Source organism: Chenopodium quinoa, unplaced genomic scaffold (genome assembly GCF_001683475.1).
Source record: "Chenopodium quinoa cultivar QQ74 unplaced genomic scaffold, ASM168347v1, whole genome shotgun sequence".
Classification (NCBI taxonomy): Eukaryota; Viridiplantae; Streptophyta; class Magnoliopsida; order Caryophyllales; family Amaranthaceae; genus Chenopodium; species Chenopodium quinoa.
Genome location: NW_018743593.1, coordinates 2737842 through 2809930, shown reverse-complemented (window position 1 = coordinate 2809930; position 72089 = coordinate 2737842). Strand labels below are relative to the sequence as shown.

The following is a 72089-nucleotide window of genomic DNA, read 5'->3' as shown; positions in this document are numbered from 1 at the left end:
AACAATGAATAAAAGGCCTAAGACATAGGTTCACCAATAAATAATATTCCAGGGTAAAACATAATAATCAATCATCAATGCATACATTAATCAGATCATAAAGGGCTTTCGCTACGTATTACAATCACACAATTAATTTACCGGTATTAAATCTCATCTCTCGAATCTCGACTTAACCATTTATAAATTAACCTGCCTATTGAAACTAGACCTAAACATCAATTCTGATCTGCCGAATCTCGAATCAATATTGTTAAACTCATGCATAAAAGATCTGCGCAAATCTAGTCACAGAGCATTAAATCAATCAATAGGAAATTAATCTAGCATTGATAATCAACAACAATAAATTACCCTTTCATATTATTTATGGATCCCCACAAATCCTAGAAATAAAACTACTCACACATAATTAAATCTAAACAAATCAAAGTAATAAAACAAGACATGATCAAAAGAATAAAATAAATAACTAAGATCAAGAGACGAGAAATCGTTACCAAAGAAATCTGGGATTAAGAATAAAGTTAAGAACAAAGTATCAGAGAGAGAAAACTAATCTAAAAGCTAAGTAGAGAGAGAACATCTAATAAATAATTAAGAAAAAGTAAAAAGAGAAGATACTAAACTCGCTTAACGGAAAAAGTATTTATATTAAGCGAGAATCCTAAACTAAAACAAACTTAAACGTCGAATAATTAACCCCTAATAATAATACGCGCCCGATCGGGCGAGGCACCACCCGATCGGGCGCGCCTTTTTCCTCTCAAGTATAAATCTTGCGCCCGGCCGAGCGCGAGTTCGGGCGCCAGCCTTTGCTTCCCTCGCCCGGCCGGGCGCGCCTCTGTGCGCCAGCCTCTTTGGCCGGGCGGTTCTCTTGGGCCACTATTTGGACTACGATTGGGCTCCAATTCTCCGGGCCAATCTGGGTTTCCTCTTCGGGTCTTGAATACTTGGTCCAAATGCCCCGATATCACATATATCGAGCCCTTAATCACCGGTTCGATGGCTCTAACCGGCCCTGCGCTATAAAAACTGGTCGTGCTTCTCCAATGCTTGTAGTTGCTCCATAATATCTCGGAAAAATGCTCCAAAAGTGCAAATCCCTACAAAAGTCAACCAAATCTACGAAAACACTAGAAAACATCAATTAGTAATAAAAGTGGCTCTAAAGAGCCAAAAACACTACTAATTATGACCAATGACCAAGGGTCGGGCGATTGAAGATTTCCGTATACGACGAGTTTCGCGCCCGGTCGGGCGGCAGTCGCCCGGTCAGGCGAAAACACTCGATTTTTTAACACAACTCTCGCGCCCGATCGGGCGAACTTCGCCCGGTCGGGCCCGAGGTTGACGATTTTTTTTACTTTCTTCTTTTCTTCAATTATTTGGCTAACTCTTTTCCTTAAAACCTGTACAAACTCATAAAACTCATTAAATTCACTCATCTCTCCTCTCATAAGAAAAGGAAAGAAAAACTAGTCTAAAAGCATTAAAATACGGGTTGCCTCCCGCAAAGCGCTGGTTTATCTAGGTCCCGCACGAAATTCTTACCAAGTACAAGAATTAGGACCCTTGACCCAACGCTTGGTCGGGTGGTTTCTCACCCGGTCGAGCGTTGTTTAGGCCGCGACGCGGCTTCCTGACATACCCTGTGGGACGCCAATTCACTTTATCTGGTAGATCCTCCTTGACTTGGATTGGGGGCTCTTCAATTCTTCGCACTAAAGATCCTTCTTTGATCGAGGGTTGCTTCAAATTGTCATTGCATTTAGCATTTGCAACTCGATCTGGCGGAACACTCACCGTAGGCTCAATTTCCACAACTTGCTTAATTGATTCCACCTTTTTGTCCTCAAAACCAATACCGACAGTGTAGAGGGCTCTTTCTATTGCATCAACTTCCTTCTACCATTTGTCTATCTCATCTGAAAGGGATGCAACACAAGATACCGCCTCCAAGGGATCTTTTACAAGAGCTTGGGGCTTGTTAGAATAACTTTGAACCACATTAACACTAAAGCACTTCTCCTCTGTCATGGGGCTTTTAGGGGTGTTATTTATATTAAAAATAATTTTATCGTCCCCTACTGATAGTGTTAATTTGCCACTTCTCACATCTATAACTGCTCTTGTAGTGTTAAGGAATGGTCTGCTCCTCAGCCATATCAAGAACAACAAAATCAAAAGGTATATAAAATTTACCTACTCTAACAGGAACATCCTCTAAAACACCTAAGGGGTATTTGAAAGAACGGTTGTCCATTTGTAGAGTAATATTAGTAGCTTTTAATTTACCCATATTCAACTTGGAACACACAGATAATGGCATAACAGTAACGCTAGCACCCAAATCACACAATGCATTATCAATCATTAGATTTCCAATATGACAAGGGATAGAAAAACTACCCGGATCTTTTAATTTAGGTGGAGATTTATTTTGAAGTACGACACTACACTCTGCAGTGAAAGCTACTGTCTCTACCTCACTAATAGACCTTTTTCTTGTCAATATTTCCTTCATAAATTAGCATATGCAGGAATTTGTGTGATTAGTTTAGTGAAGGGAACTGTTACCTTTTACCATCTCCAGAAACTTACCAAACTGCTTGTCCAAATTTGTTTTCAAGTGACGATTGGGAAATGGAAGTTTGATAACCGGCTTTGGAGCATTATTGCTCTTATATGGAGTGGCCACCTTCTCTGGAGTCGTACCCTGCAATGTAGAATTAGATATATTAGTACTATGCTTTAGCCCTGCAGGGCTATTAGCTACATTGTCTGGTTTAACGGAATCAAGATTAGCATTATTTATTAAAACAGGTTCATCAACTCTGGGCATAGGGGGCCCTTCATAGTTTGAACCACTCCTTAGAGTAATTGCATAGGCTTGATCCGTAGGCCTGGTCGGCTGTGCTGGCAGAGCTCCCTGTTGGCGGGCTTGTAGAGTAGCGGAAAGTTGTGCAATTTGATTATCTACAATTTTATTCAGTGCTAGAATTGAATCAATTTGGGCATCTCTACTCTCCATGTGCTTCTGCATATTAACCAGCATCGCTCTAATTTCTACCAAAGCGGGGTCGGAAGATGAGGAGGTTTGTTGTGGTTGGTTCTTCTGGCTAGCATTGGGATGGTAATATTTCTGTTGTTGTTGTTGTGGCGCCTGTGGTTCTTGTGGTGGTGGATTTTGAACATTAGTACTCCGGTAGGAAAGGTACGAATGATTCCGGTACCCAGGATTGTAGGTGTTGGAGTATGGGTTATTCTGCCTATAAGCTTGAAAGGCATTAACTTGCTCCACGGAACTCCTGCAATCTTGTTCCCAATGACCTAAAATTCCACAATTTTCACATAAAGCCTCATTAGCATTATTATTAATTGCAGAAACATTAGCTACATTAGCAGTGCTAAGATTATCTAATTTCTGGCAGATAGAGGTTAATTGAGCTTGCAAAAAGGATACAGAGTCAACACTATGCTTCCCCTTGTTAGCAAAGCCTCTAGGATTCCTATATTGGGAATTATGTATCGCATATCTTCAATAACCTGACCTGCATCATCAACATTAAGATTCATAAATCTCCCACTAGCTGCAGAATCTAAAATTATTCTAGATGAATTTCCAATGCCATTGTAAAAGGCTTGGATTAACTGCCACTGTGCCAAATTATGGTGGGGGCATTCTCTTTATAGGTCCTTGAACCTCTCCCAAGCCTCATATAAAGTTTCATCGGCTTCTTGGGCAAAGTTCTGAATTGCACTCCGTAGTACAACTGTTCTCTCTGCAGGATAATATTTGTTATAAAAATTCAAAACAAGAGTTTTCCAGTCAGTTATACCAAGTGCAGTTCTATTTAAACCATTAAACCATAATTTGGCTTTTCCAATTAAAGAAAAAGGAAAGAGAATCTCCCTGATTTGGTCTTGTGTGACCCCAGCTTGTATGATGGTATTACAATACTGACAATAGTCTCCAATATGAAGATTTGGGTCTTCACCCTTAGCTCCACTAAATTGCTTCCTTTCTATCATCGTTATAAATTGGGGTTTAATCTCAAACTGTACCCCATCAAGAGCCGGAGTGGGAGTAAGGTGTGGAAAATCAGTAAGCTTTGTTTGAGTAATCACTAAGCTTCTTTGGAGCCGTCATCTCTGATTCTGGATCTGATGATACCTCTGAATCGCTAAAATCAGCTGGAGGGTCTCGGTGATTATTATTATCACCAGAATCCGCCAGAATTTGCTTGTAAAAATTCTTCTGTTTATGGAAGGATCGTTCGATCTCGGGATCGAATGGGATGTACCCTGATATGGAACACCTGGCATAAAAAAAAAACTAAAAGCAAATATGAGACTTGCCTCAAAGAACTAACGTTCTCTGCGATAACAAGAAATAACCTAGACTACAAAAATAATCAGAAATAAAAATAAAACCGTTTCCCCGGCAACGGCGCCAAATTTTGACAGGGTAAAGTCGTATCCCCTAAATCAAAAGTAATTCCTAAATCCTCTAACTAATGTAGATAGGGAAGTAGGGTCGAATCCACAAAGAAACGAGTCTTTCTATTCCTAATTAATTAATATAATCTAGATTATAAAGTAACCAAAATATAATAATCGAAGGAAACTGAACTACTAAAAGTAAAAGTGGGAAAGAATAAAAGTAGGAGGAGAAACAATGAATAAAAGGCCTAGGGCATAGGTTCACCAATAAATAATATTACAGGGTAAAACATAATAATCAATCATCAATGCATACATTAATCAGATCATAAAGGGCTTTCGCTACCTATTACAATCACACAATTAATTTATCGGTATTAAATCTCATCTCTCGAATCTCGACTTAACCATTTATAAATTAACCTGCCTATTGAAACTAGACCTAAACATCAATTCTCATCTGTCGAATCTCGAATCAATATTGTTAAACTCATGCATAAAAGATCTGCGCAAATCTAGTCACAGAGCATTAAATCAATCAATAGGAAATTAATCTAGCATTGATAATAAACAACAATAAATTACCCTTTCATATTATTTATGGATCCCCACAAACCCTATAAATAAAACTATTCACACATAATTAAATCTAAACAAATCAAAGTAATAAAACAAGACATGATCAAAAGAATAAAATAAATAACTAAGATCAAGAGACGAGAAATCGTTACCAAAGAAATCTGGGATTAAGAATAAAGTTAAGAACAAAGTATCAGAGATAGAAAACTAATCTAAAATCTAAGTAGAGAGAGAACATCTAAGAAATAATTAAGAAAAAGTAAAAAGAGAAGATACTAAACTCGCTTAACGGAAAAAGTATTTATATTAAGCGAGAATCCTAAACTAAAACAAACTTAAATGTCGAATAATTAACCCCTAATAATAATACGCGCCCGATCGGGCGAGGCACCGCCTGATCGGGCGCGCCTTTTTCCTCTCAAGTATAAATCTCGCGCCCGGCCGGGCGCGAGTTCGGGCGCCTGTTTCCCTCGCCCGGCTGGGCGCGCCTCCGGGCGCCAACCTCTTTGGCCGGGCGGCTCTCTTGGGCCACTATTTGGACTACGATTGGGATCCAATTCTCCAGGCCAATCTGGGTTTCCTCTTCGGGTCTTGAATACTTGGTCCAAATGCCCCGGTATCACATATACCGAGCCCTTAATCACCGGTTCGATGGCTCTAACCGGCCCTGGGCTATAGAAACTGATCGTGCTTCTCCAATGCTTGTAGTTGCTCCATAATATCTCGGGAAAATGCTCCAAAAGTGCAAATCCCTGCAAAAGTCAACCAAATCTACGAAAACACTAGAAAACACCAATTAGTAATAAAAGTGGCTCTAAAGAGCCAAAAACACTACTAATTATGACCAAGGGACGGGGGTAAAATACTATATAAAATAGACATATCAGAAGCCTATGTAAAACGTTTACAAAGCGATAAACTACACCCTAAATCAGACAAATGTTTCTTTGTGGGTTACCCCAAAGAGATAAAAGGGTATTACTTCTACAATCGCGCAGATGACAAAGTGTTTGTTGCTCGCGATGGTGTCTTTCTAGAAAAGGAATTCCTCTCCAGGAAGACAAGTGGGAGTAAAGTAGTTCTCGAAGAAATTCGAGATGAGCAACAATGGATGTGGATAACACCACGTCAGAGGTGAGGGCGCATAATCATGCGTCGAAGAAAGCTAATTCAACTAGCGAGACTCCTATCGTCCCACTTGAATCTAATTCTTGCGAAAATCTTCAAAGAGTTGAAGAGAACATTTTTATTGTTGCTCCTACCTCACGTAGGTCTGCCAGAATTAGAAACAAACAGTTTGTTGAAGTTTTGTTTACTGAGGATTCTGAAATCTTCTTATTAGAGAATGAGGAACCTTCTACCTACAAGCAAGCTTTGGCGAGCCCCAACTCAAATGAATGGCTTAAGGCCATGAAATCCGAAATGGAATCGATGTCTGAAAATGTTGTGTGGACCTTGGTGGACTTGCCTGATGGGGTAAAACCTATTGGTTGCAAGTAGGTTTACAAGATTAAAACAGACAAGGATGGAAATGCCTATATCTATAAAGCAAGACTGGTTGTAAAAGGATACAAACAGATTCATGGTATTGACTATGATGAAACCTTTTCTCCAGTAGCAATGCTTAAGTCCATTCGGATTCTTCTAGCGATTGTTGCATTTTTCAATTACGAAATTTGGCAAATGGATGTCAAAACCGCCTTCTTGAATGGGTTCTTGATGGAGGAAGTGTATATGACACAACCTGAGGGTTTTGAAGATCCAGAAAATCCTAGAAAGGTATGCAAACTTCAGAAATCCATTTATGGATTGAAGCAAGCATCAAGGAGTTGGAACCTTCGTTTTGATGAAGAAATCAAACAGTTTGGTTTTCTCAAAAGCGAAGAGGAACCTTGTGTATACAAGAAGTCCAATGGGAGCAGCATAGTTTTCTTAGTCTTGTATGTAGATGACATACTTCTCATGGGGAACAACATACCAATGCTTGAGTCAGTCAAGGACTGGTTGAAGAGTTGTTTCTCCATGAAAGATTTGGGTGACGCTGAGTACATTTTGGGAATCAAGATTCATTGAGACAGGTCTCGAAGGATGATTGGGTTGTGTCAAGAGACTTACATTTATAAGGTTCTTGATAAGTTTGAGTTGTCAAAATTCAAGAGAGGATTTCTCCCCATGTGTCATGGCATTACGCTCAATAAATCTCAATGTCCGGTTACACCAGACGAGATGAGACGTATGGCGATTACACCTTATGCTTCGGCAGTAGGGTCGATAATGTATGCCATGATTTGTACAAGGCCGGATTTTTCATATGCTCTAAGCATGTGTATCAGATTTCAGGAAAATCCAGGAGAAGTACACTGGACAGCTGCCAAGAACATCCTTAAGTACTTAAGAAGGACTAAAGGAATGTTTCTAGTATATGGTGGCGAAGATGAGTTGGTTGTCAAAGGTTATACGGATGCGAGTTTCCAAACAGACATGGATTATTTTAAATCCCAGTCTGGATACATCTTCTGTCTCAATGGAGGAGCAGTGAGCTGGAAGAGTTCGAAGCAAAGCACTGTCGCAGACTCTACGATAGAATCAGAGTATTTGGCTGCTGTTGAAGCAGCTAAGAAAGCATTTTGGATAAAGAAGTTCCTAACAGAGCTGGATATCGTACCAAGTGCTCAAAAGGGAATCGAGTTGCATTGTGACAACAATGGCACCATTGCTCAATCAAAGGAGCCTAGGTCACACTTCAAATCTAAACATGTTGAGAGGAAGTATCACCTCATTCGAGAGAATGTTGGCAGAGGAGATGTCAAGATGTGCAAAGTTTATATGGATGAGAATGTCTCTTATCCACTTACTAAACCCCTTCCATTGCCTAAGCATGAGAAGCACACTAGTGCAATTGGATTGAAGCTAATGATGTAATTTAAGTTGTATTTGTTTTTGAGAAAAAATTATTACATATGTAATACATTCATTTGCAGAATTATGTTTAATCAGAAATTTTATCGTTTCTCTTATTTACTTATGGTTTTCAATATTAAATAAAATTTCCAAAATAATTATGGATTGATGGGCTTATCTGGTTAGTTTATTTAAATAACCTGGTGAATGAAACCCCACAGGTGAACTAAATTCATATATTATTTAAGTTCCTAGTTCGGAATCATTAAACTGGACATAAATGATTTCAATAAATGGACTAACATGTAAGATTGATTGGATAGCGCAGTTTCATGGGCTATAGGAGCGTAGTGATGCTCGGTTAATGTAACACCCCAATAATTCTCTCTTAAAACCTGTAAATACCCTGAACAAAATCCAAGAGAATTACTGGCGTGCTACCGCCACGTGTTCAAACGTTAAGGCTATATCAGAAATTAACAGCGGAAAAACTAACTCAGTTATAAATAAGTTTCAAAACCAACAAATAAAACCAAATTAAGTGATACAATATGGAACCATTAAGGCCCTTATTCAAAACCCCACAAAAGTAGTAAATAAATAAAACCAGAGTTTAAATAAATTCAAACTTATGAAAAGAAATAAACTGCGAATAATAACCAACCCTCTACTCAAAATCCCACAACCCTGATGCGAATGCTGCGTATGTAAGATCTGTGGTTAATCTGCTCCCCAATATTACAAGTGTAAAATTGGATCGTCACAGGGTCATTGAAAGGCGAAGGCCATGACCAAAGAAAGACACACACAAAAGCACGCAATCAGCAAAGCTGAGTACATACAAGCTGCGAAATAAATTAAGAAAATACCTAACATGCTACTAATAATCAAGCATAAGCATCATTAATTAAATACAGACTCAACACATGACTCAATTATCAAATTTATTAAGACCTCACTAGTTGATATTAACTAACTCATTTATTTATTTCATTGGATTTAGCAATAGACATGGTTGTCCAACCCATGTCCCATTTGGAACATCAATAAAAGAAAAACCACATGCCTCCTTTCGGAAACATCAATAAACATCCAACGACCACGGGCGCGACTCCGTGATCGTAGTTAGTATGAGATCTCACCTAACTCCTAGTTTTAAAAAAAATATATTTGAAATAAGAGACTCATAGATCAGACGGCCTCGAGAAAAGTACACGGCTAATGCCCCGTGTACCCCAACCCCTGATTGTCATTACTCCAGTAGTGCACCAATCCAGAATTTTATTGCTCATCCATCTTGCACTTTACGTGATTTACAGGTTTAGACTTGGTGATGACTCATATGCAAACAATACTATCAATCCAATATCAATTCAATCAAGTAAAACAACTTTCCAATTTCAATTCTTGATTTATTAGTGACAAACAACATTTATTATTTATTCCTTTACTACCTCGGTGTATAAACACCTTGAGTGCATAAGGCACCCCAAAACCTTAATCTTGTCTTATAAGACTTAAATTCTTCCTTTACTCATCCTGCTTGCATAATCATGAATGGGTAATAAATTAATCTTTACACCAATCACATACCTTTGCCTCTAAGCGCACCTTGCATAATTAGAGCACAAGTAATACTTGCAATATAAAATAGTGCACTTCATATGAAATTCACAATGTATAACCAAACAATTTAACCCAGTCATCCCTATACATGATACTAAGTTCTCGATCCGTCCTTAAACATGCACCTACAAGCAAGGTTTCATAACTTGTACGTACCTTGAGTAAACAAATTGGTATGCCACTTTACTATCTAGAAATCACCTTCAATAAACTCCTCTCCTAAACCAAATAATAACATCTTAATCAATACCCAATCAATCAAATTTACAGCAATACTAACTTACTTTAAAACCTTCAAAATCCAAATCAAACAACAATTTAAAACCTTCCCTTTAGTTAAAATTAAAGGCTTATATATAGTTCTTTAAATTTTCTTCATAAAAACCTTAAAATACACTCTTATACATGAAATTACAGCAAGTTCAAAGTCTAATAAAAATCTGAAAATTATATAAAAACCCCTAATAATCTCCCTTTTTAATGGGTGATTAAACCCTCTATTTAAAACATCAAAAGTAGTACTTAGAAACTATTTCCAACACTTAAAACTTCAATAAAAACATATATTTATGCTTAATCAACTTTAGACATAATTAATTTTATTAATCAAACTCAAGGATAATATTTTAAATATAAAAAAAACTTCGTTAAAATCAAAAACTGCCCAAAAATCATATTTAGAAGCTGAATTTGGCCACGAAAGGGTGGTGCTCACTACCAAAGTTAGTGAGTCTTTCTTAAAACGTTGTTTCCACATGGAAAACACTACTTTTTTTTTATCAAAATATGATGAGTTCAGAATCTGATCGGGATTAAAACGGGATTAATATTAACGAACGAAAATCTAAAAATTAAAACACGAATCTACGTGTTCAAAATAATATGAAATTAAGTTAAACTAATCAGTAGTTATAAAGCATAGTGGGATTACTAACAAGCTTATAAAGCATAAATAATAAATTAATTCAATTATTCATTAAATCCTCTTTTAAATCCAATAATTCCAATTAATTCAAACTCCTTTATTAAATTCAACATGCTTTCAATATCAAACCTTTTTAAAACATGAATAATAATTTTAATCATTCAAAACATGATTTAAAATTAATGCCTCAATTTAATTATTAAAACCAATCATTTAAACATACTTTTATTTCATAAATCATAATCCAATTCAATTTAATTCAATCATCACAAAAACATTCAAATATGCTTAGCTTATTCAACCAATCACTTTCAAGGTATCTAGCCACCTAACGTACCTTGATCCTCGCTTAGCCAAAAACACCTCAAAAGAATCCTCAAGTAGCTTGATCAAAAATACCCTACAAATAAATATAACCTTGATCAATATAAGGTTAACAAATAATCACAAATAATTAAATTAAAACCTCCCAACTATATGTACTTGAACCTTAAAATTATTTTCTCAAGAACATAATTAAAATCTGATTTTTATTTAATTAAAACCATTTATTATAATTTTACAAAATCCCCATAATATAAATAATTAATTAAATAAGAAGAAAGGAGAAAAGAAAATAAAAACCAAAGAAGAGAAGAGCAAGGAGTGGCGGCAGCAGGCAGCTGTCGCGGCTGGTGGTGGTCGGCAGTGGCGGCAGGTGGCGCCAAGAGTGGTGGCTGTGGTGGTGCTCGGTGGTGGCGCAAGGGAGGAGAAAGAAAATAAAAAAAGGAGAAAAGAAAAGAAGAGAAAATGATTAATTAGAGAATTTGAGAGAAAATTATGAGAATTGTGTGAGTGTTTGATCATGAAATAAAGGGGTATTTATAGGCTAGCATGTGTATGAATTATGGTAGAAAAATTTAGGAAGAATTATGGTAAGTAGGGTTTAAGGGATTACTTGGAGAGGTGAATAAAAGAATTAAGGAAAGTTGTAATATTAAGGTGATTGTTTTAAATTGAATATGGAAGGTATATATCTCATGAAAATTAATAAGGTAAGAGGGATTACTTGGAGAATAATCAAGGAGAATGAATGGCATGAAAATATGAGGATTAGATATTAAAAAGATAGAGAATTAGAATTAAGGAAAATTAGAGATTTTAAGGAGATAATTAAAAATACAAATTACCAAAACAATTTTCCTAGAATCCATTTGGGGTGGCTGAAATTTTTTTAGCTTTCCTAAGGGCTTGTTCACATTTACTGAACTGAGCTAAACTGAACTGAACTGATTGGAGTTGAACTGAACTGATTGGAGCTGAACTAAACTAAACTAAGCTGAAATGAATATTTTATGAGAGAGGGAAATTAAGAGCTGAACTAAACAGAACCGATTGGAGCTGAACTGAATTGAACTGAACTGAACTGATTGGAGCTGAACTGAACTGAACTGAACTGAAATTAAGTAAATGTGAACAGGCCCTTAGCTCATATTTTTAGCCCTCCTCCTTAGTGTTTAGGAAATTATTTTGCTAGTTTTAAGGAATTAAAAATAATTGTGTAAATAATATTTATTGTATAAAAATAATTAAATAATAAAATACCAATTATTCACCAAATAATTTAACTAATAGAATCAGATTTGCACACTAGGAAATCCGAAATTATTAGTCAATTAAATGGGATTTTCGGACCTTATAAAAATAATAATAAAATATAGCTTTTGCCTTAATTAAAATTTCCGAAATATATAAATAATCCGGTTTATAAAATAAATAAATGGATAGTAAATCTTATCCAAAATAATAATTTGTTTTTAAAATACTTTTGGCGCCAAAATTCAAATATCATTTTGGTTCCAAGATTTAAATAGTAAGTTGGATTACTAAAATACCATTTTTAGAAAATAATAATTAATTAATTAACTAGGAAAATACGTATGAAAATACGGGGTATTACAGATTTCCACAAGGCTGATTGTCGAGGAGATAAAGAAAAGGTGGATTCTGCAGAAGCGGTAACCTTTGTGAAATATATATCTGCCAATTTCTTCATGAGTTTCGGGGCATTGACTTCACTAGGATTACTCTGTCAGATTACTGTTCGATTAAACAGACTCAATGCATTTCAAAAGCTCGACCAAGACCAACAATACGAACATTACGTAGAAGCTTAGTCTGCAACCCAACAGACTGTAATCAAGATTCAAGAAAAGAATAATGGCGAACATCTCATGTGGAATAAACACCAAGGCCTCCAAATGCAAATGGTAAGGTGGCAAGCCGTCATTGTCAATCGCCAAACCCTGGCCCTGAAATTATTATTATTATTATTATTATTATTATTATTATTATTATTATTATTATTATTATTATCAATCGGAGCCCTACCTTAAAAAAATGTCTATCTCTAGTGAGGGTAACAACCTCAACCTTAAGCGCTTAAGGTGTGAATTTTCCCACTAGAGCAAGCTAGCTTAACTTCGCTTGACTATTATTTTTTCTTAACAAATAAAATATTTATCAAGGCTAGATGTATTGTAATAGTGGTTCTTATGTTTATGGCACTAATTAATAGTATAGGGGCTAATCTTTAGGCTTGTTAGTTATTCCTTTGGCCGGCTTAAGATGCAATTTTTTGAAAAAGTGGAATAAATACAAAATTTGTTCTTTTCCCTTTCTCATTCTCATCTATCTCTTTTATAAATTCTTAAAGTGAAATAAATACAAATATTGTTAAAGTGGAAAAAATGTAATTGGATGTTTAATGATAATGAACATATTGCCACTATCATCATTAATTGTTCGTTGCAAGTGCATGGTTGACAGGGACAAGGTTTGGAGCAAATTTGATCTAGTTGTATAGTGGTTGTCATCTTACTCTTTATAACTTTCTACTTCAATTTTCCAAATTTATCTAGTTTGTCCATGGCTTGTAAGAAACACCAATATTTTTGTCAACTACAAAAGTAGAAAATTTATATAGAACCTTTGGTCTCTCTTCTCAAAAAAAAAAAAAAAAAAAAAAAAAAAAAAAAAAAAAAATCTATAAATATGCTTTTATTGATGTTCTAACCTTTGATTGTGAATCATTATGATTTTGAGTGACTATTAAAAAATATATCTGTTTAACATATTAAAAAAAATCAAAATAAAAAAATCAACATGTTTCTTAATTATTATTGGATTGTGTTGTGTCATGTTCATGTCCGAAATTAAACGATGTAGGGAATCAAAAAAAGTACTAACCCGACCTAGATAATAATAAACATGTTATGTCGTATTGAGTATTGACTAGCTAATCCAATTATCCAGATTGGTGATTACTATAAAATAAACGTTAATAAAGACAATCCAAATAACAAGTTAAAATGTACGAAGTAAATTCTAAAGCTCATATGTTGTGACAAAAAAAATGCCACAATATAATCCTACAATATACATACATAAAAAAATAACATGTACTGTATAAGAATATGCGTCATAATCCTATATTGCAAATGACATGTATGAGAATGGACAATGAGGTGGTAGGTAAGCGAATGGGAAAGAACAAAAATTACTACTTCGTATATTACACTAATTCTGTTTTTATTATTTACAACAAAAGAGTATTATTAATGAGATAAAATATTATTTATTTGCAAATAATAAGTATAAAAGGTAGTACATTACTAATCACGATACACACGCAACAATTTAGCGGAAATCATGGTGGTTTCTCATGATGTAATAAATCATATACTTCCTCCGTTAAATGTTAATTGCAATAAAAGAATAGATATAAAACATTCCTTTGTTACAATTAACATTTGATAGATGAAGTATATGGTTTTATTGATATTTTTGTAGCTGATTATGTTTTAATTGTATTTTGGATAGAGGAGTAGTGTTGCCATTATAATACTAACATTACATGCGTGTCTTTCATGATTCCATGCATATTAAGTAGTTTAGTTATTCGATTCTTCTCCTCTCTCATCTAGCTATAATATAATTTCAACCGTTAAATTGATGGTCTAAAAAATTGTGACATTAATGAACATCTTGACACTATCACCATTAATTGTTGCAAGTACAGGGTTGGAACAAATTTGATCGAGTTAAGTATAGTGTCATAGTGGTAGTCATTAAAGATTAAGACATACGTACCTTTCTATTTTAATTTTCCAATTTTATTTAGTTTGCCATGGCTTATAAGAAACAATAATATATTTACCAATTACAAAAGCTGAAAATTGATATAGATCCTTTGGTCCATTTTTACAAAAAACTCTTGAAATATGTTTTTACTGATGTAAAATTATATGGAATAATTAAATTTAAACTTGTGCAAGGGCAAAACACATCAACAAGTGTGTAAAAAAAATTGTTTATGTCTTAATAATGTAATTTATTATCTATTTGTATTTGATAGTAGCATGTAGTTTATTATACCCAATAAAATTTATTTATGTCTACTCAAAAACCAAACCCAATGATGATTATCGTTCACGTCAATGATTATCGAGCAAGGTAAAATGAGGAAGAGTCTTGTGAATTCCCCTTTTTCTAAAAATGTTTTAAATCGTTCATTTTGTGACTTATTTATGAAAACCTCCAAATCAGTTTATTTTAGCCCATAATCTGGGTCTATTAATTGTGTAGTTAGATAGAGTTCGAAAAGTCTTTCGATCGATATATTATAAGCCTAATTTCGAGTAATAACGAGGGAATTATGACCAAAATACTAAAATGAGGCTAAACCGAGCTTTATATGCGGGCCCAATGATTACGTGGAGGATCCAATAATATTAGGATATACCAAAAGAATACACACATTAATAAAGCTCAATAAAATATTAAATTAAACAATAAATCTAAATAATTTAATCTAACTTCTAATCAAATTAGGTTAGTCGAATATCATTACTTATCCTTATTTAATCAGAATCAAATATGTTAAAAACACTTGTTTTATCCTAAATAAAATTCTTAATCATTATCTTTTCAAAAATAGGATAATTAGAATTTTTGTAGAACTTATTCATGAATTAACAAATTACGTAGAGCTTTATATATATATATATATGTATAGTGAATAAACATGTGCAAAATTCAGCAAAATACAAGTGAGTTTGAAGAAAACTTACATAGATCAGCAAACTAGATGAGTTAAGCTTTGATTTGCAAAAAGTTTGAGCGAATTTGGTTGAAAAACGAGCGAAAACGGACGATTTGAATCTTGGAGGCGAATTGCGAACGAAAGACAGCAGCAGCAACAAAATGAGGAACAATGGGGTTTTAATTGGAAAACCCGAGTGCAGCGCCGCGCGACAAATTTTTTGCCGCGAGACAGAGGCTGTCGCCGGGCGACAAGAAGAAATCGCGGCGACAGTAGTTTCTAGTAGCCGTTGGAGCGGCGACAGAGTATGAAGCTTCTCAAAATGATTATTTGGACCTCGTGCAGCAGTTTGAGTTCCTTGGTACGCCAGTTATCCCCTCTAAACATCTTGACATGATTTAGTAATCGGATCGGTTACAATCACATTAAGTGATTGACCTGATAAATGATGGTTTCACTTAGCTTAAAGTGCTTAAACATTGGCTCAATACAAAGGCACCGACATATTGGTTCATAAACAACAAAAGCACCGACATAATGGTTCACAAGCAGCAAAAAAGCCGACGCGCTGGCATAGCGGAAGCAAAGTTCAAGCGAACTTTAAAGGATCGACAAGCATTGGTCTTCGGTGATATTCTTCCGAATATTATCGCAACAAATGAGGATGGCTTCAGGCGAAGCAATCTTCGATAGGATTCTCTGGCTTGCAGAAGACTATCACAGCGGAAATTGGAGGCAGTTACAGGTGTAGCAGTCTTCAAGCGGTATCCCCTAGCTTGAGGAAGATCGTCAAAACTCTTTGTTCAGAGACGCGTGAACATATCTAGAAAAGCTCCATTGTTCAGAGACAAGTGAACATCAAAACAACAAGATAGCGTTCCCTAACTTGTGGAAGGTTGTCACGACAACAATGCAACAAATCGGTTACCTTCAGAAACGTGTGCTCGACGATGCAAGATACGCGTTTCTTAACTCTCTTATCTATTTTAACTAACGCTAGTTTGCAGGTATCGGCGTAACAAGAGTGATTTAGGATCGCAGAACGTTCTGAATCATTCTCCGTCCCTATCGATACTTTGACTTTTGTTTTCGAAACTTGCGTTTCCCCAAACTCAGTCAAAGTGGGGGCTTCTGTAGACACCCATTTGTATCTCCCCAAAACCATACCCGGTGATGAATACCTTTCACGTCGAATCATGATCAAATGAAGTGAAAGTGTGGAAAGTCTAGTGTTGCGGTTAGTTTTAATTAAAATTCTCTTCTTTCTCTCTGTTTTCGAAAACCTATTTTATGAAAAATAGCCGATCCAGTTTAGTTTGGTCTATGACAAGGGTCCAATAATAGTGCAGTTGGATAGGGCTCGAAAAGAGCTTTCCAACAATATATAATAAGCCCAATTCCGATGAATAATGAGGAAGTTGTGGCCAAATTACTAAATTGGGCCCGGTTTGATCTTTATATGCGGCTCAATGATCTAGAGGAGGGCCTATTATGAATTATCATTCCTAATGCAATTAGGATTGATTATAGTCTTCTAGAATCTTCTATAAGGTTCTTTTGAATCCTAATGTGATTAGAATTGATAATTAAGTTTTATGAGTTTTATTTGGAATAAAAGAAGTATTTTAAATGAAATTACGACTTTACCCCTCGTACGGACTTTTACGCTTAATTTTATCAAAAAAATAGAAAACTTGTGGAAAATTGCTTACAGCGCCGAACGCCAAGTTGTCGCCTAGCGACAGACCTGTCGCGCGGCGACAAAGGCAGTTGCGGCGACAAAGGCGTGTTTTATTCCTTTGCAAACTCCTATCATATTCGGGCTATTTTCATTATAAATAGCGTCCTTAGACCTCCGTTTTTTATCATCAACTCTCAACCAGAATTCTCTAATTCTCTTCTCTCTCTAAACTAAAGCTTATTCTCTCTCTCTCTTTCTAAGTCTACCCTTTTACAAACAAAATTCCTCATATATTAGCACTAGACACACCTAGCATAATTCGAAGTTGCCTTCGCCCTAGATGTGAAAGGTTTGATATTTCTGAGGGTTTGTTCCCTAATCTCTATTTCAATTATTTAATTTAATTCTCTATTTTATTATTTTCCTTGAAGTTACTAACGTGTGTATTTTGTTATTAGAAAGAGATATGAGGCATCCAAGTAAGTTCTTTAATTGTTTAATTGATCTGATATTTTGATATAGAAATCATGCTTAGATTGTTATTTTGATTCCTAGTATCATGTTAGGATGCTTTTCCTAGTATCATGTTTAGGATATTAACTAAAAATTCCTAATATCAAGTATGATTGTTGTGATGCTTCCTCCCCCCCCCTCCCCCCTAAATAGCATGTAAGTATCATGTTAGGGTTAAAGCTTTGATCTTTATTACTTATTGACATGCTAGGATTTGTTATTAATCTTGTTAGTATCATGCCTAGGATCTTGCTATTATTATGCTTTAACATGATTATTTTAATTATGATTATTATTATTGCTTTGATTATTATTATGTTGTTTGATATTTATTGTTATTGCTTGATCACACCTTTTATGCATGTTTAAAGGGAATTTGTACTTGTAATCACGCTTAATAAGGTAATTAATAATCTTGTTTAGGGTTAATTTGATTATAATTTAAGTGATTGCCAATAATAGTTTTATTTGTGCATTAATATTCAACCAACATAGATTAAATAGGTTTAGGGTTAACCTATTGATTGCATGTTAGTCAGAAAGCGCACATGAATACGAGAAGAATAAAGTAGAGGCCTATTATTAGGGCAGGCTATTTCTCTTTTAGATTGGATTTGTACCTTCATCCCTGAACTTCCAGTCTTGGTTCCAAACCTATTGGAGTTAACGATCTCTTAGATCGTTAAGGGGTGTAACCTTCACCCTGTGAACGGTTTACAAGTTCCTAAAACTTGTTGGCGACTCTTTTGCTCTAGCTTCCTTCCCTTTGGACGCCACCATGCTTATGTATGTGTATGATCACAGTGGGGTTCAAGTTTGGGGTAATGCTTGAAATATTCCCTACAAAAAGGAACATAATTCTTACTTTTATTTTTTTGCTTGCAACTATAAAACAATAAACGAGTTAGTAATTTCAAGAAAAATAATAAACAACAATTAAATTAAATTAAATAGAGTTGATTTGGGGCCAAACCCTCAAACAGTTCTACCTTTCACGCCTTGGTTTAAGGACAGAACCTCGAGTAAAGTACGAACTCCTTAGAGTGCTTAAGGAAGGAATTTTGAAAGAAGAAGGGTAGGCTAGTGTTTAGGCTAGAGCATAGAAGAAAGAAAAAAGAGAGTTACTTGATGCCCCGTACATCATAAATGAGGGGGAATTTATAGGGAAAATGAGTAGAGGGAACACATGGAACCCTAAATTGGATAAAAACCCTAAAAACACTGCTGCGACAGGGCAAAAATTGCCGTGACACGGTGAACATTTGTGTGACGCGGGATATTTTTGTGTGACACGGGAAATATCTGACCTACGGGAGGAAAAACGCGTGAAGGGATTAAGCGAAAAAGACACGGGAGTGTCCAGTGTCACAACACTGGCACCGTGTCACAACACTGGCACCGTGTCACGTGAAATCACACCGTGGCGCGGCAGTGAGCCCCGTGACGCGGTACATTTTGCCGTGACGCGGCAGATACTGCGTCCATTTTTTCGTCTACATACATTTTTGCCCTATTTTCATTCAGCCTTTTTAAGTGCCGATTGATAATTTCGGGCCATTTCTGATTTATTATTTATTAATTGGGCTAAAATAATAATAATGAAAAATAAATAAAAAGGTTTGGGCCAAAATTAAAAATAAACTATGCTTTGACTAAACATCAAGACTGATCCATGGACTAATAAAAACTGAATTTAATTAATACGTTTTTTTAAGCACTCTCGGGATTAAATACTGAACCCGACCAATAATGGCGGTGACAAATTGTTCATCATCGGGTTTGGTTTCGGGGAGACCTTTTTAGGTGTCTACACTTGCCAGCAATGGTTTTATTCCCTAGATGCCAAGTGTATTGCGACTTGGCAAGATGTCATCGACAGTTTGATGAATCATTACAAGTATAACATTCACACCAAAACTTCTGAACGTAAACTCTCCATTCTCAAGTAGAAAGAGAATGAAGGCTTCACCGCTTATCTGAACAGGTGGAGGGAAACGGCTTCACTCGAGGTAGATCCTCCCAAAGAAAGAGAGATGGTTTGCCTCTTCATCCAAAATTTGACTCACAAGTATAGGGAACATCTTAAATTTCTTCCACTGAACACTTTCGAAGCTGTATACGACATTGGCATCAATATCGAGGACGGGCTAATAAAGACTGCTTGTAGTAACAATAATAACACTTAGAAAAACAAAAAGAATGACCTTCCTTCTTCTTCGTCTTCTAAATTTAGGTGAATTACAACACTGTGCCCTATATTCTGTTCTCCTCCAACTTCAGTAGCCATGTAATTGTAATTTTCCATTGTAGTCAAACCTGAAGATTTCATTGTTTTGATTGCTTCAGCTTTTTCTTCTGTCATTTTTCTTTCAGAACGATGCAGATAATGCCACTGTGACCTTGTTAGCTCATGACTATGGTGTATTACATGTGACACCACCTCAAGCTGTCCTTCTTTATTAAGTTTTGCTCTAATGCTTGCCTTACAATCAGATCGTGTGATGGCTACTTGTCTTTGCTTTCACATTTACATTCTCTTCATCAATCATTTCAACCAATTTTGTTTTCTTGTCACCTGAATTTCTCTTTCCTTCAGCAGAACACACATAATATTTTTCACTTACTATCTTTGTGTGTGTGATGTATCTAGTTGTATGTTTTCTTATTGAAAAGCCGAGTATAGCAGCATGCTTTTCATGAAATTCCAAGATTTCTTCAAAAGTTTGTCTTGCCACAACAACAAATGATCCTCTAAGATCTAAACCAGAAGCATCAATTGGATTTGCATCTGTGATTTAACACTGTCATATCAGATAAGCAGCAGCAACATATCATTATGTTTAGAGAAATACTATGTTTTATATGGGTCACCTTTATGCATAAAAGGGTCACATTTGCATAATTATTACAAGGTTGATTGTACGTTTTATAACAAAAAGGTAACATGTGAGTTTATAAAAGGGTAACATTTGTGTGTACGTACAAAGGGTCACCTTTATGCATAAAAAGGGTAACATTCGTGCACACAAAGAGTAACAAATTTCAGCACATTAACTTCAAAACTTATTTTCATTCCAATTAGAAGGTTGATTGTACCGAAATTACCTTCAGTTCCATTTGATTTGGATGTTTGTGCTGAATTTGAATCAATTGACTTACGATGAACCACTTGATTTCCTTCTGCATTGTCAATTTGATTACCTTTAGTGTCCTGATTCGTGCTTATACTTTCTCTATCCTCATTCATTAATGGCGCTTCTCTGTGTTCATCATCAATTTGAGTAGTTTCTATGTTATCATTTACAAAATTCTCTGTTTCATCTTCTATTATTGTGGAATGGTGTTTGAATTTGCCTCTGTTGTTGTAGAAAATTGTGGATCAAATTACTGCAATTTGATGAATTGAAGTTTGCCAATGAATCCTCCATTGATGATCGAATCCCTAAAGTAATCAATTTTTCGTTTTCTCTCTGCGTTTTCTCAGTTTCTCTCTCCTCCATTGCTCTCAATTTTTTGCTTCGTTTTTATGAATTTTTTTTAAAAAAACAACAACAATAAATGGCACGTACGGAATATATTTTTTTTAGTATTGTAAACTGGGGGCATGCATAATTTTTTGATTATGTTATTATTGATCGATATAACGACCCGCTTCATTTATTTATCAGACGGGTCTTATAACTATAGCGGGTCATGGCTTTTAAAGGCCTTCATTCCTACTTCCTTCCTCTCTGAGTTATTTCATTGAAGCTTACTCAACGTTCTCCATTGAAGCGTTCTTCGTTGAATCTAATTCTTGTATCCCTCATTGAAGCAGCTTCTAAGGTAAGTTGTTTGTTGTTCTTATCATCATATCAATTTCACAATCTAGGGTTTATATTTTAATTTAATTATCAGTGCTTTCAGTTTAGGGTTCGTAAATTCTTAGATTATGAAACATGATATCCAAAAGAAAAGAAAATTATGAGATTATTGAATCAAATATCCCTAAAATTATGTATTTTTCGAGATAATTCAATATGAAATTAAATCTCTTTTCCCTGGGCATAGGGATGGGCCTGATTCAACTATGAATTTATTCAAATTTGTTTGTTTATTGAATATGAAATGTTTTGATATTTAGACAAATTAAGGGTTTTTTGTTTTTATTTTTAGATATATTGCACAAGTTATCAACATGTCTTCTATAAGAAATGCAATATCTAAAAGGGAGTACAAGGAGCGATCGCAACCGTGAGTCTTCCTCTCTATTTTACACAGCTGCAAATATTTGATAATACCTCCGTTTCATATTATTTGCAACGATTAGACAAATTTTCATATTATTTGCAACGATTAGACAAATGTCTAATCGTTGCAAATAATATGAAACGGAGGTAGTATTTTTGTGTGTAGTTGAGCAAATATTTTGTTGTGAATTCAGGGCTTCAAGGAAGAAGTTTGGGTTACTCGAAAAGCACAAGGACTATGTTGTTCGTGCGAGAGAATTCCACAAGAAGGAGGATATGTTACGGGTAAATTTTTATGTTTTGTTATCTTACTGGTTCAACTGCTATCACGCTATTGATGAATTCTGAATTGGATACACTTTTGTTTTTCCAGAGACTCAAAGAAAAGGCGGCGAATAGGAACCCGGATGAATTTTATTTTAAAATGATTAATACTAGTACAAGGAATGGAGTTCATAGACCCGAGTAAGATATATGTTCTTGTTTTGGGAAATGCGTTAATGACCATTATGAATGTTTTGTTCATAATCTTTGATACTCTTCCGATCAAACTTCCAGAAACATAACATTCATGATGGTTATAAATTAAGCATCACTCGTTTCTTGAATGCTTGTTTTTCTCATTATTTTGTGTTTTTATGTAACCTTAGGAGTGAGGCTAACAAGTATACGCCAGAAGAACTTTTGTTGATGAAGACACAAGACTTAGGATATGTTCTTCAGAAAATTCAAAGTGAAAAGAAGGTACTTCTAGGATTGTATTTTGGATAGTTTACGTATTTTGTAGTGAAAGAGATACAAATGTCTGCTGTTTTTTTTTTTTTTTTTTTTTTATTTTGTCGTATATATGTTGACACTTTGTCTTCTTTACAGAAAATTGAAAAGCGTCAAGCTGTGCTACATTCTTTAGATAATCGGCCCTCGAGCAAGCACGTTTACTTTGCAGAAGACAGGTTTGTGTTTCATTCATTGCGGTCAGGGAATAGTGGAAACTCGCCTCCCCTCCTCTCTTTTCCCTATTTCTCATTTTGTATTTTCTTCCATTGTTTTCCCTCTTCTATACACCAAATGTTTAGGTGTTTGTGGATTGAAATCCTTTTACGCTTTCCTTGGTTTCTCCCCAAGTGACAAAAGTCAAGTTCTAACTTAAGATATCTGGAAACTTTTTTTTAAACAGTGAAGAGGCGAATGAGATACTATCAAGATCATCAAACAATGAAGAGCTTCATGCATCAGCGCCGGTGCCTTCTGCAATCAAGAAGTAATAACTCATTAATTTTGCAATATTGTTTTTTGTAAAATCTTTTGGCAGTTTAGTCTTTCCTTGGTATATTAATTTTCACTGATGCAAAAAGGATATACTCTATCTGTTAAAAAAATTAATTATGGGGCACTTAGTTTTATTTTGCACAATTTTGAGGGATTTAATGACTGAAACTGACATAATAGCTTAGATTTTGCTCAACAAAAAGTGCATGTTGCCTCTCCCCTTTTTAAATCTGTTGATATTTTGTGTCTTCCTTTCCAATAGAGTTATAATTTTTTTCCCTATTTTCCACTCCACCTTTCTCTTTGAGTTTGCCCCTGTTTCCTTTCTGGCTTGTCCCTTTGCCTATTTACCCCAGGGGCTAGTGTTTACTGTTTAGTGTAATGTCTTATTCTTCTTCGTTTTCTGGCAGGAAGATGAATGCTTCCTACAAAGAGTTAGAGGCAAGAATGAAAAGAGTTGGAAATTTGGAGAGAGTATATGCAGAGATGGCCTTGCAGAAAGAGCTACAGGTACCAATCCACTTTAAAATAAACATTAAAAATACATGCCCATTGATTATGTTTATGATATCACTAAAGTATAGCAATCAAAGTTGAAGCCAAAACTGTTCAGATAAATGTCCTTGACACGTTAATTCCAGAGCCCTAACAGTACAGGACTTTTGAATGGAGATGCCGACCATGCCCGTATAAAACAAATTTCTAATTTATAGTCAGTTGATACTTTACTGGGCTGTTCTATTATGAAGTGTGGTTTTTGCTTATTTCTTGGCATTTGCTTATTATGACTAAATCAGTACTTACTAGATCTTCTGTTGATTGTAGAAATTAATGCCTTATTGAAATTATATAGTCTGATTTAAAATGTGGTCCATCGCAAATATTTGTTGGGCCTAGGCGCCATATGAACACATTCTATATTTCAGGGATTTAAGTAATCATCTCCTAACTCCTAAGATAAAGAAAAGGTCCATGGGGTAATATATATAGTGAGGCTCTGTTTCTGTAAGTTAAAATTTATTTGTATTGATGCAGAAAAAGGGTAGGAAACGCAAGCTTCGGGAAGATGAGATTGTTTGTCCCACTGATAGGCCAGTGTACAAGTGGCGGGCAGAACGAAAGCGATAAACAAGCGTAATATATCTGGTTGATGAAGGACAGAATGTTCAACATGAGCAGGAAGCAAATTTTGGTTCAGTTATTTAGTTACTGGTAGTGAGATGTACCCTAGTCCCTAGTTGAGTCACCTTGTAATTTAAAGTTCACAGTTTGAATCATGATTATTTTATGTGAGAATTTTATCGATCACATGATTGTTGGATGTTAAAATGGGGGAGCATTTGCCAAGTGATTGCTATAGTAAAATGATTAAAATGGGGGATCACTGTAGATGCATAGTGATGTCTAACCATCGCCTCATTGGCTATATATCTGTCTCACGATCTCGTCTCCTATACCAGAGTTGAAATCAGAGGTCCTGATTTCTGTCCAAATACCAACTTGGAATCTGAGTGTAAAAGAAAGGATGCCTGATTGCATTAATTTTCTATAGGTTGTGTTATGTTACAATGTGGCACAACACTACCAATTGGTTGTTGGCGTAGTGGTGATTGGGGCTACACTTGGTAGGGAGGGCTGCGTGTTCGATCCCTCGCAACAACGATTGGGAGGAAAAAGGGTGAACTGGATGTAACACCAAAAAAAACAATGTGGCACATCACTGCTTATAGAATGTAGATTGACTCAATGGTTTATTGTTTAGAGTCTGAGTTGGTTGCAGTCCCTTGCAGACTTTGCAGTAGCTGCCCAAACCGGCAACCCCATTGGTGTCCAAAGGCTTTCCCAGACACCTTTAACAACCAAAGCAGGCTATTTAGTCAATTAAATCTGTAATGTATTGGTTATGAAAATCAATTGAGAAATATATTAAGTCTGCATTAATAATTCATGTCATGGAAAGTTTAATTCTCCTTTTAAAACTTTAATTTTGAGAAATTTAAAACTTTAATGTGCACTATATATATATATATATATATATATATATATTAAAAGTCATGGCAAGAATTGTAATCATGCCATGTGTTGTTATTCTTGTCACGTGTCGTTTGATAAATAACGTGGATTCATGTTATATTAAACACGATCGTCAATGTTTCGTCACACAAATTTATGTTCATAAATTCTAAATTTTTAATTGAACTTATATACGAATTATATACTTCAATATAATCTCATTCTTTAATTTACCGATCCATAATTCATATAGGTTTTATATATTTAAAATATGTAACACAAAAATACATAGCAATTTCAAAACCACAACAAGTGTTTACTTTGAAGAAATTTTTAATGATAGATAAAAATTATTTTAACAAATAAAACAAACTAATATGAAGTACAAAAGTTAGGTTACTGCATATTTCTTAATGAATTTTGATAATGTTTAATAATATTTACCAAAAAAAATTATTTTTTAAAATTATAAAACCACCAATAAATTTCACTTTAATTTATTATAATTTTTTTATATACAAAAAATAACCCGGGGCATCGCCGGGGCCTAAAACTAGTTCTCCTTTTAAAACAATGAAATCACGTTTAACATACGGAGTAGAAAATATAGATTGACTGGATTTGTTAGATTTTTTATTTTTTATTTGGTCTAATACAAAATGAAGTGACAATTACAAATTGGAGAGAAAAAATACGGAGTAGTTGTGCCAAAAGTCAAGAGACTATAACTTAATCTTCAATGGAAGTATTTGAACATCTCGCATTATTAATGATCAACTGTCAATAAATTATACCAAAGATCAATACAGAATGGGACAACCATGAGTCACAATGAATTGCCTAATTGAATTAAGAAATCTCCTATATTTACAGTTTCATAAATCGATACAGTACAACAATCAACAGACACAAATGACGTGACTGTATCGGTTGCATGCCTCATAAAATTTCAGATTTGACAACAGCAAAACTAATTTATCGTCTTCAACCTAGAAGAAACCGAGCTACCAAATCAAGTAAGCACTTTCCGGAGTTCATCTACAAGTTGTGCTCGACTCGATGAATCCACCTAAAATTCAAAATGAAAATGTTACTCTTACATTCTGATATCAAATGTAAAAAATAAATATTGAAAAGAATTTGCCGTACCTTTTGAAGTAGGGCAGCAAGACCTTGAGGCAAAGCTTTCAGGTCTGAAGCCGAGTTGCTGATATTTGACAACTGAAGCAAAACCTTCTGCACACGCAACTCTGTAAGCTTTTCTTCATAGTTAGCAGAATCATTCTTCCACTTAAAGAAAGCCTCATCATCATCCCAAGCATTGATATCGTCTCTAGAAGTATTATGAGACTCAGAGAACCATTTTTTGATCAATTCAATGGCAGATTTATGGGGCAACCCTTCACCTGCTGCAGTTCGTACAGACTTGATAAGTGATTCCTCCATTACTCTTCTGTATAATCTCTTATAGAAGAATGAACGGGACATTTTCCAATCTAACACTTCCTTAACAACTCCTTTTGCAGCCATCCTTAGTGAAGTATCATGCAATTCAGCAAACTTCGTGGCTATCTGAGTATAAACAGGCAACAGTTGTTTCTCTCGAGCTGTGATTTGCTGTTGGAAAAGTTCGATATCAGCATAAGAATTGGAATCCTTGGCTTCAATAAGTTTTCCCTTGAGACCAATAAGTTGTTGGTCGAGCCTTCCCATACACTCAATCAATTCGTTGGTTCTAAACTTGATCTCAATCATTCCTTCAGGCTCAAGTACATTTCCTTTAGCTGTTCGGTCAGCATACATTTCAATATGGTCTGAATTAATTCGACTATCCACAACAACCCATGCCCCTCCACGAAGCTCTCCCATCATGGGGATATAAACGAAAACAGGTTGATTGTAAGTCCTAAGGTTTTCAACAATTGTAGATCCAGCCTGAAGGATCCCTTCGAACAGGTCTCTTTGCCCACCTGAGAAGCCTCTCCAGTTAGCTAAAATGAAAAGGGGAAGTTCTTCCCGGTTGAAATCCAACAAGGCTTGTGCTGTCTTGGTAGCAGAATCTGGAAACCATACTTGCCCTGCTTGTGGTACCACTCTCTCATGAGAATCGAGTTGACCAGGATCTGCTGGGATAATTTGCATAACAGTCTGTGTCTCAACAGCAACTATGCCAACTGGAATCCCTCCAAGTTTGGCCCTTCCTGTGACAACTGTTCTTGCCCACCCTTCTAAAGTTTCAACAAAACTATCTTTGTCGAAAATTCCACCAAGCCATTTACCTTTAGCATCAAGTATACCAGATATAGCACCACGAGGATCACAGGAGTTTTCAGGCAGATACTCAACCTGCCTTTCTGGAGGATCTAAAGAGCGCGATATCGGAAGTTCACCACCTAAATAGGCTGGAACATAGCTGAGCCACTTCACAATAGCTGATATGCCTTCAAGATCATCAGAAACTGTGAGATGCACTACTCCGTTAGTGCCCATAATCTTTGGACCACCAAGTTGCATTTGTGAACTGTAAACCTCCCGCCCAAGTAGTTTATTTAATGCAGAAAAGCCAGTAAGAATTATGGGCTGATCAAGCCTCTGTATACAACGCATCCCAAGGCGAGCAAGATAGGCACCAATACCAACTGTTCTGCTCGTAACAAAAGTTAGAGTAAAGGTTTCCTTGTAAGCCCGTGAGTAGGCACTAGCTATAGCTCCACTTCCTGACAAGTTCTCAACACCTAGTCCGTCCTCATTACCTACAACAGTGTCAATAACCCATCGAGTTTCACCATCTTTAAGTTTTAACTCATGGGCTATAACTGATGACCCTATACGAGCATAATCTTCAGGAGTTAAGTAGACATACTGGAACCCACGCTCAGGGTTTGACTCATCAGACCAACCAACTTTAAAGCAGCTTTTTACCTCGTCAGCAACACCAAGTCGAGCCCCTGAATTAGCAGCCAAATAAATCAGAGGAAGTTTCTTAGCACAAGCAAGATCTGTGACTGCAAGGAAGAAAGCATCTTCTCTCGGTCCGAAAGATCCAGCCCTGAAGGTAATATCATTTGCTACAACCAATATTGTCCTTCCATCGGGGAATTCAGGAGTTGACATTTCCAAGCTCCAGGCCACCATACCAACATCATTAAGACCAGAGTTGCGTTCCTTCGGAACAACAGGAGTTCCCCAGGTTCCTTTTGGATCAGCAAAAACTAGCTCTGTTGCTTTTAAAAGTACTTTGTCAGAAGGTTTTTTCCCGTCTGGTGCTTGAGATGCCCATGATTGCTCTAAGGCAGTCAAGAAAGCCTGAAAACAATAGCACAAATAATGTAAGTCCATTAACATGCAACAAAAAAATAAATGAGTGCTGCCATGAGCTATGGTAGCCTGGTAATTAATTTGATACAAGTCATACAGCTCTCTGAGACTTGCATTTTGATCAAAAAGAATTAAGAAATGGTCAAGAACAGGTTTTAGGAGGGAGGGGATCAAAGTGATGGAAAATTGAAATTCCATACCAATGGGAAATCATAGCAATAAGTTGTGCTGCTTTTCATGGCCTGAAGTCGTTTGCGGGCGATACCCCCTAGCGGTTCATAGAATGCATTCACAGGTACTCCATGAAGGGGACCATGAGCAGACACAGAATGGTAGACCATTTCATGTAGGCTGTTATCCTCCAACTCGCGGTAAACCTGGACATCATTGATGCAATAACATTCATTAAATTCAAGACTATTCATGAAATACATGGTAATATTGTATTCAACCAGAAAATGTAAGAAAACTAATTATTTTTCATGATCAGCACCAATATAGAAGCAAGCACTAATTAGACTTGGAAACATGCTACTGTAATTTTGGAATTCTACACATACCAACCATATTCGAGTAATATGTTTTTATTGTAAAACAACTGGTTACATTAATGTTTATCTAATATTGGTCAAAGCAGATAATATATAACTTAACTTTGGCTTAACTTTGAAGTACAAAAGTTCAGCACAATTGCCATAATTTAAGTTAAAGTGATAAAAGCACATATTGGCAGCATTGTTCGGGGAAGTAGATTCTAAGAAATGAATTCAACTTCAGGTAACAATTTATTCTCTGTCCATAAATTTCTTTGCGTTAGGTTTGGCAGTTAAAGCATGCATATAAAAGGATTTAGCAGGTGGAAGGATTTTGGTAGACGGTGGAGAGATAAAAATGGAATACAGCAGATGGAGGAGAGTATATGAGTGGGGTGTCCACATTACACAGGTTGAGTGAGAAGCTTCCTTTTTAAGTAACTGGCAAATATTATTTTTTTGGACGTCACGAAAGCAATACAAATAGATTTTTATGGACAGAATAAGTACACAGCCACTGAGCTATACTGCTCATTCTGCACTTTCAATCAATCCAATCAATCAAGCAAAGCCTTAATCCCATAAGTGGGGTCGGTACATTCTGCACTTTAAGATTTTTAAAAAAGCACATATTCAAAACTGTCACAAATTTTATTAACATTTTGTACGGTCTCTAAAGCACCCTCAGACAACAAATTTCAAGTATACATTTCATTGCACAAAATAAAATATTGATTTGCCAAGAATTAGTGCTCAAAATTTGCTGCCTTCATCAACTAGCAATTCCATGGAAAGTGCAATGAAAATTTTGGCTTCATGCTGATTATACCTTTGAAAAGACATATATAAATATATATATATATATATATATATATATATATATATATATATATATAGGAGGAGGCTCTCGTGAGAACACTCTTTATGTTCTAAATTTTTACTCGTATGTTTTAAACTTTTCCTTAGGTGTTCTAAATTAAATCAAATATTCTAATTTAGTACTCACATGTTCTAAACCATAAATTAGTTAAGTTTAATATCATAAATTTTAAATAACTTGTTCCAAAATTTTAACTTATATGTTCTAAAGTTTAAAATGTGTGTTCTAAGATTTTTAATTATATGTTCCAGATTTTAAAGCGTATGTTCTATTTTTTTACTCATATGTTCTAAATTTTTTACTCACACTTTCTATATTCTATATCAGTTTGTTCTAAATTTTTATTCACATGTTCATAATCTTAAATCAGATGTTCTAAATTTTACTCATATGTTTAAAATTTCATAAAGCATATTTTATAAATTTTTAATCACTTGTTCTAATTCTTAAATCAAATGTTCTAAACATATTACTCACATAGATGTTCTAAATTATTACTCAGATGTTCTAAATTTTTATTCGTATGTTCTAAACTTTTACTCACATGTTCTAAATTTAAAACCAATTCTCATATAAGTATGAATTCTCACATATGAACCTATTCTCACCGGATCCCTCCCCTATATATATATATATATATATATATATATATATATATATATATATATATATATAATAAATTAGAAAAACTTACTTGTACAGAGCAGGTCTGACCAGTCACATTAGTAACGGCGACTCTCCAAGAACCATTGGCTTGTCCAGAAGATGATATCCAAAGCTTCACTTCCCATTCACAAACATTTAATCTATGCATTCTAACACCAGCCAAACTGTGAATTTCACGAGCAAGCTCTTCCAAAAGGATCTGAACAGCCGCCTCTTCATGTTGGTCGTCGATGTTCATCTCCCTGGAAACAAATAGTTGATATAGCTCTCCTTTAAGAGTAAGTTGCATCAATTACTACAAAATCCGAAGGAGGAGAAATGGTGCAATAGATACCTGTGATATGGCACAAGATCATGTATTTGTTGCTCTCTAACTATGTAGAGGTACATATGAGCATGATCAGGTTTCAAGGAAACATTGTGTGCATTAAGTTCTAACTCTTCCATTGCAGTTGTTAAAGACCTCAGGATGCTTCTTGATGTAAAAGAGATGGGCCTTTGTATTCGAAGTGTTCCTAGTTCGACTCCTGAGAACTCAGAGATGGGCTGTCTCACAAGCGTTCTCAAAAACATCCTCCGGATGGATGGCTTGTCCATGACGGTATACAGGTGCCATTGGCGATCCCGAGATGGAGTATATTTGATATTTTCATAGCCCTTAAGCTTGTCCTGAATTGATTAAAATGAGAGGAAATCAACAATGGCACAATTATATCATTTAGGTAGTATAACATTATGCAGATATTAGTAAGACCTAGATTGAAATAAAAGAGTAAGAGAACAAAGAGCATAAGAGTGACAACTCAACACCTCATACCAGTTCAAGATATATAGATAGAGGAGGTTCCAAATGACGTAGTAAAGGTTCCTCACTGTAGTAATTCTTTTCTGCTGACCAATAGAATGAATGCCTCATTGGGGTTCTCCCTTCATCTCTCTGTATAATGCAACTAACCACCCCAACACCAACAGCACGGAGATTAGAACTGACTTCTTTATCTCTTAGAATTTTGGCCAACTTATCAATTCTCTCTTGAGCCTGATCTTCATCACCACTGCACAAATAACACAATTCAAAAGCTATTAATATAAAAAAAAACAAAATATCCATGCAAATCCACTCAACCACAAGCCCAAGATATTCAGTGAACTGAAACTAGGAAATTTCCTAACAAGAGGGGATAGAAGAGTCAAGTACAGTGCATAAATGAAGGAATTAAAGCATGGTGCATCAATAACATTAGAACACTTTTTCAAACTGTAAGTATAGAGTTTTTCTACCTATCCTGCAACAAGCTCATTTGGTTATTCACCCCCACAAGTGAAATGTGCAACATGTTGCCATGGCTTCCTGGTTCTAAAGAGACACTAGATAGTGTTTCTTCAGAATTCTGAGTTGTTTCTTTCAGTGCAGCAGTAATCACCGATGGCAGAAACTGCAGAGATTTAATAACCACCATGGCCCCCCACTTTCTCTCACTGTGTTTCTCAACAAGTGGTTGGTTAGAGGATAAATCATCAGAGACGGTTGTTCTTTCAATGTGCTCCTCCATGAACTCCCAAGAAGCAATGAGGCCAGATCTATGCCACTGCATCCTCACACTTCCCTTGACGAGATAAGGCTGAGAAAAGAGAACGGGAAAAAAGAAAGAAAGAAAAGATAGAGTTAAATTATTTACAATTGTAAAATAGTAGTTGACTTTAAAATATTGAACTATGGATTTACCTGATAAAGCCTCCGGACATAGGTTTCAACAACCCGCCTCTGTAGTGTATGATCACTGTGATCAAATAAGCCCACAAGGGCATCTTCAACAGCAAGCGGAGTACTCACAAGAGCTTCCATACGCTCATTTATTGCACATTTCCTTTTTGGAGTATCCATGTTTTCACCATCTTCTGTAAACATTTCTAATTCAGAAAGGTTTCTAGCAATGTTAGAACGAAGCTCACTCAATTTGGTTTGTTCAAGCAATTGACTAGCCTTGAGAGCCAACTGCAATCATTGGAGGATTATGAATTAGTTGTTTGAGACTTCAACTACCACAGCAGCATAAATCATTAAAAGGCAAAACAAAATTGAGAGCTCATCGCTGTATATTAGAAAATACATATATTTGCGCATAATGAGACAAGATAAGCACAAGTTGGGGGATCACCAACCTCAGAATACATTGTATGGTTCAGTTGTGAGAAACGAATAAGTTTCTCCCTGTATGCAGCAGGATTTGGGTAAACTAGTTGTTCCATGAGTCGTAGGACAAGTTTATTTTTATTCTTAACACCCTGAAAATCATAAAATATGGGATATATGATGAACAAGTCTGGAGCAGAATCTACTAAAAGTAAATATAACAAATCAACAAACCTAAAGTCACATTTTTTGAAGTTTTCAGCGTACCTGATGTGATAGTACGATATCCACAATTTTCAAGAGATCCTTTTTATAATGAAGGCGGAGACGTTCAATGACATCAGCCTGGACAGAGTAATACCAAAGTCACAAACTAGCTAAGGCTGGACACAGTGTACATAATTTACCACAGACCATTAATCTAAGTACAAGCTCTATCATTTTGTTATGCAAAAAGAAATCAATTGTTTCTTCATCGAATGCCAACACAACTGATAGAGTGATAGTGACAGAAACCAGGGAACAGGTTTGAAAATAAATAAGCACACGATTGAATAATGATCATCAGCCATTCACAGTGTGGCACCAAACCCAAGCACTCAATCGTTAGTATAAAAAATTAGTATACATGCACTACCAGATCAACAAACCTGGATATTGTCGCTGAACAATTCTTCAACGGACAAATACTCTTCAAATAGAGACTGAACAATAACACGAGCATGACTCTCTCTTCCACCTTCATAAGACTTTACAAGACTCATTAAAGGCTCGATAAGCCGCTCTTGAGCGCCTCTCTCTTTCTCAGGGCATGAGTTTAAATGGGCCTGTGAAGAATTCATACTACTTACATGAGTAACTCTCAGGGTGATGATTTACAGAAGGGAATCAAAGGGAGGTGCTGACCTCTAGAACACCTTTCAGTAACTTAGCAGGAAATTCAACATTATGAGAATTGGTGATTCCTTCAAATTCTCTATACTTAGATTCCAACTGAAAGATAAAAAGAAAGGGAATGAGTAAAGATATAAAAGAATAGCAGACAGATACAGAATGCAATTATTTCTCAAGCTTGATGATAAAAGTAGAACGTAGAAACACACTTCATTTCTCAGATCTTTGGGAAGCCTGGTTGTCAGAACAGATAAGCATTCTTGCCATTGTAGGAAAGGAAGTTCAGGACTATCAAGGCAGACCAGCAAGCTCTGGATGACCTGAGAAATTACGTAACAAACAGGTAAGAATGGTTTCTCATAAGAAAGCAACAAACACAGAAAATTACTTTTTAAGGACCTGCAACAGCCCCTTCAGAGGCCATCTCATTAAGAATTGGAATCATAATCAGTAATGAAACTATGTAATTAAGTTCAAGGAAAATTAAATCATGAACAGAATACTTACTTCATCTATCTTGTGTTCATAACCTGCAAGAATCATCCGCACTGCATTTAAACTTGCAGCACATCTCTGATGAACTTTTCCTGATATGGCAGTTGGAGGTCCCAGGGTAGGAAAGCTACCACGGAAAGGCTCAGCTTTCCTTACAGCAGAAGGATCATCTAGCTCTAGTCTTGCTATAAGCTCACCAGCCTACACAACAAGCACTTACATAAATCCCATTTTAAAATTATTTTCTTATTTACTATATATACGATTTAAATGATGCTCACCTGCATAGCTTGACCTTCCGACATATGAAACTGTATTACACCAGATGCAGGGGAAAGCAAAGGCATACACATCTTCATAACTTCAACCTCGGCAAATGGTGTATCTGCATCTACATGACTATTATCTGGTACCAAATACCGCATCAGCTTACAAGGTGTCTCCGCGATTAACTTTGAAGGATCATGATCATTCTTAATATAGAGAAGGAAAAAGGTTAATACCAGCCCAGATATGATAAAGATTTTGAGCTAAGATGCAGAGAGAGAGCGAGAGAGAGAGAGTACCTGAAGCAAACAAGTTCTTCCATCAATAAGAAGACGAGTTCCTGCTGCTTCTTCTTCAGCATATATTACGTGACTGTTCCCATCCAACTGCGTGACATTTTAAGGTAAAAACATTCAAGAGATTTATATCAGCATATAGAGCTGAACAGCAATTGTTCCATATTAATGGGTGTAGGCATGTAGCATTTAAAGTAAAAGAAACTCCTCCCAGGCCAGCACCTTTGCAATGTAAACCTTATGGACAAGATTGTCTACTTAAAACAAGATAGGGCATTGGTGTTGGCATGATTAATTTACAAGCTATATGGTATAGCTACAAGAATCCAATTCTTTCTTAAAAAAAGTGTCAAGTTTATGTTATAAATTGCAAAGTATCATGAGCATGATGCATAGGGCTGACCCAAAAAGGAAAGGGGCTGATGATAACCTAAAAAATGACCAGATAATTTATTACATAAGTTTTCAGCTAATATAGATTGAATTAAATGTCTCTCACTCTCTCACTTGATTATCATCCGTTTGTTTTGTCGTTGAAACTAGATAGAAGGTTGTGATTAACTACTGAAGTCATATATATTAATGATGCAGCTCTTACCTGCATCAAGAGACCACCATCTCTTAATGTGTGTATTTCTGCCTCAATCTCAGACTCATTCAATTTCAATCTGTAGCTTCCTGGGCCACCCCTCACCATTTCAATCTGAGAAACAGCAACCATGTTATGGTAAATTACAGTGTCCAATAGTGCAAAAATTATAAAATAAAATTGTCATGAAGGTAGAAAATAGCCTGAAACATACAGTGTATTTGCTCCCCTCAATATTTAGAGCAACTTCAGAGTGGACAAGTGATATATGCTGCAATCCCCACAGCAGAATTAGTCTGAGATACTGAAAGAAACAATGATACCAAAAATTAAGTAAACCTTGACATTCTCTGGTGTATTAAGTACCTTTGGAGGAATTTGACCCTTCTCAAGATAGCCGATATATTCGGAAACGGTGGCTGCACTACTAGCAGAAGCTTTCTGGAGAAAGACAGCAGGGAAAGGGAAATATCATTAAGATTAGTTATTGCCAAGTCCAATGACTATGAACCATGAAGCTTTTCAAAATAAACAATTTGATGTGTTGTACATACATAGAGTGCTCCTCCCACAACAGATATGTACCAGGGTGGCCTTTCGGCTCTGACCCTCATTGCAATTCTGCTATCCAACCAACCTGTATGAAATTTGTTATCTCTGTAATCTGAAGACTGGAGAGAAGGAAAAAATATAAGGGTAAAAACTTCCGCATCTTTTGGACTTTTGGTGGCTTTAATGGATGGTGGAAACTGGGAATGAAAATAACATAAAATCTCAAATTAAGGCTCACATTTAAAAGGTCAATGGTATAATCAACATTAGTGCGAATTTCTCCTCGGATTTGAATTTCTTTCAAGCCAAGAACCATATTTGCTATGGCCAAGCCTCTCGATTCACCAAATGCAAAGACATGGCCTGCAAAGAAGTTGATTATTTAACCTTCGTCAACTAAACCAAGTTACCTTGAAACGAAGAAAACTACAACCAAGTCACAACATAATCAGAGCCAGGAGAGATTTTATTTATTATAAAAAAGACTCAGTAGAAGAGCCGACTGCATCAAACATGCTTTACAAGTATACATATTATAGCATATATCTGAATCTGACAAATACATGTATGAAATATCTACTATCTACTGTGTCAAATTATGAGGAACCTTATCTACTTCTTGCATGTTGCTTAGTACATACCCTTACCCAGTTGTGATGAAAAAACTAGTATATTAGAATTTCCTTCAATCCATAAATGAATACACTAAAGCAATTGTTTATTAGATTGTTTCACAAAGTGTTAATCCAACAGATATGTTATATATATGAAACCTAAGATGTAATGTATCATCATTTTTAAAGCACATCACAATTAAACGGCAATTGAAGATCAAATTCTCCTCAATTTCTCATTATTATATCCAAAGTATATTTGGGTGAACATTAAAAGTTGTACTCCGCGTCATAAGTTGGACTTTTGACTTACCAAATTGAGAATCTGAAAACTCATGGATGCCTCCTCCAGACTGCAATGGTAAATTTTGATCATCATCACGCTCAAAAAATGAGCCAAGCAAAAGGATGACATTAAAATTTGAGAAGAAAAGGTACCTTAACAGAGAAGTAGGCCCACACATTTGGTTTACTTTTGAAACTCAGCTCCTAATGAAGACATTCATGCTATTAGATACCTTTAATACTATTGCAAAGCAAGCAAAATAGCAGATTGGGAAAGTATAATAATAATAATAAAAAAAAATAAAAGAAACAAAAAACCAGGATAATCTAACCTGAACTTTCCCGCTAGTAGGCTTGAACCCATCATCTGGGTCCTCACTTGTCACACGTACAGCAACACAGTGACCTTTTGGCTTCACAGACTGTGCCTTGTCCATATCAAAAGTCTTAGCCTCGATTGAAGTATTTCTCCAAGTATCATAACCCCCACCATGTTCCACCCCATAGAATCGCCTAATTTCTTTTTTTAATATTGCACGAGCAAGTCAGCTTAGAAACAAGTACAAAAGAATACATATGTTAGATTACGGGTAAGGAGCAGGTCATTTACCAGGAATTTTCCAAAGAGGAATACCCATGCCCACAGCGACCTGAGCAGCTGGAAGATTTATTTCAGCAATCCACTCAGTAACAGGATGCTCCACCTGTGTTGAGCGAATACAAGAAAGGAAATTGAATTCATCAGAACTACAGAATTTAGTCGTTTAACTATGAATAAGGAGCATAGAAGTAGAATAGATAGTTCATACTAGACATAATAGCCTATTATTCTATATACAATTTTGAATATGAAGGTGCAATTGTATATAACTTTACACGGCATGATTCACATAAATTTAAAGACAATAATGAATATGTGTTAATTTGTCTGAAATAAAAAAATATATTTAAAAAAAAAAAAAGGCAAAGCAATTCAAATAAACATGCCATGCAAACAGGACATTGTGAAACATAAAAAATAAAAATAAGGCCAGATGATATCCAGTTGTCATTTTGCATCCTGCTAGCCCTCATCATATCTACATTTCTTTTTCTTAATTCATGATTTCATATCATAATTACTAATGAGAAGTTCAGGATGCTCCATACCTGTAGTCGAGGATTCAGCTCAAGGAAGAAAAACTCGCCAGTTTCCATACTGTACAAATATTCAACAGTTGCTGCTCCCACATAACCTACAGTTTTGGCCAACCTTCTAGCTGCCTCCTCGAGTTCCTTTACTGTTTCTGGCGGAGCTACTGTTATCGGGCCCTCCTCAATAATCTGATCAATTGATAAGGACAGATATATTCAAAACCAAGTTTTTCCAATGATGTATATACATATTTTACAAAAAGAACACAAGTCCTTTTAGATAAGCTTAAGCTGTACTTGGGACACGCTAAGTTAAAGTTAAAGATTTAAAGTTTATCGACAAACAACTAGAGGGTTAGGACAAACCTTCTGGTGCCTCCTTTGAACACTGCAATCACGACTATGTAATGCAGCGACATTGCCATAGTGATCACACAATAACTGTACTTCTAAGTGCCGACTCTGCAAGGCATCAATAATGCCTTCTTAGACAAGAATATAGACAAAACCATTTTCATGAAAAGAAGTATGTATAGCTCATCCTGATACAAGATTACTGTATCACTGTTGTAGGAAGTCTAACCTGTGAAGCCACCTTCATGATGAATATGGGTGAGCCAGGAACTTCACCCTGCACTTGCTTGAACAATGCCCTTACTTCATCATCATTGTGAACCTAAAAAAAAAAAAAAAAAAACAAAACCCACGAGTTTATGTAATGTTGGGAAAAGGTTATTTGACCACATCATCCCTAACATCTAACGCACCTTTCTTATTCCTTTCCCTCCGCCACCCCAAGAAGCCTTAATCATAGCTGGATAACTGACCACTTGACAACTAGCAACTGCTTCCTCTGTAGTAAAAACACAGGCTGCCTTGTATACATCCTCAGGAATTGATACTATGCACTCCTGTTTGGCAACTCTCACCTATAGGATAGATGCATAAATAATGTGATTAGCAAACTCCTAGAAGTAAGCAGAATTGTGAAGCCTACAAGAAAAAAATTGTGCATACATGAGAACCACTCCAGGGAAGAGTAGGAACGTCAGCAGATTGAGCAATCAATGATGAACCAATTTTATCTCCAAGAGCAGCCATAGATACTGCTGGGGGTCCAAGAAAGATAATCCCCTTTTCCATAAGTGCATCTGGCAACTCAGGGATCTCAGACGCGTGTCCCCAACCAGGCCAAACTGCATCAACATGTGTCATTTCTGCCATCTAATAGAAAAGAGAACAAAAATATATACATTAAGTCTCACCCACAAAATTTTACCGTCAACAAACACGCAGTTGTCATGTAAACTGAACCGAAATGGACTATGGTCAATATTTTCTAGTTCTCTTAAATGTTGGCTAAATATCGATTTATAATCAACTCAATAACATAGGAAAATAACCAAGGACAACAATGCTATCACAGCAAGATTCACGGTACCTCTACAATGAGCTGCACATTGGCATAGTTATTGTTGTTAGTCCCACCAGGGACTTCAACAAATTGGTCAGCCATTCGAATATGCTCCGCGTTAATTCTCATGTCTTCTGGAGTAGCCATAGCAACTAATGTTATAGCCTTCTCCGTTCCAAAAGTCTCGTAAGCCCATGTCCGGACACTTCTTATAAATTTGACAGCTGCCATTCCATTGTTTGCAATCAATATACTATGAATTGGATTCTTTCCATCAAGAGCATAACAAAACTCATCCACAATGGGATCTGTAGAATTCCTCTGTACAACTCTTCCATTTCTATTTGCAATTGTTGTCAATAATGTCGCCATCCTCGGATCTTCCTTGTTATCTTCCTTGTTTACAGGTTCACCCCCCTCTTGGTATTGCCCAAAAACCCGGCCACTGCGCCTACGACTGGTAATCAAACCAATAACAAAATCTCATCAATTACTGATCAAAATGCTTATAAACATCCCATTTTTCCATTACATACAAAAACTCCCACTTATTACATACAAATACAATCTAATCTAATACATGGACTACACAAAATTCGCGGTGTAATTTAATTTTGTTTTTTTTTTCCCTGCCAAATACAAATCAAACTATACAAAAACCTAGTATAACATGAAACAAACTATCAATTCAATTAAATTAAGCTTTTTAACATATGAATATATGATCATTCACTACAACTATCAACAATTCACCTGCAAAACTGGGTAATCATAAAATCCCACAATAACAAAGAAAATTAACAACAAAAACAATAATTAAAAAATTACATACCAATTAAACAAAAGGCAGGAGAAATTGTATGAATGCTTATATTCATATAATTGACTTAAATAGAATCATACCAGTTTAAATTTATACAAGTCAAGTAAAATTCAAGAGTCAACAATTGAACATAGAAAAAAATTGTATGTCAATCAAATGATGTACTTGTATAATTTAGACTACAAATATAAGTAAGATGAAGTCAGTCAACTAAAGCCAGCCACCAATATCAATCACATTATTCTAGTAAATTCACACTCTTCTTCATACAAGTTAGCTCAACTACACACTACCAAATTTAAACCAACAAACTCGAATCAAAAACGACTCGAGTTTATAAAAAACGTACCCGTGTTACAACAGATGGGGTCGGCTACATGAACCAAGTTCGATAACTAGGAAACTAAATTGGCATCTGGGTGACTTTATATTCTTGAATCAAAACTAAGATCATATAATATAATGTGAGTAATACAATGTAATATTTTGGGTTTTTTTTTTGTGCACTATTTATTAATATTAATATAAGAAATAAAAAATAGGAGAAATTGATTGAATTGAAGAAGAGTTAGGGGGGAAGAAGGGGGTTGGTTTGGTTTGAGGCGCAGAATGCCTTCTCTTCATTAACGACTCAATTAATTTGGGGTCTGTTGCACGTGGCAACTGCCCACCTTTCAGCTACCATTATTCCTCCTTTCTTTTATGCTGCAACTACCCCTTTCATTATCATTGACCCGTTAAAATTTAGTAGTTCTTTCGTCTTTAAAAGTTCTTATTATAATATTATTAGATTGAACTGTAATTGTTTCGCGTAAAAAAAGTTACGTCAAGAAGAATGTTAAGAGACGAAGGAAGTAAATTTACCCCATTGTAAATGTTTGATTTTATAAATGTGCATCTTATTGGATTGAAAATGTAGATTCCGAAATGTAGATTCATTTATACAAATAAATTTAGAAAATTACATTCTTTTTGATGATAGATTTAGATTTATTATTTTGATGATAGATTGGTGAAAACAATAAATTATGAAAGTGACATTATGTCGATGTCACATTGTAAAATTATTTGATTTAAGAAGTAACTTACACAAGCACAACTTATAAAAAAAAAAAACAAAAAATATAATGAAAATTCAAATAAAAAAAAATTAAAAAAAAAAAAAAAACATACATGGCTAAAACATTTACTTCAAAGATATCAAATCCTATGTCAACAAATCAACACATTATACGTTGAACTTCACACATACTACTATACCACGATAGAAAAGTAGAATAAACACTAAATAACATTTTTAAATATGTCATTTTCACTACGTTAATCATGTTCAATTTCATAACCTACTACCTACTTTTACTTGTACAACAACAAAACATACCAAAAAAACAAAAATTGAAAAATTTACAAAACATACCCAAAAACAAAAATTGAATAATTAATCAATATAATTAATACGTTTAAAAGGAATCAAAATTTTCTGTCCTACTTTCATCTGTAAGTTTGTAACAATGTAACACACATATAGCATCAATATACTCGTAACGAATATGATGAACACAAATGTATCAAGAATCATTAGACATGACAAATAAAAGTTATTCCGTACCTCTTTTTGAGTTGAAAATTCATAATTCCTCTACTACATTGGGGTAATATGGAGTAATGTGAGGTTTTTGTTAATGGAAGATATTTTCTTAATGGAAAATTAACAAGATCACAATGTTGAGAAATAGGTGACATCACCAAACCCTAAAAAAATTCCTATAAATAATTTTCTAATCGAACTAAATTGAACGATTAGTGAGTATTAAAGTATATATATAAGTCAAGAACAAGGGAATAAGAGTGAATAAAAATGCAATTAATTAGAGTAATTATAGTTGAGATGTAACAAAACACTGAAGTTTAGGGCCATATGTTTAAAGAGGAGGGGATTTTATGTCAGCTTGATTTTTGTAGAAAATGAAGCTATTTCTTCCTTGAATACGGCTACTTCACTGACTAATTCTTCTTTTTAACTGTTAAAACCCTAATTTAATTTGAAAAAAAAAGATAATTATTTGTATTTATTTTTTTTTCTTTTTGTATTTATAGTATTATTATTAATATTTCCTTACAAAAATCATTATTATTAATATTACTGGATGTAAGCCCGTGCGGTGCACGGTTTTTAAACATTTCATTTTGTATATTTTTTTTTGTAATTTCTTAATTTTTGTTTTTATTTTCTATTCTATTATTTTAACATTAATTTAAGGTAAAATATTTTGTTAAGTTTTATAAATTGAAATAAATATTCTCATTCATCGGATAGTTAGATAAAATCATTAAATTAAAATATAATATAAAAGATAATTTTTATTTTTTTCATAATTTAAATCTTAAATTACTTTTTTTTGTTTTCAATTCTCAAATTTCATTTGTTAATTTTTTCTTAAATGGCAACTGAAAATTAAAATTCTAAATTAATATATAAATCTAATTTTTCATTGCTCGAAATATTACTTTTGCTTATGTGGCGTGAGATGCACAAATTTTATATACATTTTGTATATAAATATTTTTTGGTGATCTCTTAATTTTTTTCTTGCATTATAAGTTTTAAAATTTTGTATGAAAGTATCATATTATCATATATTTACATAAAACCATTAACATCAAATGATAATTTATATTTTTTAAATATCAAAATATAATTTTTTAGTTTTTTAAATAATATAAATCCTAATATCTAAAGATTATTTTTAGTTTTGTAACAAATAAAAATGATAAATCATGTGGCGCTATCAATGCTCTCCAAAAATGCCTACTTTATTTATATATATTAGATTATTCCGTTGTTATTTTTTTTATTATTATAAATCAAAAACATATAGTCACTCAAATTCAAAAAAAAAATTAGTAAAAAGCCAATGGGATACAGTCTAACTATAGCAAAACCCCTAGGCCCTAGCTAGGTAATTTATATAATTAATCTTCTTTTTAAGAGTTTAGAGAGCCACAAGGCCGGCTAGTGTGAGAATCGATCCTAAAATCGAGAGAGATCACTCTCATTGGTCTTTTTATTCTTTGGGTGTGTGAGGTGAATGATCCAGCTTACCGGCTAGAATATTGCTAAGAATGCTATATATTTAAGTCAATCTTCTCCGGTAATTAGATTTATGGACATCTCAACTACCCTATACGAAGTATATGTAATATTTTGAATAAAATATTTTTTGTAAATAAATAATCAGCATTTATTTAGTCACTTAGAATAATATTTCTATCTCAATCCATACGAGTGATACGACTCATGTTCATCACAAATTCTTAAATGGACCTGGTTCACACTAATTCATTGTGGACCACTAACATCAGAAAAACTATGGTTGTTTTATTAGTTAAAAAAAGAGTCACTATAATAGAAAAAAGGTCTCTATGTTGAAATAAAAGTCATTTTGGTAATATATAGGCTATAAGAGGTTAATTTTTTTTTAATAAAATATTTTATATACCGGTTAATATGAATAATAAAAGTCACTATGTTAAAATTAGGGTCATAACGTTATACTTTAATTTCACAATAATATTAAACGTTATACTTCCTCCGTTTTTTTATTATTGCACCATAAGGGTTTGGTACAAATATTTTGGTAGTGAAAAAAAGTGAGAGAGAGAAAGGTAAAAATACAAAATTGCCCATGTCACATATTGATAAACTAAAAAGTAAGTGTGAAAAAGCAAGGGTATGTTGGGTATTTGTAGTGTGAACACAAATAATTTGTTTCCTAAAGAGGAAATGGTGCAATATTTGTGAAAACTTCCTAAAAAGGCAAGTGGTGCAATAATAAAAGAACGGAGGAAATACTAGTTTTAGTAAAGGTTACTATGTTAAAAATAGGGTTACTATGTAAAAATTAAAGGTTACTATGTTCAATATAATGTCAGGTGCGTGTGTATAAACCTCGGGTCCATAAAAATATTATTGTGGACCAAGTTCACGCAAGTCTTTTTGCATGTTCATAATCAAACTATATCAACTTAAATCATTATATTAAAAAGTCATAGTAGAAATTATAATCTTATAATATATAATGATGAATTAATGATATATTGATAAGAGTAAAGATGGAACGCTTTTTCTTAAATTATTTGAATTTGATTTTTGCATATTTCACTTAGGGCCTGTTCTCATTGACTGAACTCAGCTGAACTGAACTGAACTGAATTGAGCTGAACTGAACTGAACTGAGATGAACTGAAATGAATATTTTATAAGAGAAGGAAATTAGGAGCTGAACTGAACTGAACTGAGCTGAGCTGAGCTGAACTGAACAACTGAACTAAACTGAACTTAACTGAACTGAGCTGAACTGAACTAAATTTCAACGTAAGAGAACAGACCCTTAGTACATACATTTTTTTATCCATATATTGATAAATTATTTGAATTTGACTTTTGCATATTTCACTTAGTACGTACATCTTTGTATCCATATATACTGATATACTTTGTATTAAGTGGCATAAATGAGCAAGCCCCCGTTTCTCAATTGAGATATTGGGTTTATTTCTCAAATGGCATTTGTACAATTATCTAGACATTGTAGCGGATCCCTTTGCTGATTGTGTGAGAAAATAGCATGTGATAAGACGACATGAGTTTTTCTTTCGTTATCTCCGCCATCTTCATCCTTCCATCGCCATCCTTATACTTTTTCTCATCAATAATGGTGGATTCATCCCTAGTCCCCAGTTCCCCACCAACAAACAAACACCATCCTCAACACCAGTACACCACTAACACCGCAACAAATCCCGACTCCAACACACCGATTCAGGCGGCTTTGTCGCCGAACTTAACAAAAAAAACCCTAAGAAAAATATGTAAATTAAGGGCATGGTTAACTCTAAATAATAGGTGTTTCGGATGAAAACAATGGGACCTTGCCGAAGGTCCGATGGAGTGGACGAAGACTGGTCCGGTCCAAGGGATGCTGGGCCGAAGGCTTCCTGCACAGCAAAACACACGTGAACTGGCCTCGGGGGTGGATCCGAGGAAGACCCCTCCGATGCCGATGTCAAACAGTGTATTTAGAGAGGAAGCTATGCAAGAGATTTAATGCTTGAGGCTTTTGTGTATGTTATAAATGAATGAATTGAAGGCTTTTATACCTTTGCATATGAGGAGAGGAGAGTAATTGGGCCCTTAAATAGTCATGGGCTGACCATAGCAATTCGGACCAAAGGACTCATGGCTGACTTGGCTTGATTGGAGGCTTGGGCCTTGACCTTGAAATATTGGATCATTTAATGACCAGGCTCAATGAGATAATTGGACCCAAACAAATGACTAGGCCCAATTAGATAAATTGGACCCAAACAACTTGCCCCCCAGACCCGATTTGGAAGGATGACGGGTCGGGTTTGAATCCAATAGAAATGGAGGGAAGTAAATGATTTGATTAAATCAAAATATTTAAATTTTTAAACAGTTATTGATTAAATAACTGTAATTTGGATAATTAATAGGAAGTGGAGTGGATAGTGGGCGGTTAATCAAGTGAGAAAGTGTTTAACGGTTAATTAAGGAGGCATTTAAGAGAAATTTGAACTTTTCAACCTTTGGGATTCTCCTTTCTGGAATTATAAGGTCTGATTCGAACTTCCGCCTCATTTCTTCACCAATTTGCACTCGAATTCTTGCATAAACCCACCTTCGCTTTGAATCTTTAGCGCAATATCCCCGAATCCGAGTTCGACACTCGAATCCGTCACTCCCACTGACTTGATCGGTGCATTTCGGCCTATTTGAAGGTAAATTTCTTCGAGTTCTTTTGATTTTCTTGCCTTTTTTGAGAGAATTCTTCTTCTCCCTACTTTTCTTCTTCGAATTTGGTTATGGCTCGAGGAAGAGGGCGTCAACCGGGTCGACGGGGCCAGGCTGGGGATCCCCGTGACCGCGCCGATATTTGGAACGGGGAACGAGTCGGGGAAGACCCGGAGAGGGGAATTCCGACCGTTCCTTTGAATGCCACGCCGCCTCAGCAGGATGCCGGGGCCGGCGAGGCGGGGCAGCCTGAGCAGAGAGAACGGGCTGGGCAGGCCGAAGATTTGCCCCATGTGCTTTGGGACCTGCTCCCTGGGCATGCTGAATGGCAAGATGCTGAGGCTCAGGACGCCATGGTGAGAAATACTCCCTACCCATGGTGGGTTCGGCACGCTGAAACCTATCGGTTCGCCGAGCAAATTGAGTTGCACTACGGCATTTTTGAAGAGGATGGGCACTGGTGCCGAATGCCCTCGCCGACTGACAGGATTCACCGTCCCCCTCCTGGATATATAGGGGTGTACACTCGGCAACTACAATACGGGCTTCGGTTCCCTTTAGATCCCTTCGTCAGGGATATTTTAATAAAGTACAGGATCTCCCTGTGCCAATTAACACCCGTTAGCATTCGGCGGGTGATGACTTATTTCTGGGTGTGCCGGTTTTTCGCCGTTGAGCCGAATTTGCACTGCTTCTAAAGAATGCATCAGCTAGTGCAGAACATCCAGAGCGTGTACGGCCAACACGGGTCTTCGGGCTGGTGGCGAATAGAGAGCCGCCCCCAATATCTAACTATGTGGCCGAACGATTCTTCGGATAAGGACTGGAGAGGTCAATGGGTCTGGGTGAGGGTTCCCGCTGATCCGGAGCACCCTTACTTTTTCGGAGCTCCCTGATACCTCTCCAGGCCTGATCCGAACATGCCGGATCTGGGCCCTAAGGACCCTGATGCCGCTCGTCACCCCAGCTACGAGCAAATGAGCTTCTTCGGGAAGCAGAATAACCCTGGGGGAGTTGGCCGAATGAGATTTATCCCGGCCAGATGGCTTCCAGATAACCATTACGTCTTCCAAGAGAAGATGTTGGCGGTTTTCGGCCTCAGCCGAAAGTACAGGGATGGTAAGTATGTTCGGCAAGGGCCGAGGACTTTGACTTGTTTAATTTTCCGCTTATTTTTTATACTTATTCCCTCAGTCTAACCTTCGTCTGCTCTTTTCAGAGCTGAGCGAGGCTACTTCGGGTATCGACTATAATCGGCTTGGGGTGAACGCCGAACGAGTCATTCTAGATCGGGCTCCGGCGATCACAGCTCCGAAGAACCGTCCGTTGCATCTGCACGAAACGGGCCTTCAGATTGAGGCTGCCGCCGATTACACCAAGCAGAAGCCTTGGTGGGAGAAGCGAGATCCCCTCAGGCCTTTACTACCTGAGGAAGCACAGGCTGCTCAGACAGCCGAGGACGTGTCCCGAGCGATCGACTCCTTGGAAGGAGGTGTTGGGACATCTGGTGCCGCTGAGAGGGATATCCTTGCAACTGGAGCTCAGCCGAGGGTTCCGGTAAGTTCCTGACTTGCTCCTTTTTTTTTTTTTTTTTTACTCACACTTTGCTGCCCCCCCTTTCTGCAGTCTGAGGAAGGGAGCGGAAGGAGAGAAGGGAAAGCGCCTGCTCGTTCTGAGGATCCATCTTCGTCAGAATCTGAAGAAATGGACGAGCAGCCCTTAGCGAAGAGGAGGAGGAGGTTAGCCGTGCTGGGGCCTCGTCAGTTTCAGACGGAGGTGAGGCCTACCGGGGGCATCCACATAAGGGAGCCTGATGAAGGTAGACGCTCGCCGAGGGCTCCCCCTCCGCCGGAAGCTCCGCGTCCTCAAACCCCCCCTCCACCTCCCGAAACTCGAGAGATGGAGGTGGACCAAAGAACTCTTGATCCGAAGGGGGGGTTCAGGGTCGCCCTGCTGAAGACTCTGAGAAACCAATTGCTGAAGGTTTCTCGGATGATATTGATAAGGAGGTTGACGCTCTACTTCGTCAACCTGATCTGGGGGAGGAAGCAGAGGAGGTCGTTGCTGCTGAACCTGGTGGAGAACAGCTGGGCTCCGCCGAAAGGGAAGAACATGCTGAGCCCGAGAAGGCTCAGGAGGTTCCCTCTTCTTCCTTCCCCTCATTCCAGACGCTGAACTCTGGAGATTTGGGTTTCTCGGCCCCCCGCATCACAGCCCCAGAACCTGTTTGGGAACGAATTTGGGGCCAGAACCGCGAAGGGGCTGCAGGTTACTTCGGCGACCTATCTGGTATGTCGGAGGTAGACCGAGCAAGGGTGTGGTCGCTGAAGGCCACGGCTGGAATGGGAGAATTCAGCCGAAGGGTTCCTGACCCCGCAAGAGACAACCAGCGTTTGCTAATGCAGGTATTTAACCGTTTAGTTATTTTGTTTTGCTTTTATTCAGCTCTTCTCCTTCTCCTCCTTTTTGGCTCCTCCTTTTTTTTTTTTTTTACTGATGTGCCCCTGTAAACAGGTTGTGCACAATCAGACTCTTACTGTAGAGCTGATTGACACCCTTCAAGACAAGCTGGAGCATGCCTGGGAGGATGCGAAGATTGCCCAGGAGGAGGCGAAGCTGGCTGAGCTGAAACAGCAGGCTGCTGAAGAGAGGCAGGCAGCGACCGAAAAATATGAGAAGCAGGTTGCTGAGGCCCTTCGGACCTTCTGCCACGCCATGGAAACTGAGGTTTTCCCTACTTTGATGGCCGGGGAAAGGATCATCAACGAGCTGGGAGCATTTGACATCCCCAGTTTCAGGGCAGCTATCTCTCGCCGAATCGCTGCCGAGGCTGCTGGCCAAGTTCGGGAGATGGAGCAGAGGCTGGAGGGACTGGAGTCCAGCAGGATGGCTGCTGAAGAGGCTCAACAGGCCAGGGATGCTCACCTTTCTGCTGCCCAAGCTGCTGCTGAAAGCCAGGACCAGAAGCTGAAGGACTTGGAAGATCAGCTAAAGGTTAAGGGAGATGAACTGACCCAGGCCAAGGCCGAGACTTCCAACGTCCAGCTGGAGCTTAATGAGCAGAAGACTTCTTCCTCCAAACTCTCAGAGGAGTTAGAAAAATCTAAAAAGGATTTGGAGGAGAGTCGAAAGAGGTTGGCTGACGCTGAAGCCTTGCTCCAGGTCCGCCTCTATACCCAAGAAGAGTACGAAATGGGCTACATAAATGGTTTTAAGGTGGCTCGGAGGTTGGCTCTCCATGCTGAGCCTTCGCTGGATTGGGCTAAGTGTGGGCTTTGGGCTCAGGACCCCGAGGATCCGCACATGTTGTATGCCACTCCTGCTGAGCATGAAATCCTTCAGGCTGAACAAGCCGAGGAGGAAGCTGAGCGGCAGGAGTTGGAGGCTGAACAGCGAGCCGCTGAAGCTCAGGCAAGGGCCCAACCTGCCTCCTTTGCTGCTGGAACCGAGATTGCCTCGGGGCTAGACCCAGCTGGCCAGCCTGATCCTCCGGCTGAAGCATAGGAAATCGGGCAATCGTCTTCAGAGTCTTGCGGATCAACATATGCTTAACTTCAGACTTGCCGCTTTCTGAATCTCTTTTTGCCTTATTTTTGCTTCAGCTTGCCTTGATGTACAAACAGTTTATTTTTGCTTCTGTACGTATTTCGGCAGCTGTTATTTTCCGCTTGTGGGCGGCTGCCGATATAATCTTTTAGTTTATTTGAACACTTAAACTTTGTAGCTCGCTTTCTGAGCATTATTCTCATTTATCTGGTGCCTTTTCTTCAATTGCTTTATCTTATTTTGAATGCTTTACTGTTTCTGAACTTGAGAAATTTCGCAAAAATTTGCTAAGTACAAAGCTTTCGACTTGAAGAATTCTGCTGAAGATGAGCTTGCACTGATAGTGCCTCTTGCCCCCCCCCCCCCAGAAATCTGAAGACTCAAGTCTTTGGATTGCCGAGTTAGGTTTTGTTTCTTTAACTTTCAGACGAAGCTGAATAAAAAATTTCTAACAGCTGCTGTTATCCTTGATTTTCTGTCTGTCTTTTAAAATGGATATCCGAAACACAAGGCCAACTGAAGGCAATGTTTCAGATAATGGCTTTCTGGGGTACAAGGCTCAGTTAAGGCAATATCCTAGATTTGTCCATGGACTCATGTCTTTAGAGAACAAGTCTTACTGAAGTTTGACTTCAGCTGAAAGACCAGAGTTCTTTAAAAAGACGAGTTTGTCAGCAATCTGAAACCCAGTTACCCAAAGGCGAAGGTTTCAGACAAGGCTGATTAAAAACCCTTAAAGAGTAGATAGAACAAAGAAAACTTGAAAGAATAAAAAGTTGCAAATAATTATAGAAATGGTGGCTCTGAGGCCTCTCATTAATGATTCAAAGTGTACTTACAAAGATTGTTCTGCCCCGAAGGGTTTACACATGATATTTCTTAAGTACATCAGCATTCCAGTGATTTTTCAGCTCAGTTCCATCTAACTGACGAAGTCGGTATGTCCCTGGCTGAAGCTCATCACAGATTTTGTAGGGTCCCTCCCATGCAGCTGAGAGTTTCCCATGGATTCGGCCTTTCTGAACTGCAGCAGCATTCCGAAGGACAAGGTCTCCAATTTTGAGAGGCCTTGCATGGACCCTTCGGTTGTAAAATTTGTTGATTATCTGCTTATAAGCAGCCATTCTGCCTCGGGCTAAGTCTCTTACTTCATCGAGGAAATCGAGAGATTCCTTCATAAGTTGCTCATTCTCAGCCGAGAAGTGGTGCACTCGTAAACTCTCAGAGCCGATTTCCACTGGAAGAACGGCTTCGGCACCATACACCAACTCAAAAGGTGAATAGCCCGTTGCCTCTTTTTCAGTAGTCCGAAGCGACCAGAGGGTTCCTGGAAGTTCCTCTATCCACTTGGACTTTTGATCTTCAACCCTTTTCTTCAAAGCATTGAGGATTTGTTTATTTGCAGCTTCGGCTTGGCCATTACTTTGTGGATGACACACTGCTGAATATGCCAATTTGATGCCGAATTGATCTGTGTATTGCCTCAGCGGCAGATTATCAAATTGCCTCTCATGATCAAAGACAAGGACCTTCGGAATACCGAAGCGAGTGATAATGTTCTGCCAGATAAATTTCCTGACGGTTTGTTCGGTGATATTCGAAGCTGCTTCAGCCTCAATCCATTTGCTGAAATAGTCGATGCCGACTATTAACCATCTTTTTTGGTAAGGTGCATCTGGAAAGGGTCCCAAAATATCCAGCCCCCATTGGGAAAATGGGAGTGGATTAAGGATCGGCTGAAGGTCTCTAGCTGGCTGATGGATGACTGGTGCGAATTTTTGACATTTTTGACATTTCCGGACCAGCTCCTTAGCATCTGAGATCATGGTGGGCCAGTAATATCCGGCCCTCAATGCCTTGTGGGTTAAGGTCCTTCCCCCGATGTGGTTCCCACAGATGCCGAGGTGAATCTCCCTGAAGGATATAATCTGCATCTGTTGGTCCCACGCATTTCAGCAATGGGGCTGAGAAGGACTTTTTCAAAAGCTCGCCTCTGAAGACGATGAACCTTGAGCTGGTTCTCTTCAGTTTGGAGGCCAAAATTCTATCTTCGGGAATTTTTCCCCGAAGCTTGAAAGCTAGGATGGGATCCATCCAGCTGGGCTCTGGGTCAGGGCAGCACACTTCAGGTGCTTCGTCGACACTTCTTTCTCGGCGCACTTCCACGTATACAGATCTGTTCAGCTCAGTGAGAGTTGAACTGGCAAGTTTGGAGAGTGCATCGGCTTGAGCATTCTGACCCCTTGGGATCAGCTGAACTTCAAGAGTTCTCAGCTTTGCAATGACTGATTTGATCATGGCAAGATTGGCTATCATGGAGGGCTCTTTGGCCTCGTAGCTGCCACCGATCTGATATGCAACTGGCTGGGAGTCTGTCTTCAGGCAGACGTGCTCGGCTTCCAGGGAGATGCACAGTTCTAGGCCAGCGATTGCTGCCTCATATTCAGCTTCGTTGTTCGAAGCCTTAAAAGAAAATTTTAGTGCATATTCAAAGGATTTTCCTTCGGGAGAGGTTATCACTACCCCTGCCCCCAAACCATTTACGGTGGAGGATCCATCCGTAAACACGGTCCAGATTTTCTTTTCATCATCTAGTGTCTCTTGGTACGAGCATTCGGCCAAGAAGTCCGCTAGAGCTTGAGCCTTGATGGCTGCTCTCGGCTGGTAGCTGATGCTGAATTCGGTGAGCTCAAAAGCCCACTTGGCCAGCCTACCAGATTTTTCAACTTTGCCGAGAACTTTTTCCAGCGGCTGATTAGTTAAGACCACTATCTGATGGCAATCAAAATAGGGCCTCAGCTTCCGAGCAGCTACCACTACTGCAAAGGCGACTTTTTCGAGTAGAGGGTAGCGAGTCTCGGCATCCGTCAGAGTGTGACTGACGAAGTAGATCGATTGCTGAATTTTATTTTCTTCCCTCAGCAGCACCGCACTAGAGGTGGCTGGGCTGACAACCACGTACAGATACAAAGTTTCTCCCTCTACTGGACTAGCTAGTGTCGGGAGTTGAGCCAGGTGCTCCCGAAGCTGCTTGAAGGCCTCTTTTTTCTCTTCTTCCCAAACGAGCTCTTTTGTTTTTGGGAGTTTCAGGGCTTTGAAGAAAGGTAACCCCTTGTCCGAAGCTCTGGAAATGAACCTCGAGAGGGCTGCCATTCTTCCGGTGAGCCGCTGAACATCCCGCTTTGTTTTCGGCTCAGGAAGATCGAGCGTTGCTTTGACTTTGGAGGGATTGGCGTCAATCTCCCTCTTGCTGACCATGAACCCAAGGAATTTGATGCTTTCTTAAGGCGGCGAAGGTTTCAGCCAGGTCCTTGACATGGTCTTCAGATTTTTTTGCTTTTGACGATTGAATCGTCCACATAAACTTCCATGTTTCGGCCTTTTTGATCGGCGAAAACTTGATCCACCAACCTTTGGTAGGTTTCCCCCGCATTTTTCAATCCGAAGGGCATCATTTTATAATTGTACACCCCGGCGTTCGTGACGAATGCCGTCTTTGCTCGATCGTCGGGGTGCATGAAGATCTGATGATACCCCGAGAATGCGTCCATGAAACTAAGCAAGGCATGGCCACTTGTCGAGTCAACTAGCTGATCGATCCCCGGCAAGGGATAGAAATCCTTCGGACAAGCCTTATTTAGGTCCGTGAAGTCAACGCACATTCTCCAGGTACCATTGGCCTTCTGAACCATCACCACATTTGCCAGCCATTCTGGATATTGACAAGGCTCGATGAAGCCTGCGTCCAGCAAATTTTTGACCTCGGCTGCGATGTCTCGGTTCTTATTAGCGGAGTAATTCCGCTTCTTTTGCTTGACTGGCCGACACGTTGGGTCGACGTTAAGCTTATGGGAGATGAGGTCTGGACTTATCCCGGGCATATCAGCTGCCGAGAAAGCAAACACATCTCTGTTGTCCCGAAGGAGTTGAATGAGTTCACAACGGGTGTTCGGATCAAGGTCCATCCCAATTGTTACACATTTCTCAGCGTCTCCTTCGGTCAACCCAACCGTTTCAGTCTGCTTGTCCATGTCCATTGTTGATGGGCTGGACTCTTCACAATTTGGCCTGCTGTCTATGTCAGCAGGTGTCCCAGACTTTTTCTTCTTCGGCTGGCTCTCTGAGTCTTTCGGCTCAGATGAAGAGCCAACCCTTTCTTTTTCTAGCCCTTTTTCTCTGGGCACAGAACCTTGGGCCGAAGAACTTAAACCTTTCGGCTTTTTTGTGCTTGGCTCTCTTTCTTTTTCTTTCTCCTCCTCATCCTCATCGTCGTCATCTGGGCGACTAGTGGATGGCTTGAGGTAGTTGCACCTTTGGGCGTCCTTTTGGCTGCCCTGGATCCTTTCGGGGAAGCCGGCGTTTGAAACGTAAATCATCAGCTAATGATATGTTGAGACGACCCCTTGGATCTCGTGAATTATGTGTCTCCCCAAGATCACGTTGTACACTGAGGGAGCATCGATGACCAGAAATTCCGTCATGACGTTCCTGGCTGCCTCGTCGCAGCCGATGGTGACAGGAAGTGTAACCTTCCTGTCCGGATAAGTTGAAGCCCCGTTGAATCCGGATACCGGGTAGGGTACCGGCGTAAGGTGCTTGGGCTTCAGCTTAATTTGATTGTAGGCCTTTCGGAACAGAATGTTTGCTCTGCTGCCACCATCAACAAGAACCTTGCTGACGTCGTGGTTGGCCACCGTGGCGATGATCACCAGCGGGTCCTCATGAGGGAATGTTACCCCCCGGCAGTCGGCGGCTGTGAATGTCATGTTCGGCACCGGCGACTGAGGAGGCTGAATGTCAGCGTTGTTCACCTGGTGGGTCAGAGCCCTAAGGTGTCTCTTGTGCTCCCTTCGAGAGCATATTCCTCCCGAGATAACATTAATTGGAGAGAATTTTCCCTCCGCATTTTTGCTGTTCTTCCGGGGGAAGTCAAGGTCCTGCCGAGAGTCCTTTGCTGACTTCTCGGCCTCCTTCTTCTCGCGGTGATCCGCGATGTATTTTTTCAAGTATCCCTTCCGAACCATGTCCTCGATCTGGTCCTTCAGCTAGATACATTCCTTGGTGTTATGTCCCGGTGATTCATGGAACTCGCACCACTGATTTTTATTTTTTCGCTGATACTACTCTGGGAGTGGTCTCGGCTTTCTGTAACTCTGCTCCTCCTTTGTCACGCTGTAAATTTTGGCGCGTGGAAGAGAGAGTGGAGTGTAGGATTCATATCTGCCTGTGAATGGGGCAGATTTTTCCTTCTTCGGCTCGTTGGCCGAAGATTGTTCCGAGGCTTTCGCCTTTCCTTTCGTCTTCTGGCCTTGGCCTTCGGACGGTTGTTTTTGTTTCCCATTCCCAGGTTGGGGTTGGGATTTTGTTTTGTTCCATTCCTCGGCTCGGATGAATTTATCCGAGGCGTTCAGAGCTTCCGCCAAGGTCTGCGGGGTGTGCATGACCATGAAGTCTAGGAACCTCCCGGGCTGAAGGCCATTCTGCATTGCAAAAACAGCTAGCCCTTGGTCCAGCTGAGAGACGCTGGATGACTCGTTGCTGAAACGGGTTAGGTAGTCCCGGAGACTCTCGGTCTCCCCTTGTTGCAGGCCCATGAGCTCAGCAGTGGTCTTCTCTCGGCGGTTTGCCGTGGAGAATTTGCTCTTAAACTTGGTGGACAGGTCGTCCTACCCTATTATAGAGCCTTCCTTTACTCCCTTGGAGATCCACGCTTGCGCGACCCCCTTGAGAGTGGTGGGAAAATATTTGCACCAGGTCGCTTCGGACCTTGGGCAGAGATGCATGTGCCCCTCGTAGGAAGCGATATGGTCCTTCGGATCCGATGTCCCATCATATGTGATGTGCGACGGTATTTTAACCGTAGGCACGTGCTCTTCCAGAATCCATTGCTCGAATGGGGAACTGGTGGGTAGCATAACGGCCTTGCCTTTGTTCCTGGCCGAAGGGACCGCGCTCCGCCCTCTTAGAGAGGTAGGAGTGGTTTTCGTCCCTGGCTGGGAAGTCTGGGTCTCGGCTACAAGGAACGAGAGGCAGCTGTGCACACTCGGCTCCCTGCCGCCGAGTCGGTCGAGCACGCTTCGGCGGACAGTCTCAGGGTTCTCTCGGTGGGCCGATTCTGGCCGAGAGGCTGAGCTGCTGCTCTTGTGCGTTTCTGGCCGTGAGATTGAGGATCCTTTGAAAAATTGAGGGTTCTTTTTCCTCTCTCTTTCAGCTCTCCAAGTATCCTCTTCCCACTTTTCCAGCTCCTGGAAAGAAGGAGTTTTCTCCCCATCGTGGTCTAGCTTCCTCCGCTGATGCCTGGTATGCGGAGGAGTTCGGTCACGAGGTGGAGGCATATTTTGTGCCCTTATTGCCTCCATGAGCACTGCCAGCGCTCTCGCCACCTCTTCCGAGCTGGGCCCCGTCAAAGGGGTCCTCGGCTGAGTGTGAGAATGAGAGCGGATGGTCGAAGGTTGGCTATGGGGCACTGAATGAGTCCTACGATCGGACTGACTTCTGTTAGACCGAGAGGGACTCGGTCTATGATGAGAGTTGTGAATTACGGGAGAAGGGGAATCCTCCCTATACGATCCTCCCCCCGAACTGGCACCCCTGGAAGAGTTCCGGTCCGGTGAGGGTGATGGTGTAGGAGTTTTAGGCCTTTCGCCCGCTCCTTGATGGAGGCTTTTGCTCTTGCGGTTCTTAGCCATTGTTACTAAGATGATTGCAAGATGATTCTGATTGGCTTAAAGATTTTTGAAAGTCGTCCCCACAGAAGGCGCCAAATTGTTTCGGATGAAAACAATGGGATCTTGCCGAAGGTCCGATGGAGTGGACGAAGACTGGTCCGGTCCAAGGGATGCTGGGCCAAGGCTTCCTGCACAGCAAAACACACGTGAACTGGCCTCGGGGGTGGATCCGAGGAAGACCCCTCCGATGCCGAAGTCAAACAGTGTATTTAGAGAGGAAGCTATGCAAGAGATTTAATGCTTGAGGCTTTTGTGTATGTTATAAATGAATGAATTGAAGGCTTTTATACCTTTGCATATGAGGAGAGGAGAGTAATTGGGCCCTTAAATAGTCATGGGCTGACCATAGCAATTCGGACCAAAGGACTCATGGCTGACTTGGCTTGATTGGAGGCTTGGGCCTTGACCTTGGAATATTGGATCATTTAATGACCAGGCTCAATGAGATAATTGGACCCAAACAAATGACTAGGCCCAATTAGATAAATTGGACCCAAACAATAGGTATTTGTCATTATTTGTGAGCGATTTGTTTATTGTTGTATAAAGTTTCAACCTCCATCCATTAGTGAAAGATTCTCAAGATGGGTATGTTATTTGTGGGTTAACGTTCCTTGTTAAACTTCCGTTAGACCAAAAAGACAAAAATACCTAATTGAGAGACATACCTAATGTTGAGAAACTTGTATTTTCTCATAAAAGATAATGTGCGAGTTTTGTGTGGCTAGCTACATTATGTAGCCGCTTGTAAAATAACAAAATGATCCTTATTATACTGCTTGAGTAATCCCTATAATACTGATTGAATAACCCCCATAACATTGAATGAGTAACCCCTATAATATTAATGACATAACTTGGTCATACAGTGTGGCCAGCCACATATAAGAATTTGTAGAAGAGGTATTAGTTTCCTACTAAGAAAATACGACATCTAAGACTGTATAATTTATAGTTAAACTTGTCTCAAATTTCAATTTATATATCAAAATACATCAAAATATTAATAGTACAAGCAATTTATGGTCTTACTGTGTAGACGTAAATTTAATATTGAGATGAAAATCTATAATTTTTATATTATAATAGTGTAAAACGTTTATGTGTTCATGCATTAGTATTGTGCCACATCATCATTTAATTAATATTGTGTTACAACACCATTAGCATTATTGCAATATTTATTCCATATCATTATTAATGAGAAAAAAAAATACTCCCTCCGTTCCTAAATTACATTCCTGGTTTCTATTTTGGGTATTCCAAAATTACATTCCTCCTTTCCATTTTTAGTAAGTTTTTTTCCCCCCATATATCTCAAATCAACTCTTTTTTTCTATTGTATATTTAATGTTTTCTCACTCTTACTGTCCTAATCTCACTCTTATATTTTCTCTTCATTGTTTTTCTCAAGTTTGTACTTCCTATAACTAACCTAATGAATATGATTGGTTCTTAATTTTCAATTAGAAGCATGTTATTGGTCCTTTTTTATTTATTTATTTTTTTTTTTTTGCAAAGGATTGATGACATGACATCATTAATCATTAATCTATCTTTGTTTTACTCAAAGACATCATTTAATGTTTTGTATTTCCCATTGAAATATTTCATTATTGTTATTTATCTTATTCTTTCCTCCTTAATTCCCGTGTAATTTTACAAACACGAATGTAATTTAGGAATGGAGGGAGTACATCTCATGAGTTTTAAACTAACACTAAACCTTCCCTTAAAAAAAAAAATAACTAAACCTCATGGATATAAGATCACATTTATTAGCATCTTATTTAAAACTCCATATGGATTTATGTCCTCTATATATTATATAAACACAAATAAATACCTTCACATATCTTTAAGTGCTCATAAGCACTAAAATGGATAATAATAATAATAATAATAATAATAATAATAATAATAATAATAATAATAATAATAATAATAATAATGTCGCCTGAAAATTTAAATAACACGGAATAACCTCAACAGTTCCAAGACAATGAAGAATCATTCTCTTTAAATTCTACTTTTACTAACCTTATTCCTTATGTTTTAAAATAATAACCCGGTATAACGCTGAGGTCATACACTAATTTATTTATATTTATCTATAAGATGTAAGTAGACAATTGTATTCACACCTAACAAGTTCGCCAGTAAAGCCTTAAAGTTTTATTTTGATGCACAAAGTACCAATAATAATAGTAATGTATTTAAGAGAGTGAGGGATAGCTCAATTGGTTAGAGCTTCCCTCCCGATTTCAGGAGATTTGGGATTGATTCTCGCCCTCGCCCTTGTGGTTTTCTAAACACCAAAAAAAATAAAAAATAAAATAATGAAAATTTGTCAAAAAAAAAACTTTTAAGATCACTATTTTGCGAGAAAAAATCTTTTAAAAGCTTTTTATTTTTTAAAAAAAAAAACCCGGGTTTTAGCTTTTTGGCAAAAGAAATCCCGATTGTAAATTTTTTTTGTCGAAGACAAAAATTACCTATAATTCACTTAATTAACATCTAATTTCTTCTAATAACTCTCTAATCCTCACTTAATCATTTGATAATTAAATTAATTGATAAATAATTTTTTTTTTAAAAAAACCACCACCCCAACCATCAACAGCCACCACACTCCATTTCCCCCTCCCATGGCAGCGTGCAGCCCCCACCACCGACAGAGCCACCGCCTAGGTCCCTCACCACCAGTGACCCCCTGCCTTATCCCCTTACCCTCGCTTTTCTTCTTCATCAATTTCCTCCAAAAAAATCCTAATTTCATCTTTCTCTCTCCTTAATCTAGGTTATCAATGGCTTCTACCTCTCAATTTCCCTACATTATCTCACAAAACCCCTAATTTATCAATCCTAACTTTGAATTTCTCTCTCCTCCTTCCACCGCCATGTCTTCCATTGATGTGATACGTTACAGTCACGAAGCTGGAGATCGAATTTCCAATAGAGCAGGGCTACGTGGCGTCGCGAGGTTTCTCTAGAGAGCGAGTAATCGGAATAGGGCACAGTTTTACTGTGGGTGTTGACAACGAGAGTAGTCTAGCTAGCGGTTAGGTGTGGCTGTGGTGGTTTCGTGGGATGGGGGTAGCGATTCTGGTGGCTTAAGCAACTACAATGGTTAGATAATTTATTTAATAGCTTGGCATGCCACATCATCTTCTTAAGGTACAACAATTCAAGCTATTTGTTCCTCCAATGGTTAAGCTAGTGTAAATTAATTTATTTTTAAATTAATACTACCTCCGTTAATAGTTATCTGCAACTTTGGAATATTTTATACCTCACAAATAATACCCCCAAAGTTGCATATAACCATTAACGGAGGTAGTAATATTTTTTATCTAATAAATATTTCCGAAGCTAATTTGTTTGCCAAAGCTAATCAACAGAACGTGAAACAATGGTGTAGCTACTAGCTTAAGATTTTTAATATTTACAAGTTAAGCCCTTTTCCCATCCATTGGAGTTTAGCAAGGTGAGGGAGCTATTGCCATGGTGGGGTAGTGGGGTTTATTTATTTATTTATAATCTAATCTAATTATCAAATGGTTAAGTGATGATTAGAAAGTGATTAGAAGAAATTAGATGTTAATTAAGAAAATTAGCGATGCTAGATTTCTTTAAACAAAAATTTTAAACTTCAGATTGTTTTTAACGATAAAGCTTTTAAAAGGTTTTTTCTCGCAAAATGGTGCATTTAAAAGATTTTTTTGACAAATTTTTCATAAAATAATAATAATACTCCCTCCGTCCCTAAATTACATTCCTCTTTAGAAATTTACACGGGAATTAAGGAGGAAAGAATAAGACAAATAACAATAATTAGATAATGCAATGGGAAGTACAAAGATAGATTAGTTATTACTCATGACATGTCATTAATCCTTTGCAAAAAAAAAAGGACCAATCACATGCTCCTAATTGAAAATTTTTAACCAGTCATATTCATTGTAATTTGGCACAAGGATTATGAGTGAGATTAGGTAAGGATGAGTGAGAAAGCATTAAATATAAAATAGAAAAAGAGAGTTGATTTACTAAAAAAACTTACCAAAAATAGAAACGAGGAATGTAATTTTGCAATACCAAAAATAGAAAGGAGGAATGTAATTTAGGGACGGAGGGAGTAGTATATTTTTCTAATTCACTTCTTTAAAAATTATGTGTGACGTTAACAAGAATTTTTTTTAACGAGAAAATACAAATTGATCTATTTGATTTATTTAATTGATGAAATAACGCTTATCAATTGGGTTCAGTACAATTGTCATGAATTATTAGGGTGTATTGTTGTATATTCGAGATGAGTTGGATAAATGGCCACATATGCCTCCATTGAAATAACGGTGTAATGACATTTAAACTTTCTTTCTCATTGAAGCTTCCTCCTCCATTGATGTTTCCTCCTCCTTCCTCATTATTCCTTCTCTAGTCGATCCCCGCTATTTGCAACATTTTTAATACCATCTTCAAAAATTAAGCTCAATGGTTACTTTAATGGAGGACATGGTCACACCTAGAGGTGGTTATTGGACATGGTAGCCCAATGATAATAGGGTCAGGGCCAAGCTTATAGGGCTTTTAATGGACAGGGCTATTAATGGACAGAGCCCTTATTGGGTAGGGTCAATATAGGGTCAACATGTTTTTCTAATTTAGTTGATAAAGAAAATACATAATGTAAAAATAATTATATAGATTAATTTGTATTCATATGTATTTAATAATGGCTTTGTCCAATATTTATTTTAATTGATATTTTGTAGGCCCGCCCATTATCGACCCGCGACCCGCATTGTCCCGACCCTATATTGACCCTGTAAAATGTAACCCTCTTTGACCCCGACCCGCAACTGACCCGCACCGACCCTGACCCGACCCGCCCAATAACCAGTTCTAGTCACACCTATCCTTTGGGCCTTTGGGGTTGACAAAACTCTTAATTACACCCTTTTTTTTATAGCATTTTCGTTTAATTTGACGATAAAGCCTCTTATTTTCAAATTTATGGGAATTTTCAATTTTTTATATGCAACCGAAAAATACCTTAAACTTTAAACTAGATTATAGAATGAATGGGTAAATGGTACATCAGTAGTACGGTTTGCCCATAAAACCAAATACTACCTCCGTTTCGCCAATTATTTTGGCCAAAAAAAAAAGGATGCACCCTATAAGAGGAGAAGGAAGTATTTTTTAATTGAAAAATTGTAAATTAAATTCTTCTCCTTTTTCTAAATAGAAATTTGTTCAAAAAAAAAAAAAAAAAATCAAAATAAATAAACAAGTACCAATAAAAGCCAAAGATTGTTGGTCAAATAACGCCAACTATGACCTACCGAAATTAGTCACAAACTCACAATTCCGTCGCTCTTACCATTACATTTCATTTTTTTTTCTTTTTCTCCTTTTTATTTTAAATAATAATACCATTACATTACATAAGAGGAAATTGATGATGTCATTACATTACATAAGAGGAAATTGATGCTCTAATAATGTGATCCAGGGGATAATTAAAAATAAATAAATTATACTTATAATTAGAAAATTTAAAGTTAGGGTCTGTTCTCATACGTTTATTTTCAGTTTAGTTCAGTTCAATTCAACTCCTAATCCTTCTCTTATAAAATATTCATTTCATTTCAATTCAGTTCAGCTCAGCTGAGTTCAGTCAATGAGAACAGACCCTTAGTTAAACTAAGTACAAAAATATTAAAAAAACATAAAAATAAAAATAAAGAAAATATAATTGAGGAGCCAATCTAGACACAAGGCCCATGAGGAATAAATGTTGTTGGACTCCAAAGAAATAACGTGTACTCTATGCACCATGGTTAATTATATACTATGTTACTCGTACTTTTCATTTTTCTATATGCTTCTATTAAAGTTTAATATTTAGAGTTATACTCATATATCCGTAACATGAGGAGATTAATCCTTTTTGAGTACATTATAGACAAAGTTATGTAATTTCTACAACTTTACATTAAAGCATTTAAGATTTTAAAATGTATATGGATCATTAAACACGACTTTTGAATACACCTGGAGGCTAAAAAAGTAAAAATGTGTGATTCAAGGATTTTGTGATCAATTAATGAACTTTCTTCATTTATAGAATTTTAAATGAGCAAAGCTTATAAAATGAACACGAAAACACTTATGGGTACACCAAGCTCTTGATACACCCGATAACAAATAAGAATTTATATAGATAGAGAGGTCGAGTTGTGACATACCGTTGATAAAATCCAAACGCAGAACTGAGAGATTGAATTAGTTCTAAACTCAAAACGCTGCTTCCAAAAATGCAAGATAGTTCATACCATTTGATTGAGTTCGAATTTAGAGTTGTAACATAAAGTTTAATATCTTAGAGAAAAGAGTGGGGAGCTTGGTTTGGTTTGGTTTTGAAATGAGGCAAAGGATAGGAGTTGAAATAACGTTTCTCAAAGAATAAATAAAACCGACCATTTATTATTGGTCACCACATTTACGTGGCATACGCAACTTCCCACCTTTCAGCTACCACCCTTCTTTATTTTTCAAACTAATGTCATAAAAAAAACAATTAATATTTTGAAAATGATTTCTATGTTGTATACAACCATTGTATGTTGTCCTTACATACAACACCATTAAAAATTTGTCACATCAATGGAAAATGGGAGAAAATTAGGAGTTCAATATAAATTGAATTTAATGGAACTTGTGTCTATTATTTTAGCCAATAGAAACATGACAAATGAGAGTTGTATGTAGGGACCACATGCAACAATTGTATGTGTAGCGAGGAAGTACTAATGAAGGTTTGATATGTATTTGCAAATACATATCAAACCTTAAAATATTAAAAAGTATTGTAAGCACATGAGAGTGAGAGAAAGGAGGAGAGAGATTGGCAAATGGGACCAATTTTTAAATGTACCACTAAAAGCTTATATAATATCATTGAATATGTAGTGATATTATTTCTATACGTAGTTGATACCACTAAATGAATATACAGTACCATTGAATGAATATATAGTACCACTGAATGTTCAGTGATACTATTTGATCATCTAGTGATACTATTAATCACCCAGTGGTACATTTAAATCCAGCACGTGGGGGTGAGAGAAAAGGAGGAGAGAGATGGGTAAATTTCATGCGAAATGTCTCAAATGCCCCTTGATATGTATATACAAGTACCTATCAAACCTCCCTATGTGTAGCCTTTACTCCAGGTATGTCAATTGATTGATTGCATATTATTCCCTTCATTCCTTAATACAAAGCCTATTTCTAACATTTATTAAGGGACATAGGGAGTAGTAAAAAAAAAATTACAGTATAACATTTAATATTATTTGTAATAAACTATTAAATGAGACAAATCAAGTAAAACGTATGTTATGTTTCATACATTGAGAGTAATTTAGAATATTTATAAGTGTCAAAATTCCAAATGAAAAAAATAAAAAGAATATGAGGGAGTACTTTTCTTATATCCGTTTATGTCTCTAATATATTAAATATATATAAGTCAATTGTTTTTATTTATTTATTTATTTATTTTTTAAATACAAATAAGTCAAATGGTTAGGTGATGGATTTCTCCTACAAAAAATTAAAAAAAATGCAGTACTCGTACCTCTTATGATCCAATGTTATATACTAAAATCACCAAGATTTATTGTGACTTTGTAACTTGTAAGTCATAATTATTTGACTTTCTAAATAATTAAGCAAAATTAATGACAAAAATCATGATTTACATGCAATTATTTATTTAGAAACAAATAAATGAAACATTTATTTTTTTATACGTAGTAGTACTTATTCTCCACAAATTATTGAAAAAGAATTATGTCAAATTTATGAAAGAAATGGGTGCAACGAACTCCAATGGTTGTAGCTAAGGACTTGCTTGCAATTTTAATAAAATCCTAGCTACTAGCTTAACCATTGGAACTAGAAAACTCAATAAGCTTGGCTAAGCAAAGTAACTTTGCCAAGCTAATTTGCTTGGGAATTAAACTTGCCAAAATAAAATGCTCATTGCACCTAGGAGTGTCCGTTCGATTTTCGGTTTGGATTTTGTCCAAATCCGATCCAATCCGAAATATAATTCGGTTTTCAATTTTCCAATCTGATCCGATCCAATCCGAATTAAAATTCGGTTATTTGGATTCGATCCAAAAATCCGAATCATAATAATTTATTTTTTTACTATTTTTAGCGCCTAATACGATTATAAAAATAAAACTTTAATATAAATAAAAGTCTTCAAAATCATGATTAAAATAAATAGTTCAACATCAATTCATTAGTTAATTAATACAAAGTCTCCCTAATTTATTTTATGTAGTAGTAAGTATTTGAGCTAAACTTCAAAAAACAAAGAAATCCACATTTATACAAGTTTAATTTTACAATTCAGTTTTGGTTTGGTTGGATCCAATTAGGGTCAATCCGACCCAATCTGAAAATCCGAATTTTTAAAAAATCTTAATCCGATCCGATTTAAAGTTCGAATTCGATTCGAATTGATAATTCGGTTTGGATTGAATTGAATTTCGGTTTTAATCCAAATTATGGGCACCCCCTAATTGCACCAATTAAGCTCTTTCCGTGTATTTTCTATCTAACGAATACTACTAAGCTAAATAGCTAGCCATTGGAGCAAAAAGTACCTAAAATGATAATTAGGTTAAAAGTTTATATGGCATGCATGGCAAGCTAATTGTCAAATTAGCTTGCCATTGGAATGCATTTATTTAAAATTATATATGTTCCAATACAAAAATCTAATTATTATAAAAAAAAAAACAAAATATGGGTGTGTTCGGCAATAATTTTTAGTGGTAAACTTTTTTAAAAAAAAAATATTTGAGTGTTTGACAATGTGGTAGTTGATGTAATGTTAAGTGGTGAAATTAGCTTTTGAACATTAAAGATAGTGTCTGGTTAAAAAAAAAAAAAAGGTGGTGGTAGTGGTTGGTTTTTTTACCAATATTCTTTCCGCTATTTTACCAGGCCAAACACTCATATTAAATTTTCTATTTTAATAGCTATGATTTTGTTGACTGTTAAGTGAGCTAGCAGTTAATAGCCACCTCTATAACTACATTTGCCGATCAAACATGACCATGACCCTTCCTTTTGAAAAGAGCATTAAACTTATGAATAATGTGTGAACATTTATATCATAAAAATATTTAATTTGTTTACTTATTTGCTCTCATTAATTTTTTTTTTATTATTTTTTTTTAATTTTTTTTTTTACTATCAAAGTTGCGTATATGGACATTTATACCCTTAAAATATTACATATATGTCTCCATTATTGTTGTCGAAAACTAAATTTGTGACATAAGATCAAACGAAAAGTGTTCCTTGAATATGGTAATTAACTATGATAACATTAGTCGCCCTAATAATAAGAAAAAAATAAAGAATTGTAAGCTATAATTAATGCTAACTAAGGGTAAGATTTGTTCATACATGTCTCATGAATAATTTATTGTGACACTTTTAAAATTTGTTAAATCATATAAAATAAATTATACTAACCCTTAATATTGTTAAAAAATTAATGAAAAAAAATCTCACAATTGGATTCCTTTAAATTAATCATTCACATGATTTTTTGTACATATCATTTTTATCAGGGCCGGAGCCACCGAGGTGGTGCTAGTGCAGGCCCGGCCTCCTGTGGCGGCCCAACTAGTGATATATGTAATATATAGTCTGCCCCCCTAGAATAGCTAATAAATAGCTAATATTTGTCCTGCATATATATTATCTTGTTAGTGATAGCCCAGTTGGTTTGTTGGAGCTTTGCTTGGTTAGAGGAGGTCTCAAGTTTGATTCCGCACTTTAAACGTTTATTTGTTTTTATTTTTTTTTTGTTAACTTTATCGTTTCTTGGCCCCCATAAATTTTTATTCCTGGCTTCACCCCTAATTTTTATCCTTGGTTAGAGACTTAGGGGTCATTTAATTGGGGTATTCATAATCATCAACTGTTCTTATTCCCTTTGATGTTGTTTTTAAGACATTTTTTTTCCATTCCCTTTACCCTCCCCATTCACCCAAAGTCTTCCAAATTATTTCCTCACCCCCTAGATTTTTCCGTTCCTTTTCCTTAGCCACCTCCATACTCACACTAGCCACCACCCTCCTACCTTACCCCCGTCACCCGTTCGCCTCGCTACCCCAAGCTCCCACATCCCTCACCGCCACCCTTCCCCTTCCCCGAAAAGCTTTCTCCACCCCTGAAAACTCTAGAAACCCCTCTCCATCCTTATAAAATAGACGACCACCCCGCTAGGGTGGGGGGAGGGGCGGCCGACGGTTTACGTGGAGGGGCTTTCTGGGGTTTTGTGGGGGCGGGGGAGGGGCGGTGAGGGAGCTTGGGTGGTGGGGTTGTTGCTCGGTGGTGGCTGGAGAAAGTAGGAAGGTGAAGGAAATAAAGAGGTGGTTGTATGGTTGTTGTGTGGTGATGATGGTATGGTGGTTTGTTTCCTTTTGTTTATATAAAACAAAACAACATAGTAATTTTAAGGGTTTTTTCATTTCATTTACCTTATTTCCCTTAGTTGAACTCATTCCCTTTCCCTTAGTTGAACCAAACGACTCCTTAAGGTATTATCATGAAAATAATAATTTTTTTTAGTTAGATCACTAAATATATGTGGTATCATGCAATTAAATTTTTTATTTTATTTTATTTATTTATTTTTTAAATAACGACTACTAGTTTATACAAGTGAGCAAGTGGGGAGAAATAAGATTAAAACATAAGTATGAGACCTAAAGGTGTCAAAAATTGATCCAACCGATCCGATTTAGATGTTGGCTCGTACGAACATAATAATTTAACATGACTTAATTCCGAAATAGATCCGACCTGATTTGACCTCATCTAACTTGGTCTAATTATATTGACATCTCTTCTGAGACTCAACTCAAAAGAGAAGTAGAGAGATTTTTTTAAAAGTAAATTAAATAAAGTAAGTACATTAGAATACTTAATGAGGCAAGTAAAATGGATGCTAATAGTTGATGCCCTGAAATATGTTTTATACTCTATCATGCTCCCTCACATGAGATCCCTTTAGAGACGACCCATAAATATGTTTTATATTCTATAGAGATGTTTCAGAAAAAATATAGGGAGAAAAAAAAAAACCTTATACTGATATGCATTTATTGAAAGTCATACCACTAATTTTTATTCTCCCTATTCGACTACATGTTATGAAAGAGGGACATTACTAGTCGTCTAGTCTAGTACGGTCTATCATATAAAATGATGGTCTAAATAGAGATTCTGTTAGAGATGGAAAGAGATTATTAAATTAATTATTCCCTTGGTTTTGACTAATTATGATTAGATTCATTAGAGTAAAGGAATGAGTTTGAAGTCTAATTTTTTTTATGGTAGGTAAGAAAAAGACTTTGTTTTTTTTTTTTTTTTTTTGAAACCAAGAAGAAGACCACTTAAACAAATTTAAATATTTAACAAGTCAACCCAACTCAATTTAACAGGTAAGATCCCTTGAAAATAAGCCGGCGAGGAGAAGGTTTAGTGAATTCTCACTCTTAAAGTATTCTTAGTGAGAATTGATCGTAGAACCTCTTTTTTTATAAATAAAGGTTCGTTATAAAATACAATTCTTATTAGTAGACCATATACTACTAAACATTTAAATCTCAACCGGTAACACTTTATATTCTTCAGAAGGGATGTATGAGTGTGAATAGTAATTAAGTACAATATTAAAAAGAGTAGTTAACTTTTTTTTTTTTTTTTTTTATTTATTTAAAATACTCCAGTAAAAATACCGAAAATATCATCATGTTTAACAAAACGTACCATACATAACCATAAACTGAGTACCTAAAACCAGTCAATAAGCTACAAATATAGCTGAAAAATTGACGAAATAAGACGAAAGATAGTTAAAAGAGTAGTTAACAAGTTACTAATTAGTGATGAATTTCATATAGTTTAATAAGTATATAATAATATTATAAGTATTATATATTAATATATTTGTATGAGACATTCATATAGTTACGTGTATTGACTGAGGGATATGATGATGTATTTCACATTTCCACCAACCCTTGAAGCTTACATCTCATTAGTTCACCGCTATGACCAATCCTCTTTGCCTTGTTTTTTTTTTTAATTTAAAAGGAATGGTTGTTTAATAAATTAATACAAATGATAAAATATAAATAAACACTCTAATGATATTATAATTACATTGCCATATAATATAAGTTAGGTTGTTAATTTATTCTACCATAAATTAAGGGTACGGGAGAGCTTTGAATGGGTTCGAGACGGTCACGAACTAGCGTAACTATTATTAAAAGAAGTCATTGCTGATTTGTAAACCTTAAAAATTTCAAGCTTGCAATATATCTATAGTAATACATAAAGTGAGAAGGGGTTTTGGGTGATAAATTTCACTTTCCCAAAATACCCTTTTTATAATTTTTGTAAATTAAAAAAAATAAAATAAAACTATCACATTTTAAAAAAACTACCATCCTTTTTTTTTTTTGGAGATAGTTCATACTCTATTGTTTATTCTCATGAACTCATAGACATATATTTTTTTTACTAACATATGGTTTTATTTCGTGTCAAAAAAAAAATTCTGGAAAAAAAAAATCAAACTTGATAGCTTTTTATATATTGCACACGCCCGCATCGCGTGTGTCTCTTAGCTTGTACGTATAAAGAGCCAAAGAGGTTTAAAAATGTACGAAAATAATACTTCCTCTGTGTTTTTTTTAGTTGACACATTTCTATTATTACCCTTGCCAATGCATGTTTTTTAACGCTTAATAACTTCAATTATTAACATTGTCAAATTATAAAAAGTGGATAGTAATAAAATATTATACATATAGATCAGATGATTCAAATAAGATCCCACATGATTATATTTATCGTATCTATAAATCACAAAAGCAAGTCAAAGTATAGTTTATGAATAGTGTAAAAGTCAAACGGTGTCAACTAAAAAACAAATGAGGAAGTACCTTTTTTGATAATATATTAATATATGAGTTACTATTCTAGTATATGTATCTCATTATTCCTCCTATCACAGGACCTTGTTGAGTTATTAATCTTATATTCTTATTACATATTAACTTAAAACATATGGGTCTTCGTGACTTATAAAGTTATACAGTTATACTACATTACTACGTATATAATTTGGGCCTATGAATTGAAACTGACCGTTATTGAGAGTCTTAGATTAGAGTACAAGATGATTATCATATATTCTCCAACATGTCAAAGATATTATCACATAATCTTCTGATAATTGACAAATGAGTGTTAACTTCTCACAAAATATTTTCCCATCAAATTACTTTAGAGATCATTTTTTTTAATTATATTTTTTATTCTATATTTGTCTTTCCAAGATTCACAACTTCTTTAGGAAAATAATGAGCTATGCCTACATGTTTCTCGAATAAAAGTGTAACAAAAATCATGTTCCAAAGATGAAAAAAAATTACAATATAATCATGCAACGCATGGAGCCTAATGACGTATTACTGTAATATGGGAGGGGGATGGTAGAGATATGAAAGCTCAAAATATAATAAGTTCTTCCATGAACCTTAGTTTAAGCTCGGTTCATGTTAACTCAAATTATGTTTGAATAACAAGTTATTCATATTAGATTAATTTTGACTATTTTGACTAATATAAATTAACTATTTATGAAAATTACATCAATTTTTGACTATGCTTGTTTTATAATTAAAATTTTGGTTAATTCAATTTTGATCAAAGTTTTGTCATATCTCTTTAAAAAAAAAAAAAAAAAGAAAAAGAAAAGAAAAAAAGAAAAAAAGAATTGTCATTTAAAGTTTGGTAGTTTTGTCAAGTCTTATGGGCTACTCATGGAATATCTTTGATCTGGGCTTAAGTAAAATAAATTGATTACCAAGCCCACAACTAGATGAATACCTTAGTTTATTGGCCCACAATGTATATTTTTGACCATTAATATGTTGATTATCAATATGCAACAATATAATTGTAACATACTAAATTACTAACATTTGATATCTTGAAAGTTGAAAGTATAAATTGAGTTGAAAGTGTTTTTCTTTTCATGAAGATCGAGTGTAAAGGTCAAGGTCAACAGAAGCAATATTGAGCTCGTGAAGTAGCTTGAAAAAAGGTTGGTGGTAATAGAGGGAGCCCCATTTTATCTTTGTGATAAACATAAATCGTTTATCAAGTGACATTTTCATAAGTAAATCAATAAAACATCTCAGTCAGCATATTTTCATAAATAAAAAAAAAACAATTGTGAGATTCAGCATTTAATAAAAGTTGTTGACTTATTTACGTTAATGCCACTATACTAATATTTTTTTTTTGTTTATTATTATAAAGATAAACTTTTGGGAAATTCCCATTGTTACACCCGTGGTTTTGACTTTTTCCATTTATACACTCTTAAATTTTTGTATTCCCAACAGTACACTCGTGGTTTGGCTTTTTTCCCAATTGTGACTAACATCGTTAATAACTATTTTACTAAGTTAAACTAATTAAGGAAAAGACTATAATACCCCTTTTTAACTTTTAATGTTTCGATTTGCGTGTCAAAAATTTAATCAAATAATTTTCGACACGCAAATCGAGACATTAGATGTTTAAAAGTGGTATTATAGTCTTTTCCTTAATTATTTAATTTAATGAAATACTTTTTAACGGTGTTAGTCACGGTTGGGAAAAAAACTAAATCATGGGTGTACCGATGGGAAGACAAAAATTTAGGAGTGTATCAATGAGAAAAGTCAAAACCACGGGTGTATTAATGAGAATTTTCCTAAACTTTTATATTCCCTGTTATAAGGTATTATTTCATGTCATCCAAATTAAAACAATAAGTTAAAATTGAATTAGAATCTTTTCAATAAATAAACATAACTTTTATTATATTTTATCATACTATACAATAATAAGGTAATTCCCATTCCCCAACACTCACTTGAGTGATAAAGCCACAAAACACGAAAGCCTAAATTGAGATATAATCTTGCACTTGGTACATGCTTATTACATTCCTATGCAAAGAAATGGAGAAATATATTGCATGAAGCAATCATAACATAAGGGATGATAATGGACACCGATGATGATGAAGATGAATGTGCCGGGCTTGTACTTGGTGTTTCGTCGCTTGCTGGCGAAGGCAATGGCACCAATGTTGTCGCAATAGGTGTTTGTGGTAAAGGCGAGGATGACCCCATTGGTGGTATTTTTGAGGGTGCTAGTGATGAAGATGATGGAGACGGCCCCGTTGTCGACGAGGCGGGTGGTGAAGGTGGTGGTGCCCCTGTTGTTGGTGTGGTGGGTGGTGGAGATGATGGTCCTAATGTTGATGAGGCGGATGGCGAAGACGATGGCCCCGTTTTCGGTGAGTTGATGGGAGGCGAAGGTGATGGCGCCGTTTTTGGTGTGGGGGGTGGTGGTGGTGGTTTAGGTTGTGCCGTTGGTGTAGTCACGTTGTGCTTGTTAGGGTCATGTTGCTCAATAGGTGGTGGTGAAGAGGAACTAGGTGGTGGTGGAGATGAAGAAGAACTAGGTGGTGATGGAGATGAAGAAGAACTAGGTGGTGATGGAGAGGAACTTGGTGGTCCTAGAATTAACATATAAAACATGAAATTGAAATTATCATAATTTTATCAATAAAATACAAGTAGGAAATTAAATAAGGAAAACAATTTGTTGGTGAAAATATTGTTAATTATCGAAGAAAGACTTCAAATTTAAAAAT

At 36.5% G+C, this 72089-nt stretch overlaps 3 protein-coding genes across 5 annotated transcripts in view; 1 reads left to right on the top strand and 2 right to left on the bottom strand.

Moving 5' to 3' along the window:
* Window positions 1-21418: 21418 nt before the first annotated feature.
* On the top strand, window positions 21419-24560 carry LOC110682791 (probable U3 small nucleolar RNA-associated protein 11). The gene is made up of 9 exons (XM_021859133.1): window positions 21419-21579; window positions 21910-21987; window positions 22178-22268; window positions 22357-22448; window positions 22634-22727; window positions 22857-22936; window positions 23161-23244; window positions 23663-23762; window positions 24288-24560. The coding sequence occupies exons 2-9, from the start codon at window positions 21932-21934 to the stop codon at window positions 24378-24380; spliced, it is 690 nt and encodes a 229-aa protein (XP_021714825.1). The 5' UTR covers window positions 21419-21579; window positions 21910-21931; the 3' UTR covers window positions 24381-24560.
* Window positions 24561-25967: 1407 nt separating this feature from the next.
* LOC110682789 (acetyl-CoA carboxylase 1-like) lies at window positions 25968-40793 on the bottom strand. 3 transcript variants are annotated; one of them, XM_021859131.1, is made up of 32 exons: window positions 40509-40793; window positions 39364-39793; window positions 38940-39146; window positions 38690-38851; window positions 38506-38598; window positions 38289-38384; window positions 37938-38111; window positions 37399-37492; window positions 37121-37308; window positions 36942-36992; window positions 36817-36856; window positions 36128-36252; window positions 35892-36008; window positions 35704-35778; window positions 35552-35608; window positions 35347-35451; window positions 34752-34838; window positions 34467-34658; window positions 34198-34386; window positions 33900-34010; window positions 33703-33789; window positions 33447-33623; window positions 33064-33141; window positions 32826-32948; window positions 32389-32658; window positions 31944-32284; window positions 31480-31717; window positions 30997-31331; window positions 30691-30904; window positions 28784-28960; window positions 26415-28571; window positions 25968-26334 (listed from the first exon to the last, which is right to left on the bottom strand). In XM_021859131.1, the coding sequence occupies exons 2-32, from the start codon at window positions 39706-39708 to the stop codon at window positions 26278-26280; spliced, it is 6762 nt and encodes a 2253-aa protein (XP_021714823.1). In that variant the 5' UTR covers window positions 39709-39793; window positions 40509-40793; the 3' UTR covers window positions 25968-26277. The 3 variants fall into 3 exon arrangements, with proteins under 3 accessions (XP_021714823.1, XP_021714824.1, XP_021714822.1); XM_021859132.1 differs by lacking the exon at window positions 40509-40793 and adding an exon at window positions 40240-40329; XM_021859130.1 differs by lacking the exon at window positions 40509-40793 and adding an exon at window positions 40169-40272.
* A 30430-nt stretch (window positions 40794-71223) lies between these two features.
* The window catches only part of LOC110682788 (extensin-like), a 2771-nt gene continuing 1905 nt past the window's right edge, over window positions 71224-72089 (bottom strand). Inside the window, exon 2 of the mRNA XM_021859129.1 lies at window positions 71224-71951. Within this exon, the coding sequence (XP_021714821.1) occupies window positions 71377-71951 (575 nt within the window). The 3' untranslated portion in view covers window positions 71224-71376. The remainder of the gene's footprint in view (window positions 71952-72089) is intronic.

Coding starts and splice junctions, on each gene's coding strand:
- LOC110682791 (XM_021859133.1), top strand. CDS start 21,932: ATGTCTTCTATAAGAAATGCAATATCTAAAAGGGAGTACAAGGAGCGA. Junction 21,988..22,177: donor TACAAGGAGCGATCGCAACC/GTGAGTCTTCCT, acceptor TTGTGAATTCAG/GGCTTCAAGGAAGAAGTTTG. Junction 23,245..23,662: donor GTGCCTTCTGCAATCAAGAA/GTAATAACTCAT, acceptor GTTTTCTGGCAG/GAAGATGAATGCTTCCTACA.
- LOC110682789 (XM_021859131.1), bottom strand. CDS start 39,708: ATGGCGACATTATTGACAACAATTGCAAATAGAAATGGAAGAGTTGTA. Junction 33,790..33,899: donor CCAAAGATCTGAGAAATGAA/GTGTGTTTCTAC, acceptor TTTATCTTTCAG/TTGGAATCTAAGTATAGAGA. Junction 32,659..32,825: donor ACCATACAATGTATTCTGAG/GTTGGTGATCCC, acceptor CAATGATTGCAG/TTGGCTCTCAAGGCTAGTCA.